We start from the raw sequence: 71876 nt of genomic DNA, 5'->3' as shown, positions 1-71876 counted from the left end.
AGATTTAAAAATATGACAAATCTATTATTTTTTTATCACTAACATACATCTGTTTAAACAACTATATATTTTTATCACCCATTTGTGACGCTGATTGATATGATTGATTGATTCATTTTCTGTCTTCCGAGGTTTCATTTGCAATTCAATGCTGTTTACACGGGCGGATATTTTTAGAGCCTCTACGATTTATTTCCGCCGTCATGAGCTGTAGTGGGCAGCATAGAATAGCTAAAGCTGTCAGAGTACATCTGTGTTTTGGTGACTGAACTCTTATGTCCAATAATACAAAAAAAAAAAAAACAGTGTTCCTTTGAATTGTTTGAACTTCCTATTAATTATGCAGGAAACAGCAAGAATGCAATTAATGTACTTCAGCAAAGCGAGTCATGGTGGTTGTCACTTTTCTATCCCGGCGATGCTGCATTATTGCCTCTCTGCAAAAGCATAAATATTAATGAACGCTTTCAAACAGTATTTGATTTGCAATTACCCAAATAAAGCAGCAAAATTGCCATTAGCTGGAAGATTTCTCTGAAGCCCAATTTCATTCCTTTTTCTCTGCAAAATATAATAGCACACGGTGAACTATGACAATACAACAGCAGTATGGTGTCCCTTGGTTATTTTCACAGCTCCAAGGTCAAAGATGTGTCATCAAGAAAAATTGACATTTGCTGCATTTGTTGCACACTTGAGAGGTGGTGAACTAAAGCATGGCCACTAAAAATAATTAGAAGTGTCCTTTAGAAAGCTTTTTGCAAGAGCTTTTCGATGCAAAACCTTTAGGGAAATCTGTGTTTTTAAGAGATTAAACTGCAACATCACTTTTAAATGGCATTTTTTTTCCTTTGGCTCAGAAATGCTCTGATGAAATTCTGAAAATCAGCTCATACGCTGTCAGATAATGAAATCTGACAGTTTGGCGAGGAGGCGTACAGTAATAACTGGTTTCAGGTGTAATTACACAGAGCAGGTCAAAGCGCTCACTCCTTCAGCCCACCTCATCGGTAATGAAGAAAAAGGAAAAAGTATTTAACTTCCTCCTTGTGACTCGCTGGCGGACAGATGGAGGGGTACGGGGTGCACAGCAGGTGGGATGGCAGTGGGTTCACAGCGTATACCCCACCCGACGAGGAGCAGGGTACTCCATGCCCGTGCACTCTGATGCTCTCCACGCAGCTTCCTCAAGGCTTTTACATGACAGGAATATAAATGAGAAGAGCGACGCCAGCAAAACAAACAGCGGTGACTGCGGCGGTGCTTTTCTGACCAAAACAGTCAAGAAATCATGACCTCTGGTCAAACATCATTTGTGCGCCCAATTCTTGTATAGACACATTCAACAGCATGTAAGAATAGAGAGAAACAGCAAACGGCATCTGTGTTTAAATGTCAAAACTATATTTGGCTAATCAATATGACAAGAGAGATGATTTGCTGTATGGCGAGCGAGCAGAGGGGAGCAAAGGCGAGGTGGGGGTGGGGGTTTAGCTGGCAGACAAAGGAAGCTATGAGGAGATGCGGGGACGGAGCTCCAGCGTTTACCAAAACAGGAGGCCATGAAAGGGGTGGGGACAGTCAGCCCGCTGTGTGATGGAGAGTCGACGAGATGCATGCACGCCACAAACCAGCTCTATCATGTAAAAATAACAAGACCCCCCACCCCCCACTCATGCATCACTCCTATTACCCTCCTTTGTTTTGTTTTTGTTTTTTTTGAAAGCTGCAACTTTATTTCCTGTCTGCTTAATCTTTTTTGGAAATTAAAGTCGCACAAATGAGAAGCCATTAAACAAAAACGGCCCCCTGCTCCTCCTTTCCATTTAAATCACATGAAAATTGTAGCAGGAAGATAACTCCCCAGAGTCAAATAGGTTAGATATCAAGAGAAATCTACGACATAAACACCATCTATAGCCCAGTGGCCACAGTTTTAGGTCGTTAACATTTCATCACCAACCACACTCGCCTTAATTAGCCTTTTCTAATCCCTAAAATGTCAACTGTTTTTATGAACATATAAAGGAAGGAAAAGAAAGAAAAATCACAGCAAAGCTTCCACTCATTCCAATTAATTTCTGCCAAACAAACAGAAATAAAGCAAGTCACAGATTGATCCTAAAAGCTATTTTGTAACAGGGAGCTTTTGTGGTGTGTTGCCTGGTGACGCCTGCGTCCGGTGGGGGAGGGGCCAGGTCCACTAGCCGGGCTTGTCATTCATCCAAATGATGAAAAGCTTCCTGAACCTAAGCTAATGAGGAGGTGAACGTAGAAAGAAGAGGGAGACGCGCAAAGAGCGAAACCAACAACTCCACAGATATCATTTGAGGAGAGAAGTGTTTGCAACGCCGACCGGCGATTTAAAAGGACAGCGGGGAGTCCGTCCCACAGCTGTCCCCACGCGAGCTCGCAACAAAAGCTCGTCAAGCAAAGGAAAAGTGCAATTTATGGTGGGGTGTTGGTGTAAAGAGAGGGATACGGGCTTTATCTAATCGAAAGGCGGTCGCAAAACACATGGGATCACAGTGGAACATGTCACAGCAACAGAGGAAGACTTTAAAAGAGATCACCAACACTAACAAACATTAGGAACACAAGAAAACCACCAACAAACATTCTAAAAAGAGATTTACTTCTTCATTTTACCCAAAATATGAATGTGAAAGACAAGATGGGATTTAAAAAAAAAAAAGTGTAAAATACAATATGCAGAATTCATATGTAGAAAGCATTTTAAGGTGTATTCAGACTGGAAATGTCTTTTGGTACAGACTAAGTCTGCTTTATTTGGTCTGGATCGACTCCTCAATCTTGTGTTTGGTCTGTATTATTCAGCTGGTCATTTCTGTAATTCCTGTACACAAAACCACATGACTAAGCATGTCTTCAATCATTGGCCAGGCAGGACAAAGCAACAAGAGAAATGATAATTGAAGTCCTAAGCTTTGTGATCCTTGTCAGGGTAGTTCAACAATTCCAACTTTAACATTTCGTTAATTCATTTTGATTGTCTTTATCAAGGTCAGGTTCAACACTTAACCGCTTCTTTGGTACGGTGGAGTTACAGTACGCTGAAAGACAGGATGTAACAGCTAAGAAAGTACAACACTGAGTGTTTATGACAGAGATTGTTGGAAAAACAGTGTAAAAATCAATGCCACGTTAAAAGTTGTTTTTATGAGCCTGCAATCATCTCACCACATTTCAATGAGTTGCTGTGTCTCATTGTTGCTTTACATTTGTCCACACCTCATAACTTGCTTCATTCCTACTCTGCTTACATCCTGTAATACCCGGCTACGGTGGCTGTTTTGGTCCAGTTGTTCCACTGTTGTTCGAGCTTGGAGCTTATTGAAACTGAGAAAACTCAGAGCTAACCAGAAATCTGCCCGATAAGAAATGGACCGAGATCATCTCGTATGATAGGTCTGAGAACGGTTTCTGGCCCTGGACCAGGGTCCACTTAGGTGTATTTTAGATTATCGAGGGAAACTAACTGGTACACACACCCTCAAAAAACCTAATAAGAAATAATTGATGCTTCTAGATCAATCTGGGGGATTCATAAAGTTAAAGCAAGAATATAACGCAGGCAAATGTAAACATGAGGTTAAACTGCTGGGTCTGCATTGACATTTGCGTAGGAAGAGTAAAAAGAAAGTCATTGTGATTAGTAGTCCTTGGGCAGTTTTTTTAAACATATTTTTGTGGCATCGGGGGCATTTTAAGTACAAATACAAACAAACAAAAAGACAAGTTTTGCATCTATCATTGCAAAAAATGTATTTAGTTTGAAAGGAAGTTAACACAAACTGTAAAAAGTTCAAGTCAGCCATAGAAGCCAGCGTTCTAAAGTGAGAATGTGAGTTACAATGGTCCTCTAGAGATTGCAATCGGTGCAAATTGAAGGAAAAGCTGTAAATGCAGAGTAAAAAGGACAAAATATTATCACGGTTCACCACAGGTTGAAGTACAGTTGGTTTTTATTTACCAGCTTTTCGCTTGATTTGCACTGAATGAATAAATGTTTCAATGACATAGAGAGGACCAACTCTTTATGCTTCAACACAGAGCTGAAATGTTCAACGACAGACTGAATTCACAGAAAATCACATACAAAGATTAAACTATGAAGCACAATTTGACATTAAATGGTGTGTCCTTGGAGAATGTGTTATTATTTTGAGCACAGAAGATAATTTTACAAGCAAAACCCTGAGTTTCAGCTACTGGCAGAGTCCATTCATCTGATCTTCTAAGCCCTTTTGAGAAAATATGTACATTTCTATACTTTTTCAAACAATAAATTCAACACCTTCCGGTAATTCTGTTGTTAAAACACTTCACTTTGTGCACTAATAGCAATTCAAAGTTTATGCAGAGGTGGGATTCTAAGGAATAAAATATTATCACAGTTATTTCTATGGAATTCAATGAGGTGGTTATTGAAAACTCCTCGTTCTAACACTTTATACGCAAAACAATGTCAAACTAATTCTGTGAAATTAGCAACTAGGGGCACCACACTGCTGACTTTTCACTGATGCAGAAGTGAAAAAAGGAGTGCTACAATGGAAGATTTAAACTAACCTTTGAAAAGAAAAACTCTTCAGGGAGGCCTTGAAAGGTTGCGTGTGCTTGACAGGGCCAGCCACTGAGCTGAGTGACTTTTCCCTGCGGTCAGTCAGACATCCATGCTAACCTCCATACCCCACTGAGTGGAAAAGTTGTATTGGCCACAACAGCACAGCAGTGTCCTGTCTACTCATAGCCCTGGAATCAAAAGACTTCTGTGAGTCTTTGTCCATCTCCATCTTGCAGAATATAGTCTTAACTCAGCACAGTGTGGAACTGTACATTATTACTGAGGCCGCTGAGGGAGAGCACTTCCCTGATGCCTTTGATTTCAAGCAAGATGAGAAATGCAGTGACACAAAGGCCAAGTGAGGAGGATGAAGTGTCAGATTGTCGTAGTATGATGTGATAGAAATCCACTATAGACGAGCCATGGCAACAATGCAGGGATCTTGATGAACTAGAAAGTCCTCTAATAAACCTTATGGGAGTCAAGCAGCAGAAATGCATCTTAAAGCTTCTAGCAGAGAGCGGGTTGCTAAGTTCCTCCCATTTTTTTTCCCACTCTACAAAGCAGCTGGGATGCTCTCAGCATGACTGCTTGTTAATGCTGCATTCAAAGGCTTGGATTGTGGTTATCAATGGGGATGTCCAACAAAAAGTTCATTAAAAAAATGACACTGAAAAATGCATGTTACTACAGAGCCATGTGACAGACTTAGCATGTTTACATATGCAAAAGCAGGTGAAAAGCAGTCATTTAAAGTCCTACTCTAAAAATCTTTTGATATTTCTCAAAAGTGTTCCCAGAAGTCTTTTGATTTGGGCGATTGTAGCCCCCCCCCCAAAAAAAACTGTCATTTTCTCTGACATGTTTCCTGCAGTTCGTTTGAGTTGTGGAACTGTTGGCGAAGAGTAAGTCCGCCCCCATTTCCCATCAATCATCTGTTTATTCGCTCTCCTGTTAGCTTAAAGCACCCCACAACCCCAAGCTAACATTAATAGCGCAAAAAAGTGGTTAGCAATATTGGAGTTATCCAGCTGTACAGTTGTGGGCCAGATGTCAGCTCAGACGAGGAAGACAAAGACGTTCATGGATCCATTTGTCTGCAAGTGGATGCATTAGTGGTGCAATCAGGGAGCCGATTATAAGTTATATGTCACACTAACAAGCTTTTTCCAATAGTTTTGCTTTTGTGTGTGTGTGTGTGCCCTCCTGATTTATTACAATACTCAGAAATGCAATTTTAAGCTTAATTTTCTTTCTATATGTCCTCTATCATGAGTAAAACGCAACAAGAACATGCTAAAAATATCATTTTCAATGGAGTTGGTCTTTAAGGTGACGCTTGACTATTTTCTTATGAGATTGTCATGCTTAAATAAATGTATGTTGGGAGTAAAAATAATAAGATTTAAAAAATGGATTGAAAGAGCTTAGTATGTTTCTGCCTAGGTTGTTCAGCTGCAGAAAGAACTCATCTGAACTTTGGCTTCAAAAAAAGATTTCAATTCACTTGTAATATTGTTTTGATGCTAAAAAACTCGTTAGCTGACTTTAAAGTATCTGGTAAATCAAAGAAAACAAATGCAACCACAGTGCATTATGGGTATGTGGAAAAATAATTGTCCAAAGTACAAATATTTTTGGCACACATGACAAAAATATTGTAAAATGTCTATTCAATAAACATGCTAATGAATTAAGAGTGCATATATAGACAAGTCTTTGTTTTTCTTTGTGCTTTTCATTTCCTCTTAGTCTGTCTTTCCCTTGGCTCCAAAGAACCTTCTGTTGTAACATTTCAGGAGGTTGGTTCTGCTCTGCGTGAAAGCAAACCAAACAGAGGTGAGAATGCATTACCTGCCTATTTAAACTGAGTCACATCACTGAGTGTGAAAGCACCCTCTGTTTGTGTCATAATTACACAACCAGGCCAAGACAGACCGCTCTGTTGGAATCCTTACACCGTAATGTTGGAACATCAAGAACTCTAAAAGAACATCAGCTTTTCTGGGAAACTCATTTAAATCTGATCCAAACCAGTTATTTTGTCTTTTTTTTTTTTTAAAGCTGGTTGAACAGACAAATGAAGGAAACTGGAGACAAAAGAATAATTCTAAAATCAGAGAAATCAACATCTCCTGTTTTTTAAATCATACATTTAATTTAAAAAAAACAATAATTTTAGGAAAGTATTCTGCTTAAATATTTATAACAAAAATTGAGCTGACAACAATTAATTCAGTAATGTAACAACTAAGCAGTAAGCCTTGATTCCAGGATGATCCCTTTTCTAAAGTTTAACAAAATTAAGTGAAAAACGACAAAGCTGGATATTTGCGAAAGTGTTTCAGTTCCAAAGTCGGCATAAGATACAGATGATGTGGTCACATGACCTTATCCTTTCTGCTTAAACCTGCTCTTTTAGCTGTGGGTTGTCATTGTCTTGGCCAGACACTCCAAAAGACTTCCAGAAGACAAACAAATGAACCAGACGTTTGGTACACGGCCATAAGGTACACCTGTCAATCACACCCAAGAGGAGCGGGCGCAAAACTGCTCCTATAGAAACTGATGAGTCACATGACCACACGTTTCATCCATCTGTGTTTACAGTCAGTGCTCACAGTTGCTCTTATGTTGCTTTTTTTCTTTCCAGTCAAGTATTTGATCGTGTCCTTGCAGAGCAAAAAATATATTTTCATTTTAGCTGTCATTATTTAATTATTATAAGCCTTTTTTTTTTAATGAACTTTTAATTAATAAATGCTTTCTGACTCAGAAAAAGACAAAAAACAAGTTGAATGACTTACTGGCTGCTTGAATTCGAGCCTTCCGGCTCACCACCCGCCCAAAAGAATTCTGGGCCATGCACTCGTAGTCGCCCTCATCGGTGGAGCCATCAGACTTGGTCTTCTGGAAGTGGGCAATCAGGAGCGAGCCGTTGATGAAGGTGGTGTGATGCTGATCCTGAGGTATGAGCAGGCCGTTGTGCCTCCATTGCGTGGTGATGGGTGGGATTCCATCCACCTGGCAGTGGAGCATGAGAGGCTGCTGCTGCACAGCGATGACGTCACTGGGCTCCAACGTGAAGGACAGCTCCGCTTCGCACACCACACCTGAGGGAGACACACTCGGTCAGCATATTCTCCAAAATAAGAGTCTTTAGCTTGAAATAAATGTAGTCCTAGGGTCTCCCTACACGAGTGGGTCTTTGTAGAATGAATATGTTTTTTTTTTTTTTTTTTTCTGCAAGATCTGATCATGTGTGAGTAAAATTTCCCAAACTCATGCAGGAGCCAAATCTAATTATAGGAAATCCACCCCGCAATCTAGTGTAGGATAACTTAAAAGTAGAGGTTTTCTTTGTTCTTGATTGTTTTTTTGCTCATGAAATATTTATCTGTACCATTAACTGCACAACACAAAAGTAACTACCTCTGCATCAACTCCTTCTCTCATTTATTTTCAGCCCCTTGTAGCCTATCCAAGGTCACTCTAACCTGCAGCTTTAGCAGGAGATGATCATTTTCATATAATTCACTGCAACAAGAAAGAAGAAAGCTGTTTACGTGCTGATAGCTTCTCACTGGGGCCTGCACCTCATAAATAAATCGCCTTGACTGAGCTACCTTCAGGCTACCATCACCAGGGAATTAATGGTCTTTATACCAGGTGCATTTAGAGCAAGTGTTCCATTGTGCTGTGACATATGTTTGGACTGTTAACCGATGGCTACAACTCTGACATTATGAACACAATTTTCTTCATTTTTTTTTTTTTCGCCATTCTTTGGGAGAAAATGTTCTTGCTCAAAACTCCCAGAGGGACAGATTTGTTTGTGCTGGTGCTTCCAGAACACACAGATGTGGCAAGACTTTTCTAGTAGTTGTTGTTTCTGATGGTGAACAGGGCAGAGATGGGGACTCGGGCTTGAGACTTGGACTTGTGTTTCACTTAAATGTTGCATGATCACTGCACAGGGGTGGAGCTGTACAGGTGTTGCGAGTTTTTGGGTTGTCCGGGTCCATAGAGGGTCATGGAGAGGAGTATCTTAAAACTCAAGCCACCATCTTACAGGACGTCATAAAAATGGAACGGACAATTGTTGTGCCTGTGATAATATTATTTTGTCTAAGTTACACACAATAATGATAGACGTGGAATGCTGTTTACAGTGTCCTCATGCTACATTTGAATTGTTAGTAGGGTGCGAGAACTGACTCCTGACCCCCCACAAATGCTGCACCTATAGGATGTCCACACAATCTAAGGTCTGACGCAATTTTGTGCATAACTTTGTGTACTTGCAATTGTGTATTCACATGTACAAAATTAAAAAAAATACAGCTTACAAACTATAACAGCTTGAAACTATACTCACAAATCTTTAAAAAGTACGCACACATAATCTGTTACGCACACACAAAACTGCATTTACACACAAATCTGATGGGACATTCGCTTCACGTCTCCAAGATTCATGTGTAAGTGATGCGTTTAAATGCTGCTAGAATGCTGGGTCATCAGAGTTTTCTTATCAGTCGTTTTGATGAATATCTAGTGAAAACTTGATGCATGAACATGTTCTCTATACGGGTTTTCGGAACCATCTACCACCTTGATATTTCATGTGAGCCACCATCCCAACAAGTTGTGACTAAAGCTTTAAGATTTGACTTAAAACTTGATGACTTTGTGAACAAAGCTCATTTTCTTATTCTTAGTGTTCCAGCAAATCTCTGTCAGATTTAAAAAAACAAAAGACATAAAAGATCTCTTTTAAAAAAAACGATGGCATTGAGAACACAGAACAACCTCCTGCTTGTTTTTGTTGACTTGAGAGTTGATTTGAATTTGTCACCAGACTTGGATTTTGACTTGAACTTAACTCTGAAGACCTCACACTTGACTTGGACTTGGAAAAGGGGATTTGTGGGCATCTACGGAAGAGGGTGGGGAGGTGGACACTAAATAGAGGATGCAAAGGTCTTGATCTGACTTAGTTTTATGAACGAGAAGCTGAGTGAACAGTCTCATGTTTCAGCTGCTGATAATAAGCACTACCAGCCTCTGCCCCGGGCCCTGGAATCTGGTGGGATGGGCCGGAGGAGGGTAACAGAAAAGGGGGGGGCAAAGAACAAGGGTCAACGCAGAGAACCTCCAGCTTCATCCCTCAAATTCCAGAGAAAAATTAGTTACAGGAGCAACCAAGGTTTGTAGCTGGCACCCTTTTCCACATATGGTGAACGATGCAAGAGAACTCATCCTCTGATTTCCCATATGTGTGCCCGTCTCCCTCTTTTTCCCCCTCAGTGGGCATTTAAGTGAAATGGCCATGAGGCCAAAGAGGCATCGGCGCTGCCACTTGTGAAAAACAAGGGGGAGGCGTTGGGGAAATATTTAACCCTTAGCTGGCAGATGGTGAACCCTCAGGCCGAGCTGCTACTCTGCAAAACGACGCTGGGCACGGAGCGCCAGCTCCTCTGATCCAGCAAAGGTCACGTTTGCAGTCCAGCAGCAGGTGGGAGACAAGTTTCTACACTTGTGGATCAGTTTTATCCAATCTCTCCAGGAGAATTTCATACCCAAATGCTCACAGAAAGAAATACATATTTCAAAAAATGAAACACTTCCTTGAAACAAGATTGAAAGATTGTCACTTTTGAAGATAATAAATGACATTGTTAGGTGGTTAATTTGCCAGAATGTCTTTTATTATGAAGGGATTAAACCATTTCAGCTGCTTTGAGCTGAAGTAATTAGACATTTTTTTCATTAGTGAGACTCTTTGAGATTGTTGAGCTTTAGTTTTTCCGGTGAATAAAGAATGCTGCCTTCTGACAAACACAAAAAGTGACTCCGGGCGGGTAGAAGGTCACAAACAATGCCATGAGAAATGTCAGAGAAAATAATTCTGAGCACAACACTTCATTATGAGGCAGATCCAATACGATGAGGGAGATACGAAGACAATAAAAAGGTTAGAGTCATCTGTCAAAGCTGAGTATTTTTCAGCACCGAAACAGGATTTGTAGTGCAGGAAACAGCAGGATTTCAGTCCCATCCAAAACGCCCCGATGTTCTCACCAGAATATGGGATTACACCGGGGACAGGAGTCAGCGAGGTGTGGCTCACGCTGATTTCTACTCATTTTGACAGATAAGTGAGGTAAGCTGGCACAGGGGGCAAAAACAAACAGAGGATAATAAAGCAGCCACTCGGAGGCACATGTGTTCAGCAGGCGGGAGCAGCACTGACAGAGTTCAAGCAGCTCCGCAGGCTTCTTCCAGGCTGCAGAGTGAAGATACAACGGGTTACTGACACCACATCATATCGCGTCATGACCCTGTAATAACACCGCTAGGAAATGACTTACACGGAGCGAACAAAATGCTCGTTTTAACCCATTTAAGACCACTAATACTCAAATTTTCCTTCATGTCCATTTATAAGAATCGGATATTGTTTAGAAATATACTCCTGCTGAGAGCACACACAAGCTACATTGAATTATAGAGGTATAGTTTAAGGAAAAATATGGATTTTAGTCTATGATTTCATCTATTGTGCTTACTCACTATAGCTCCCTATAAAAGCAAAAGCAATCATTCCATACCTCCTGGATAGAAGATACTTTCTGACAAAAAATGATTGCAATCATAAATAATTATTAACACAATACACTACTTGAATTTTAATCCATCTTTCAATAATAGAAATCTTCACTTTGAAGGAGTTATTTGACTCACTTTTTGGGCTAAAAAAGCTGAATCGATCAAATTTCCTCTAATAATTTGTTATTTAAAGACTCACTTACTTGACCGACTTACTTAACCCTTTAAGCTCCAGTATTTAAGTTGATTTACTATAACTTTTCAAATGTTAGCGCCATCAATGTCATTCCAGTAGATTCTGAAGGAGAAAAGCGGCGGGAAAAGTTGAAGATTTTGTGTTTAAGCATCGACTGCAACACCTTAGGTGTTAAAGGGTTAAATACATCCAATTTTTTATGGTTAATTGTCGAATTTAAGCATCTTGTGGCTTATTTAAAACGTAGGCTTTGAGTAGGATTCATAACTAGTGTGTTGTTGTAAAGAAGAAGATGTGATTGGACTCTTTCAGGTCATCTTAAGTTTAATATCAGAAAATGGGGTTCATACTTTCTATGAAAATCATGTTTTTGGTGTTTTTAAAATGTTCTTCCAGCAATTTTCCTCATAATAGAGGATTTAAATGAAGAAAACTAAGTAAACGTTGCATTTCTGAGTATTTTTTTTATTTAAATTGTTGTGAATCAGCAGTTGGAAAAATCTTTTAAAGATGTGACGTATAAGTTACTATGGCGAGTCACAAGCTCCCTGATCCACATCCACTTGTAGATCTGCATGTACGCCTTTGTTTTTGTCATCCGAGTTGGCATCTGGCTCTAAACTGTAAAGCTGGATAGTTCCAATATTGCTCATCCTTTTTGATAGACCGCTCATGTTAGATTGGAGTTGTGAGAGGTCGTAAGCTATAGCAGGGGAGAATGTAAACAGATGAATAATGGGAAATGAGGGCGGACTTACTACTCACAAACAACTCAAAGGTGAATTTCTAATGAACTCCTGCCGCTCTGCAGGAGCTATGTCTAAGAAAATGACACAGTTTCTCAAATTTTCCCTAAAATAACAATTATAAAAAGGATCAAAAAGAGATGAGAGTGGGACTTTAAAGATTATTAATCAAATCTTAATTGATGTTCTGCTCATGTGTTGGTTGTGACAGTAGAAGTTCCGAAACATTAAGAAAAACATCATAAATATGGAGCACGAGGATTCTGAGGAGAACACTAGTTGAGTTGGAGTGAAAGTAGGGCAGCTGTTGCGCTGCTTTCTTCCCGCTGCCATTTAAGCAGAGCAGACTTTTAACACACAGGATGTGTTGGTGTTACAGTGATGATCCTTATTGCAGCTTTGCATTGATTGTAAAGGAGTTTGCAGACAGTTTAATAAGGATGGAGTTGTGCGGCTTTGACCTCTGACTTTCTGCAGCGTGATCAGACAGGTGGATGAGTCAATTCAAAGACACTGTTAAACTGAAATGTCTCCACATGAATTCCACTGTGTGTTTTCCTGCAGTTTTAATTAAAGCCTTTTTGTTTGTTCCAAGCAGATGTGATGCAGATATTCATTCTTTCACTCCTATCAACACGGCTTAAAAAGACATAAAAGTGCTTTTATCTGAACCTAATCTGCTCCCTGAGGAAGACGAGCACTTAAAAAGCCTTCATTTCTCCAGTGCGATGGGTTGATTGGAAGTGCATCCATCACACAGCTGAGTGTGTGTTTGTGACGGTTTTGTTCCCAGTCCTCTGAGCGTGCGTGTTATGAACCATGAGCCTTTATATGATTCCAGCGGGGCCTTTGTGGGTCCCTGTGTGGTGCGCTTTGCAAATACTCAATGCTCTCTCCAGCCTTTGAATCGAGGGGCCCCCACATAGAGAGGGAAAGTGACTGTCATAGGGAACAAAGGGATGCAGAGGAAAATTTGAAAAGGAGGAGAGAGACAGCCTTGACATTTAATCTGTACAAATATTCTCCCCAGCAGGCAATAACCACAGTCTTTTAATCTATTCTCAGAGCAATAACCACGTCATTTCAGCCAGCCACAGGGTGGTGCGTTCTAATGACTGACCAGTCAATAAATCCATCTACTTTGGAAGTCCTCTGATATAAAATTAAACTCTACTTAGGAGAGGGAATTTTAAGTTTCACTGTTTTTTTCTTGCACATTCTATGAGATGCACTCCTAACATCCCATCTAAACAAATGTGCAAACTAAGTACTGACTCAGCTGCATGTGGAGCTATTCCTTAACCTGATTTAGGCTCCAAACATCAAAACAAACACAAACAGAGACTTCTGATTTGAGGTTTTGTTGTTCCTTGGGTGCATTTGCTTCATTTCTTTGCACACGTGTGACATTAGTGTGCAGAGAGCACCAAATCCCGCATGCAAAGCGCCATCCGTGCGTCCACACACTGGCATTTTGCAGCCGGAGGAGAGCGGCCAAGTTCACGGCGCGCTGCCATCCTCGCGCATGCAGCACGCGGGGCTGACAGGCGGCCGATCCCCGCAACGACGGAGGCACTTACCGATGAAAGCGTTCAGGAGAACTCCCAGAAAGCACGGAACATGGCGCAGCCGCCGCCGTGTGGGTGCCATTTAAACCCCCTCCCCTTCCAAAAAATAAAGACTCCAGCACAGAACAACGTGGTGGGAGACAAACGGCGGATCTTTCAAAAATAATGCACTGAGCAGAAGAACAAAAAAATGGAATATCCAGCTTCAGCTACGACATGTTCCGACATCCAGAGCTACAAACTAGTGATTCGAAGGAGATCTCGCCATTTTTGTGTATCCATCTATGAGGAGTCTGTCAGCATCCCAGCCTCTCTATCCTCCTCACACACACTGCTGTAGGCTATCCTAAAGACTGCCTCTGTGGAGGTTCAGTGTTCTCTGCCTCTTTCTCTACACACACATGCGCACACCGCCTCTCACGCGCGCGCGCGCACACTGGATCTCCTTTTGGAACAAAAGAGTCGACTCCTGACTGTTTTTGCTCTCTACGCCGGGATTAAAAACGTCTTCATATCTCGGTTTGAGTGAAACATTTAGCCCGTTGGAAGCAGCTGATATAATGATGCTCATCATACAAATTAAAATCAACCCTTTTCTATTTTTTTGTTCTAATATTTTAGGGTGACATCATTAATCACAGCTGGAAAGATGATTCTGACCCATCAATTGGAACATACCAATATTGCCCCCCACCCAGGAAAAAAAGAATGTGTTTGCTTCTTTCCCCCCAAAAAAACAATAAATAGGCTACTATTACATAAACAAATAAAATTGCTCAACAAACTTTTATAAACATCATCCTTCGAACATTTGACCCCAATGTCATCCTAGAAAAAAGTGTATCTAAAATAAATAAAATGAAATAAAGGAAAAGAAACGGAACATTTGCGCTATGGTTCTGAGTCTTATTTAAAGCTGATGGTTCAGCACATGTGAACCTGAGATGATAAATCAAGCAGAACCGCTGCCACTTCGCTGCAACAAAGAGGGCTGCGTTTGGGGGAGCTCTGGCTCCCTCTAGTGGACTAATTATGTATATTGTAGCATGTGCATTCTGTTTCTGTTTGTAAATCTGGGTTTTCTACTGTTTACTTGCTGTTTTTGCTTAGTTCATCTGTGTTTTAGGACTAGAGGATTTTTTTACATTTGTTTGTTTAAATTGTTTATTGTATTGTTTGTGAATAGGTTTAGTTCTTTTTCCACCATGTGACCCAAATGTGACTAACGTGACATATGTGTGCATGCATCACTGCAAAAAAGTCTATTTATGATTATGAGTAATTACACTGTCAAGAAGATGGCATCATCTTTTACCATCTTCGTTATTTTTTTTATTTTTATTTTTTTTAATTAATGAATTACTTGATATCTGAAATGGATTTGATATCTGTGTTTATATAAACCAGCCCCTTCTCATTTTTAAGCAGCAGTGCTGACCACTACACCAATGTGCAGCTAAAAATCAGCAATTTCTAAATCATGGTACAGTAAGTTACATTTAATTGAGCTTTTTCTTTTTTTGTTTTTTTATTCTTAATAACAGGGGTGTCAAACTCAATCTCACAAGGGGCCAAACTCCAAAACACACCTTAGGTCGTAGACCGAACAGGATAAACATCTATTGAACCCTCTAAAACAACATTTTTAAAACTTTTAAATATTCACTTTTTAAAATAAATATGAACAAAATATATAGCATTGCATGCAGTAATGCTAGAGTGAATGCTGTAAGCTGAATTTGGCTGCTGAAGATGTTAGTTCTGATAGCTGAAGATTCTGAAATTGATAGCTAAAAACACTGAAGCTGATAGCCAGCTAGAATATTGGCTAAATGCCAAAATTAGCCTAAAAACTGAAATAAAATAAAATAAAAAAAAAACTTAGTCAAAACTGCTAGCATGTAGCTGAAATATTGGCTAATCTCCAAAAAAGCCTAAAAATGAAAATTACAAAATAGTCCAAAAAGCTTTTAAAAAATATATCTTTTTAACGTTACTAAATAATAAAAAAGGCAGGAACATTATTCCAGAATAAATCAACTTAAACTTTAAATAACTTTCAATATTGTACTTTATTATGATGTTATGAAAACTTTATAACACTCATAGGGTTTTTTCTGCCATAAGACACTTTGAATTGTTTTAAATAAGATTTTTTTTCTGAGATGACTGTGATTTATTTTCTTTTTTATCACAGCAATGTTTTTAATAACATTTTAACACCAATTTCCTCCCAATTAAAGTATTAAAGTTAATTTTTTAATGTACTGGGAGCCTGCAAAATTAGCTGTCAAACCACATAAAAAGTAATTAAATGAAGCTCCGCCTTGACTTTAAAACATAGCTGCTTACACAATGATAATTAGTTTTACTAGTAACGCCTTAGGGTGGCTATATCAATTTCAAAAGCTATTTTTTAGCATAATGACTACTTCTGCTGTAGTCTTTTATCAATAATTAAGAGGGGTTTTTGTTTAACGTATTTCCCTGAAATTAGACAGTTTTATATTATATTTCGAGTTTTTACCAAAATTGAAAGTTTAATTTAATTCTTTTTCCACTAAGGGCCATCATTAAAGGATTAAACATGCTTTTTGCAGAAGTCCTTTCTGTCCCGGTTTATTATTGAGGGAGTTTGGGATTTGTGTCTTCCATTAAGTCATAAAAGGAGCTACTGTATCATCTGAAAACACCAGCTGTGATTAAGATGATGCACCACTTATGGGCATCGATGGTATTTGTTTTATCTGCTGAGTGGTGGCTTTTAAAACAGAGAGAGCCACACATCCCATTAACCTGTGCCATCGTGGTATAATTTGGATCTTGTGGTTTATGAGCTGTTATTGGCATTCCCAGAGCTATCCTGCAGAAGATTATGCTCATGTGCGTTAAAATAGGACAGGGTTTGGGTGCAGGAATTTATTTGTAAATGAAACAATGGAGCACACGAACAAAGTAAACAGTGAAATCTGTAGCATATTTATTTATTTTTTTCTTATGTTCTGAGAAAGAATCAGATTATGTAAACTCTAGTGATTATAATAAAGGAAAAAGTTGCTATTTACTTTATTTTGTGGTGTATAATAGATGGCATCAATAAATACATGTATATTTACTACTTAATCTACATATTTGCTAATTTATTCACTAAATATTTCTCAAATTTCAATCCCTTTTTTTAATGTTAACAAAGCAGACTTTAACTTTCGATTTTATACACTTATTATGCCTTTTTATTGATTTTAAACTATTTGAATTAGGGGACACCTCTGCAAACATTATCTGAGTGGAAGACTTTTTTTGCTCCTCAAATGATACTAAAACATGCTGGTGCTTTTTATTTTATTTTATCATTCCAAAAGTTAGCTACATCTTATATGAACGTGAAATTAAGCAAGTTTTTTCATGAGGAGATACATGACTGTACTTAAAAAAGTTAAAACACAAAAATGGGAAGTCAACTTAAATAGTTGAGAATACCAACCGTTTTTCATTTTTGTTGTTTAAATGCTTAAATATTAAAAATAATAAAGAATTTTCAACAAGACGTGAATATTTAATTTATTACTGACACAAAAAATGTTAGAAATAAGCTAATTCAATAGCCAAATTGAATTATTTCAATCAAGTCTGGGCTAAATATAAAGCGGGTTAATACTAGGGGTGTAGGGAAAAATCGATCTGATATCATGAAAAATCAATCTGATATCATGATATTTCATCTGACGATACTTGTATCGATTTGAAATCCTGACAAGACAATATTTAATTCATTATTTCTGAGCGTCCTTTAGCATCTTACTTTTGTTTTCAACCTAAAGCCCAAACTGGTGGTTGGCAGTATTACAAACGGAGTCTCTTTGAGCATCTCAAAACTGCAAGATCTCATGAGAACCAGCTTGTGTTAAAAGTTCAGTCATTAATAAAAAATAATTTAACCATTTTATGACATTGAAAGTTGTATTAATATTCAGGCAGAGCTTTTTTTAAATTATACTCTAAAAAACTGTTCTGGTACAGTCTTGGGATATATGGTGATATGTATCGTATTGTGAGATACGAAACGTATTGTATCACCAGGCTCTTGCCAATGAGACTCCTGTTTTAATATGAAACACATAGGACATAGAAGATGTCCGTTTTCATTTGTTTAACTATTATTCTGTACAGGGAAATAAAAAATAAACAGATGAAGAAGTGATAACACTAAGTGCCCCGTATGGCTAAGCTATTACCTGTTTATTACCTCCATACCTTTGTCTTATACCCTGATTTGAGTGATGGAGAGATCAAACTGTCTTTCTCCTCAGCGTGATGCTGAAGAGGAAAAGACAGCCAGACAATGGAGGGTCTACTTCATTTGATCTATGATGCATGATCTAAGCTTTTTACGAATGAAAACCGACCATTTTAAACGAGAGCAATAGAACACTAACCTCTGAATCACTAAACTAACGTCTGTTTTTGCTACATATGTTTTTGTTGTCAGGGTGGTTTGGGGAAAACCAGTAGTCATGTTTTGTGTCCAACTGGTTCTAGATCAGAGTTTAGGAGCTGAAGCGTCCATTGTCCAGATTGCTCTGAAATTCTGCTTTTGTTTAGGTCTGCATGGAATGCAATGCAAATATTTAAACCAGACTGGATAGTTTACATGTTGTTTTAAAGGTTTATGTCTACATGGAGAGGCTTTGGGTGCATCATTTTTATGACTAACAATTAGTCCAGAGTGCACCCCAACTATAAAACTGGATGAAAACTACAGTAAATTCCAACCTCCATGACTTAAATAAAATAAATGATGCAGACCTATGGGGTCTGCAACCTTTAACACTTAAAGAACAATTTCTTACCGATCAAAACGCAGCAAGAGCTGCAAAGTCCTACCTTATCATTTAAAAAAAAATAAAATGTTTAAATATGTTTTGAGACCAAAACATATTTAAGTCATTCGTTAAATATTAAGTCATTCGTTTGTAAAATGTGACTTTTAAAACTTTGCCTCTAGCAGTAACTGGATGCTGTTTTGTAGCAGAAGATGAGAATGTGTGTTTTGTTTTTTCTAATATTTAGCTACTCTGACAGTAAATTAAGCATTTTGCCATAATTTTGTTCAGTTATTTGACATTAAAAAGCTCTTGGTTACACAAATTAAAAAAACATAATTATCAAAATAAACTCACCGAAACTACAACAAAGTATAATTTACTTCCAGATCTTTTTTGCTCTTCTTTTTACAAATACATACATATATTTTGGTTGATAGACTGAAACATACCAAAGCAATCTTATGTTGTTTCTCATTACATAATGAAGCCACAGTCTCTCACCTACAGTTGTAGCTTAATGTGGAAGATGAATGGTATCCTATGCTGAGGGTGTGGGATCAAATACCAGGCTTGGCAACATTGTTTTCATTTTCCTTTTTTTTTTTGGTGACTTGTAGCAACAGAAAATGTTTTGATTGCAGTAAGTGATTCTTTTTTCTTTTTTATATTGACTCTTTCATATAACAGAACCTTCAGACCCTTCCTGTCATTAATGCCACATCTGATGTCTGATGATGTGAACACAGTCATTTACAGTAATGTACATGTGCAATGACTCACCTAGAGTTACAGTTCTAAATAGGCAGGAATTGGACACATATTCATAAATGATATAGCTTTTGTGAAACCCCAACAGCGCAGCTGTTACACCTCTGAGAATCCTGGCTGTGACACCCCCACCCCCCACACATTCATGTGTTGTTTCATATTAAAAGTTGAATAATAAATAATTGCTTTTTGGTTTTATTATTTATTTTATACTTTTTGCCTGTGAGGAAAATCAAATATTTAACATATTTTACACTTATAAAAACATGTTTTCACATTAGTTTTTCATTTTGTGAAAAAGTTTATATACTTATTAATAAGTTAAAAAAACAACAACATCAAAATGACCTAAAGAGCCTAAAGATCCAGATTCAAGGAAGAGCCCTGTGTGAGGAGCTGCAGCCCTCCAAAGTCTCAAAAGAACCAAGACAGGAGAAGATTCCCTATTTAGTGGTTTCATTTTTGGGATGTTTTAGATTTATTTTATATGTAAAGATTACAGATAGAGATTTTTGAAATGTGGTTGTGCACTGTAAAAAAAACAATTTGGATTTTTTGGGATGAAAAAGGATTTTAGGTTGTTAAAATTTGAAAATATCAGTTTTATTCATTAGGTGCAATAATTTAAGTCAGTACGACAAACCAAGGTAGGTATGTGCTTCAACATTATTTTATGAGTTTTCAGAACTCATGTCTTGAAGTTGGTGTTCACCACAACTTGCCAAAGTTCTACTAACTGTCATGCTTTTGTTGTGAAATGCGGGAACTCCAACTTTTGGAGTTGATCTTGGAGTAGTCTCAGTATCTGTTAGTACTGGTTGGAGCAGCCTGCCCAGGTAAGTGTTCCCTCATATTTATTTTGGTTCAAATAATTTTGGAAATCAATTGTTAGTGTGTTCTGCTATATTAAGCTAACAACATTAAAACTTTATCATGTGTTTTTTGCTTCAGAAGGTTGAAAAATGTCAGTAGTTCTCCCTAACTACTTAATGTCTTAACTATAGCTTTAATCACATATGTGACTGAGTGATATTTATTTTTTTCATGTAAACAAGCTAATTATTGAGAGAGTAACTGCTAATTTGATGGCTAAGATCACTGCTTAGATGAGTCAACCAGATGGCTCAGTAGGCAGGGTGAAGGATTGGCACTCGGGAAACCTGAGGTCAAATCCAGGATGTGCAAACTATTTAATATATTGTGAGTCAGAATGAAAACTTTTAAGTTCGCTTAACTTTTATGTGAGTTAGAAAAACTGAAAATCGAAAGTAAGAAAAACTTAAAAGCATAACGGAAAATGCTGAGTTTAAGTGCTCAACTTGAAATTCTCCTGAAGTTTGTTGCCTTACAATTTTGAGTTTGCCCAACTTTTCTTTTTTTACAGTGTGTGTGGCTCTCTGGAAAAAAACAAGTGTTATGTTTAGGGACACCCTGTGATTGTTACACTTTTTCTGTTAGCAAATTACCCTGGTCCCCCATCAGAAAAGACACAATCCCTACTGTGAAGCATGGGGGTGGTAGCACCATGCTATGGGGGTGGTTTTCTGCAAATGGTACAGGACGACTGCACTGTAATAAGGAGATGATGACTAACGCTATGTTTTGTGAGATTTTGGGAAAAAACCTAAACAACTAATTCCCTCAGTTTGGTGCATTGAAGATTGGTCATGGCTGGATCTTCCAACATGACAATGACCCAAAGCACACAGCCAGGAGAACCAAGGAGTGAAGAACCATATCAGGGTTCTGGAGTGGCCTAGTCTCCAGATCTCAGCGACAACTCCAAAACCTGACTGATCTAGAGAAGATCTTAGTAGAGGAGTGAGCCAAAATCCATCCTGCAATGTATTCAAGCCTGGTGAAAAACTACAGAAAAGGTTTGACCTTGGTAATTGTACTGTACCAAATATTAACAGTGATTTTCTCAGGTGTTCAAATGCTTATTTGCAGCAGTAGTATAGAAATACAGTATTTAAAAAAATCCTCCAATGTCACTTATTATTGGTATATTTACAAGAATAAACCCCAAAAGTAGAAAATAGCGTTTTCATATAAAGGATGTAACCGTTTCCTTGTATATATAAGTGGATGATTGGATGGTGAGAAATGGGTAAAGTTTTATAAATGACCACTAGATGGCGACATTACATTGGCTATAAAATCCTGAGCGCTCCTCTGATCTCATCAGCGGAAATGTGCTTAAATGTAACACTTGAACGTGACAACTAGAGGCTCTGTTTACACGTGAAGCATCCTGACTCTACTACTCGACCAAACACGTTTGGACACTGTGGTCATCATTTTGGCCGACAAAAAAGAAAAAAAAAAAAAAAAACGCGTGGCTCCTCCCCTTTACGTCTACTCGGGGCTGAAGCAGCAGGAGCAGCAGCAGCAGCAGCGGGCTACAGTTTCACTTACAATTTAGTTTGAATACAAACATGACATAGTCCACCCCCCTGACCTGGTACCGAACTGCTCCGGCCGACCCACCCCCGCATGGTCCGCCTTGTCTTCGGCACCACCGGGGCCAGCGGCTTCCTCTGAGCCTCTCTGCGGGAAAGGTGAAGCTGCCGTCGGCGCACCGTTAGCCGCGATGAGACGGATAACGGGGAAAGCCAAGGAGGAAACTTTGATCGAGCTGCAGAGCGCCGCAGACTCCCACATTACAGGTGATCTCACACTCGGACCGCCTCGTGGAGTGGACGGGCTTTGTGCGCTGTCAGTCCGGTCTCGTGGGTTCAGTCGGGGGTTTTCTGGCGCTGCTGCCCGACAGGAGCCACGTTTCTTCTGGAGCCGGTAATCCCAAATGATCCGGGCTAATGATCAAAACAAGCAGTCAGATCACACGAAAAGCGCAGGGAAGTCATTCATAATGTGTGATATAGAGGGGCTATAGCAAATGAATGACTCCTGAAAAGCAGAGACACATTCATTCTATTTATTTTAGATCTTTTAGTTCAGTCCATCAAATGTCACCAGAATGGTTTTGGTCCAGTTTTCAATCATTTTCTCCTTTACACATTATATAATCAACATGCCTGATGGGATTGAGATGCCAATTCATTTAGAGAGTTCATCCAGAACACACCACAGTTTGATTATATCAGCAGCTTTATTCTATATTTTTCTTTTGCTAAGATATACATTATCTTAATTTCATTATAATAGGTAATCTATAATGGCACCAGTGCTATAATTTTGAAGATAATTTGAAGGAATACACCAAAAGAGTAGACCAGACAATGAAACCTTAGAACACAAAGTAAACTGTGCATATAAGGTATAATTACTGCATGAGTGTGTATTAAGTGATTTAACCACTTTTTGTCAGATCACAAGGAGACCTCACTTCAGAAGAAACAAAACATTTTAATAGATCAGGAAGGCAATTTTTTTATACTTGGTGTTGATAGTTTTTCTAACCTATAAATGTGTTATTTTTGCTTTTTATTTTTAATGTATGGTATTTTTTCAGTTCATTAATTGAAAACAAATAGAAATATCTTTGCAGGAGCCAAAATGTACACTGAAGAAAAAACCCATTTTGGTCACCATTTCATTCATGCAGGTCACTACAGTGTACAGGATACTTTGATAATAAATATATGATAAATACTATAAGATACTAAGCAAAGAGAAGATGCTCAGCTCAGAAATAACAGATGGGAAGCTATAGATCCTATGATAATTGATGTTGAGTTCAGTGACTGTTATGTTTGTTACAATATTCTAAATTAAGAGACATGAATTAAACCATTTCTAAGTCAAGCTATAGAGATGAAGGAATCACTATTACAACATATTTAAAACTATTTACAGTTACAAATGACCATATTTACATTGATGTTTGGAGAACAGATAAACATATCCGTATAGAATTTCAATATATAATTTTTTTTAAAAGAAAAAAACCTTCAAAACTTTATTTTATATCTAAAGATGAATAAAAGCACTTAATAAAAAATCTTAACTGATTTGATCATAATTCATCCATTTGAGTGTTTTATTCCTTATTGAAGTAATGAAAAATATGTTTTTGCTTTCTTAAAGACCTACTCCAATAAAAATTGTGTTTTTATGAAGATGTTCTTGCAGGATTTTTTTTAACGATGGAGGATATATATAAAGAAAATGAAGCTTAAAATTGAATTTCTGAGTATTTCTTTATTTCAGTGGTAATGGATCAGGAGCAGACAAAAATCCACAGTTTATTAATACTCTAGTCGTGTCAAAGAAACAAAAATAGGTGGGCCAAAGCCTCCTTGCTCCACTCCAGTTCTGATACATCCTGCAGACTACTAGATCTACATATGTCATCATATTTCTTATCTGAACCGGCGTCTGGCTCAGATCTATACAGCTGGATAACTCTGCATAACTGTTGTAATGTTAATGTTAGGCTGGGGTTTTGAGTGGCTGGAAGCTAGTGGGAGAGAGTGTAAACAAAGGCATGATGGGAAATCAGCTGGGGCTTAGCTTCATTGCAAAAGTCCCGCCCCCAACTCAGAGACAAATTTCTAATGAATCCCTGCAACTATGAACAACTGGTTGGTTTCGATCAATTTTTTGGGATAAAAACAGCATAATTATACTGTATAAAAAAACATAAGAATTATTTTACAATATTTTAAAATATGACTGGAGTGGGTCTTTAAACTTAAGCATTATTAGGTATGCCATGTGTCTGGTGTTTTTTTTTTTCTTTACTCTAATGTAAATAATAAAAGGGCACCACCAATATGCTGGGTTATATTAGCTTGTGTATTATAAGTAAATGTAATAATAACATTAGGGGTGACAGATTACTTCAGTATTTTTAACTTAAGTCAATGTTATTTTTTTCAGTGTAGTTTCTTAGCGAATGTCCTTGTTTAGTTTGTGGTTTTGCTTGTTTCACCTTTTTAATTGGTAATTAGCAACACCTGGGTGAAAGGTTTTATAGACGTCCATTCACCTGCGCTCAACTGTTGAGGAGGAAAGGAGAGCTATGGCTGTCTATGTTTGTTTACCACTATTTTTCACTTTTTTGAAATCATTTTGACACCACTGTTTTCTTTGCTGTCACAATGTCTGCCTTTTGTTAATCAGGTTTATTAAATCATACCAAATAAAAATTATTTTTTACCATTGTTTTTGTAAAAAAAGAAATAAACATGACAAAAATTGAATTAACGACACAATTACACCAAACAAATGCAGAGGGGCTCAGTTGACTGTTGCGTTTAAAACCCGGGTTTGCCTCCTAGGTAGCGCGATGACCTTAATGCAGCGTGAATCCTTAGGAAAGATCTTGCCCACTTCTGCCACACTACGTAGCCACAAGGGGACCTACAGTAAGTCTGGGTCTTCCTGTGCTGGTCCCCAGCCTGGATAAAATACACAGCATCCGACGTAAAACTCCCTGCCAAACCATATGTGTGAATCAGTGAAAACTTGTAGCACAAAAAGTGAACAACTACAACAATTACACCATAGAAATGTGTCATACACAAAACTGAACCCATTTTTTTTTGCTATTTCAAGTCATATCGTCATGGCAATATTGATCATCAATATTACACGTTTTCCTCATATCATGTTGCTCTAATCGACATGTTTTCTTTCAGACATAAGGTGTAGAGTTAAGAAACATTAGTATTTAAATTTATTTTTAATACTTAGGTCTTTCACTGAATCATCACTGATAGAATAAAACTTAAAATTCCCCTTAAAGAATTCCCAGCATGCACTGTGACAATGCATGCTTTCATATCTTGGTCCTAGCATTCGTCCATATATTTTTATGGTTATTTCGTGGTAATTATTTCATTGCAATCAGAGACTTTTATCACTCTGTGTTGGGTGAGTCATGAGGTCTTCATAGAAGCTTTTTGTTCAGGCTCTTATCAGGACAGCCCTTCAGGAGCCCACTAGGTGAAGACAAAAAGGAAGCAGGGGGAAATCCTGTCCTCACCTTTTGTGTGTGGGATGAACTAGCTTGTTCCCAGCTGCCCAAACACAGTTTTATAGACAGCTTTGATTGGCCTACTGCCTGTAGATGAACAGTAGATGAAGCTGAACGCCATGCTCTGAACGCTCGATTGCACCTCGTGTTTGGTGTGATCCTTCTCGAGGCCTCAGTCAGTGCCCCCCCCCTTAAGTGCTTCAGATTTATATCCTCCGATGGTGATCTCGATCTGATCTGTGTAGCCTAGCAGATGAAGTCATCCTTTCGCCAGAGGTGAAGCAAAAGAGTTGCTATGGAAACAGGCTTTGTAATTCTATTACCCCATTTGGTGGAGTGATGGAGGAAAAGCAACTTAGACTCAAGCAACTACAGTGGTGCAAATAAACCATCATGACTTGGAAAGAACATATTCTGACTCATGTTTTCATGAAGATGGATTTCCTGGGCTAAAGTGAGCTGTGCGCTGCCTGATATCTCTCCTCTGAGCTGACCTGTTTGCTTTGCCTGCCATAGAACATGAAGAAAAACAAACAGCCTCACAGGCCACTGAATGATGTTTTATTTAGCTCAGCCTGCAGGGGCTAATAGTTTTGCTTGACCATATTTTTATGCAAAGAAAATAGAGACACAAGGAGAAGAAGTCACATAATTTAGTATTTTTGTATATAATTTTGTAATTAAATAGACACACTTTCATAAAGATTGTTTTCTTTACAGTCATCCGTAACATGTCTTCTATCCAGGAAATGTCATCATCTCTTGTTTGGTATCTCTGTACCCTCCAGGTTTCCCGGATTTGCTGCAGAGGTCATATTCGATTTCCTGATCATGAGAGGAAATTGTGTTTCCCAGTGATAGTACAGGCTGGATATTTTTTTCTGCAACTTTCAATGTGTTTTCTCCCCTCAACAGTTTTGATCTATACACTTTTCTTCCACTGCAAATAATTGTATTTATGACATTTAATAGTTTTCGTGATTTAGTTTCTGAGAAATCACTTTGCAAATTTGTATTTTAGTGCACGTTTCTGCAAACAGGTTAAACTGACATGACAGGAAATGAGGGGTGTATGAAAGAGATAAGACTGAGCGCGCTCCGTTCAAGCTCAGGATGTTGTGGCTTTCTGTTACATGGTACACAAGATGCTAGCTGGGCTGACAGGAATTAAAAGTTGCCATAATATTACAATTCAAAACTCATTTCTTGACCTCTATTTTTTACATGTGAGGTCCCAAACTTCCAGTTAATTAAAAAAAAAAGTCATTTTTGACAGTACATTGATGCTTATCATCACTAATATTTCAAAATTCCAACTCTACGTTTCCATTCATTTCAGTCTGAGGAATCTCCTGTTTCTGGCCCATATGGCATTAATCAAATTCCTGGTTGGAGGGAAGTTGTATTTCAAGCTTTGACATGTTATCGCTCCCCTAGAGAGGGTTACATAATCTGATGTTTCATGTGGAGGTTCAAGGCCACACACCTCTTTGAGTTGAGAACAGCCACAAAAATAGACGAGCTACTGTTAAGCTGCTGACAGCCACAGATCTTTCCTGAGTCACAGAAAAAAAAATTACTGGATACTTTTTTTAGCTTGACTCTAGAGCTTTTCTAAAATAAATCAATCAGAAAACCCCTTTTATTCTCTATTTTTATTCTTTTAATGAATCAAAGCTTCAGTCTGCAAGTGCAACACTGGGTCACCTTTAATAAAAAATGAATACTACAAGTTAATATCAACATATAATATTTTCAACAGAATAATTTGTATTTGTTTGTTCTTCAAAGATGGTCCGGCTGTGTTGACTGCTTTCAGGATAAACCGGCACTCAGGTACGGGCAGAGCTCGGCGTTCACGCCACACCTGTCTGTCCGTCCTCTCGCCGTGTTGTTCTCGCCATCAACTGTGTTTAGTGCACGCTTTACTATGCCGTTTGTTTCCTTATCAGAGCCAAACACGCATCTGTGTGTCTGCTCCATATCAGCTCGCAGGTCTCCTCTCGCCTGTTTGGCTCCTGGCAGTGAAGTGTGTTGTAATTTGGGAGGCCTCCACTCTGTGGTGATGCATGTGCTCTTGTGCTACAGAGATGGAGGCGTTTGCTTGCCCAAAAGCACAACCAAAAAATAAAAAGAGGATATATATTTATAAAGATAATGTTGAATTTAGCTGTTTAGAGTGGCGCCCCGCTCCATGACTGTTGACTTTATGAATTGAGTGTATGTGTGTGAGTGAGTTCCCCTCCATATACATCTATTTTTACTCTGCATATAATAAATGTAGACAAAGACTGCCAGTGTTCAGCAGCCTCCTGGCTAGTTTGCATTAAAAACACTCCCTGTTTTAAGAAGCAGCTTTGTGGCAGATCCCCCCTTTATTGTCCATCAATCTGGCTTCTGCAGAATATCTTACAAAAACCCTCCAAATAACCAAAATATGAAATCTCAATAGGAAAAATAAACTGCATCCACTGTTGCCCGATATAAAAACGCCATGTTTAAAATTAAAAAACACATCAGATTTGATGGACTCCTCCACAACACTCTATGACTTTTAGTTGTTCAGCTAAATGAAACTACATCTGCTTTAGTACATGTAGTGTTTGTACTTCCAACCTACACATTGACAGCCTACATGTGATTCAGCCTTGTTGCCATGCAACAACACATCAACTTTATGCCAGTATTTGTGTCACGCTGAAACAGACGGTAAACTCAATATCAGCTCTGTTTACATGTAAACCGTTGTGAGCAGAGAGCACGTTCTGGACAGAGTCATTTTCTGAAGGGCTTTCTACATGTGTTGCAGCAACAGAAATAATGCTTCTGAGGATATTCACTGTGAGTGGTCATTTTATTTCATCATGTCGTTTTTGTGAAAAAGTGTTCAGTTTTTTTGGGGAGAAAAAAAAACAAGAGCATGTGCCGATGTTATATTGACTTTAGAAAGCTCTGCGGTCTTAAAATCATACAGTATTACTGCAAGTACATTCTTTGAATATTTGCTTCAGGAAATTTGTTTTCTTGATGTAAAAGTTTAATGGCTGAGCTTGTAAATATTTTATGGAAGCAACCTGAGAAACACCTGAACTCTAAAGATGGAGGTGTGAGGCTGCACACTGGCAGTTTCCTCCTAAAACATACCAGATTTTAGGAAAGGTTTGCAGACGTCCTTTTTTTTGTATTTGCAATGATAATTGTTGATGTCCTCAATGACTGAAAAACCTTTGCTTGAGTATTTTTTTTTAAATCATGGATCAAATGTCATCATAGATACACTTCAATTGTGAGACAGAATGTAAAAAAAGAATCTGGGAAATCACAGTATGATTTTCAAATAATTCATTTGTTATAATAGTCCAAAAAATAAGTATTTTAGCATACAAAAAAGGAAGAATTCTGTCCTTCACAAATCTGTTACATCTTAAAACCTTCTTTATCCTCCACTTGTTACTTGAATTAATATCTGTATAAAAGATATACAGACTGTAACCTCTCCAGCAGCAAGACCAAAGAGCTGTCGAAGGACACCAGGGACAAGATTATTCACCTGAACAAGACGGGACAAAGCTGCTGTCCTGTAAACATGGACAACATAAGTGATCTGTATTAAGGAAAGGATAAATGGGGCCATGAATCGTGAAAAAAAGAGAATGAAATGTAGCTGGATCTCTTATCATAACATTGATCCCAAACACATTACAGGCAGCAAAGGATTTTAAAGGTTCTGGCGTGATCAAGCTAGTCTCTGGACCTGAACCTCATAGAAAATCTGTGGAGGAAGTTGTTAAGTTCGTGTTGCCCAGCAACAGCCCTAAAAACATTACAGCTCTTGGGAAGATTTGCATAAAAGAATGGACCAAAATAGCAGCTACAGTGCAAACCTATTGAAGACCAACAGGAAGCGTTTGGCCTCTCTCATTGACAACCACGGTTACATTCCAAAGTATTAAAGTCAACTTTTGTAAATGACCAAATCACTACTTTCTGTTCTATTACACAAAAAGATTCTCATAAAATCCAACAATGTTCTAGATTTTTATTTTTTTATCTTCTGCCTCTAAAAGTTAAAAGTTTACGTATAAGTTGAAGTGGGACAACTTTCAGAATCTGGGACTGCCAAATACTGCTCGACTGTACCTGCTGAGCTTTAGCTGCAAACTACATTTTATGCAATGGTGCCAATGGTTCCCACAGATTTTCCTTCACAGTCTTGTTATTCTCTGAGTTTTTTTCCTTTGGAAACGCAAGCTATCAAGTTGAAGTCTATTAGGCTGTGGCGTGAATCTGTTAGGAAACAATACATTTGTTCACAAAAATGTTCCCAGGGTGCAAGATCAGCAGCAGCCTCAGAGAATTTATCCATGATTATGATTTGTTGAAAGCTCAAAATGTTGACTTCCTTCACAGATCTCATTAATAATTCAGAATAAAAGGTTCTGATATTTGGCTAATGTGTTTCCAAGTGGAAGTCAAGCAGGAGAAACACAAACATTTCTAAGATCTTTAAGATCTTCAAGCAGAAAATAGTTATAAATATCATCAGAGGGAATGTAAGATGGATTACATTAACCTTATTACTGATAGCACAATGCTTTATGTTTTGTAACCTATCATTTATTGTTTACATCATCTACAAATTTATTTTAAGAATCAGAGTTATTTATAACCAACAAAATTCCATTGAAAAAATTAGCTAATTCATAACAGAAAATAGGCTGAGCCACAAGTTCCGAGGACACCAACAGTCGTGCTTTTGAGGTAGATTTCTAATAAACTGCTGCCACTCTGCAGAAACTATGGCCTAGAAAACAGCACAGATTTACTGCATATCTTATATAATACTGTATGTATAAGTTACGCTTTTTCATAGCTTAGCCAGTGGTGCGACTTATACTCAGGAGAGACTTATTTGTGATTTTTTATTTTAGAAGAAAAGTAGGCTCATACATTAGTTATTTTCTTTTTTGGAGAAAATGTTCTAACATTGATTTAAATTTGAAGGATCCTTTCTTCCTTTGTTAAGAACTTCTTTACGGCCCTTGATGGGTTTTGTAATCTTTTTCAAAAAAGCCTTTCAGGGGTAAACTCTCAGCTTTGGCTACTTGATATTCCATGTCTGTGTAACCCATTAGTTTCTCAAGAAGAAAAGCTATTCAGCGGCTTTTCCGGCCATTTTCTAAACCTGGAGGAGGGTAAAACACACATAGCTGGTCTTTTACTTTTGTTTGCTTAAGCCACAGTCTGTGCTAAGTTGGAAAATGACCAAAGCACTGAGACATTTGACTACTCGCCTGTCGTTCTTCCCTCAAAACTCCAGGAAACAATCGCAGTGTGATTTCATCCCGGGGATTGCTGTTAGCTTAAGTGAAATTACACATTTACATTCTTCTGGAGGCCCACAATCAGCACTGGCTCCTTCTCATTGGCTCTGGCTTCTGCCTCAGTCATTTCTAATGTTTGCCTGCATGGTTTGGCTGAAGCAATGTGAGGCTGTAGACCTCTTTGTTCAGTCAGGAGGGAGGTTGGAGGTCTGCTGATGCAACTAGGCTCCACCTCCTTTTCCAATGTCTTCATGCCGCCTCCCCCAATGGAAGAGCGGTGAGGAGAGCGCTGCAACATGAGCATGCTCACTGTGCCAAATCCTGCCATCCAGAAGTAGGGAGACTGAACTGGAATGCTGCGGGCTGGCGCATGAGTGAGCGCTCACCGCAGCCTTTGTGTAACTCACCCCTCACAGCTCAGGACTACTCAGCATCGTAGGAAGAGTCTCTTTGTGGTGATGCTGCCAGATGACCGACATTTTTCATCAACCCTGTTAGACTGAGGCTTTCTGAGAGGGCTACATGATAAACAGTTATTGGCTAGCTCATTATTCTTAAAGGGATAGATTGGTTTGAAAAAACGCCAACATATTAGCCTCAGTTGTAATGAAATTTCTGTCAGTAAAGCCCACAGTGCATTTTAGTTTATGCAAGTAACTCATTTTAAGGACCCATTTTTCTAGCTGGAGAATATTCTGTGCACCTAATACAGAGCAGGAGAATGTCCGCAGGAAACAAACACACAAAAAACATGTTTTTTATGCTGTAAATGAGCAGCCAAATGGTTATATGGCCCGTCAGTGTCTGTGATCTGAAGGTAGGTCAGGCTAAGTTTGGTGTGCACCAGTGTTTCTGTTTAGGCTCTGCTTCCTTTGGGCAGGTTTGAATGCTCATTTCGACTCTAGCAAGGAATCCTAATGTGATTCACAACCATGGAAATCCAGACTCTTGGACATTAGTGTAGAAATGAACCTTAAAATTAGGCAGAAAACAGCCCAATAGGTGAAATGCTAGAAATCCAAATCTCATGAAGATTGAAATATATAATAGCATAACTGCATGTATGCATGTAGTTGGGTCGGTTTTGTTTCTGTCTTTATTCTTTATTTTATACCTACAAACCATTCACAGTATATAAAAGCTGGAATAACTTAGTCCTCACCTAACATCTTCCAAACAGGAAGTACCTGCTGGCTCCAAAATCCCATTGACTTCAACTGAAAATTAAACAGCCATTACTCAGTTTTTTAATTTGTCAGAATGACCATTCTTGCTCTACTACCTGTTTTTTATATTTCATTATATTTTTCTTTTTTGGAAGTTATTTAACTGATAAACTGACCAATCAGATGCCTCGATTGAAATATGTGGTGCCAGCTGACCCCACCTCAAACATTTGAAACATTCGATTAACAGATTCTCCCGAGTCCGCCTTAAGTGGTCGAGGTGTGGCCTTCCAACAAGCTCACTCCTGATTGGTGAGAGTGTTTTCCATAGAAATAATTATTCTTACTCACTCAGACCAATCACTAGTATTGATCCTCTGGCTCCAACATGGCAACATCCGTGTTGCAAAAAAAATGGTGAGTGAATTTACGTAATTTTGTTGGAGACAGAAGTAAAATTAAAGTTTGGTCAGTTCATGGTCATAAACATCAATCTTAATCATGCTTAAGAACATAACAGTGAGTACTATATTTAAGGCTGATGTCTGTTTAAGCCGTACGTGAATAAAGAAACAGCTCAACTGTATATTGGAATGGATTTTTCTCAATCAATGCATAGGAAAACAAGTGTTTATTCTCAAACTAAAGAAAGTCAAGTGCAGATGAGAGATTCTTGGAAAAATAATTATTCAAAATATTGCTTTAAAATAAACAAATAACCCAGTGATGAGCAAACTAAATGTCTAATCTGATCCAGTATTAATTTGCTGTTTCATGTCTTTAACTTTGCAGATGACAGCAGTGGAAATGGAGTGGGCGTATTATCCGAGCGGGCTCAGCTGCCCGGACACACTGAAGTAAGTTGTCTGTGGACTTTTCTGAAAAATGAGAGAGTAACCAGCAGCTGAACATTTTAATCCAGACTTTTGTGGTGTATCTTAACAGGAAAAAGCAGGATTTCAGAAAAAAAAGTGCCCCACAGTGTGATTCTCATGTGATGCACATTTTTTTTAAATTCACAGATAATGTAATGTAATGTCTGTTCTACATTGATGTGCTACATTTCAGTTCCTCTCAGCTTTAGCTGTGCCTGTCATCTTATGTTTTGGTTATTTTTTCTTCCTTTTTCATCACCACAAACCCTCTGTTATTGTCCTTGATCCCGTCTGACTGAGCCTCTTATGACTCGCCGCTCTGATTGCTGAGTCACAAGACTTGTGGCTCGTCTTCTGCGCTCTTCCCACAGCCCCGAACAGGAGACAGAAACAAGCTGCTGCTGCTCAGACAAGAAACTGTTCTCGTCTCCCTGTGATGCTTCAGAAATCAATAACACTGATCGAGTTATCTTCTGACTCGGAGGGTTCTGTTTGGTTTCAGTGGAAGCTTTTACTTTTCTCTCAGTGTGGTTACAGTGAGTAACACTTAAAAGTCTTTACACCCCGCCCCATCATGGGTCTGTCAGTGTTGGACTGGTGTGTTGGTGTCAGCCGGGCTCTAAAACAGTAACAGATAAACAGGCAGGGTGGAGTTTAGCAGAAATGAAGCATTCTCCAACAACACCTTCAGCTTACGTCAACAAAAATGATCTTTTGATAAAAATAAATAAGAAAAAAACACAGTTAAACATGCTGATAGATGAAGGGAAAAACTCAAAAGGGACAACATAAAATGTGTAAAGTTTTGAGAAAAAAAATAAAAGAAAAGAATATTTTATCATGTGATTACCTGTAAATTAATCCACTTTGATACTAAGTTTATAAGATCAAATTAAGCTATTAGATACTACACTTGTTTACCATTAGTTATTTAATGGAACTGAGACATTATCTTCATAAAATCAGCCTTATTTGAATGAGATGTTAAACAAATATTAAAGAATAGACCTTTTCTGTTGCAGGAGACACTCAGTATGAAAAACTGTAGTTAAATAAATAGCAGCATATAAACAGAGATTATAGAATAGGGGATAGAGAGAAATTGTTTGCCATCTTAGATTAAATTGAGGTCATATTATTTTGCAATACAGTAAGTATTTTGTTGTTTGGATTTCTCATCCTTCTTCAATTTGTTTTCTCTGTAACGATAAATTTCAGCAATGCAGGAATTAAGACTTCACTTAAAGGGAACCAGAGTTCATTCCCCCGGTAATTCGGAACAAATCTTCAGTCTGAATACACCCCAGCAGACCCTGGTCCGGGACCAGGAACCGCTCTCTGACCTTCTGAGGTGGTTCGTTTCCAGTTGGACTGAGCTTCGGTTCACTCTGAGTTTCCTCATTCTGAACAGGCTCCGCCCTCGGACAGAACAACTAGACCAAAACGACCACCATAGCCGGGCATTATGGGATGTAAACAGAATAGGAAGGAAGCTGCAGACAAACGTGGAGCAACGATGAGACACAGCAGCTCATTAAAATGTGGTTGTAGGAATTCAAAATTGATCAACAAAATAAAGTTTGAATAAGTGAACTATGCTGACAATGATAGTTAAACGTAGGACTTCCATTATTCTTTCTTTCATCCCGACCAAATTAAATGGACTCTGTCCGAACCAACAGACTTTTCCAGTCTGAATATACCCTAAATTATCCTGACTGCTGGGAATTTTCTGCAGTGAGATAAACTTATTTTCAATGTTTTTTGTTTTGTCACACAGTGTCAGTTTTGTTCTGTCTCTATGTGTTTTTCTGAGCTTGAATATCTCAAATGTAATTTTTGCTCATTCAGACAGATAAGCTGCGGCCCAACAGAGACACGGTGTTCTTCAGGGACGGAGTTCGCAGGATCGATTTTGTATTGTCCTACGTGGATGATAAAGACGAGAAGAAACAGGTGAGTCCATCAGAAAAGTGTTACTGATTTCTTTCTATTTTTACTGTTCCTCCTTAAATCCAAAAGGTGTGAAGCAGATGACAGTGAAGCAGTTCACACCCAGAACAGGGCTACATGAAACTGGAAAGAGGAAGCACATTTCAACATATATCTTGGGAAGAATCCCTGAAACAAATGCACAAAGCAGCTGAGTTAGTAAAAAATTACTTTCTTTTCATCTGCATAATGACATTGCAATAATGTAAACTCCTCGTGCTGACATAAATGAGAAGTGGGTAAGAAATCATGTGAGAATGGATCATTTCTGGAAGACTGAAAGGAGAAGGAAGTGTACTGCAGCTGCTCTGGTGTTCACTCTTTTGTGGAGTCTTTATTAAATATTCATATGATAATGTAATCTTTTCCTAAAGCTCTGGTTTCTCAGCAGGTTTATTTTGAAACTGTTGCATTCTCTAATGTTGTTGTTTATTCTGAGGGGATCATTTAAAGTGAATTTACTGACATACACTGAAATGGAATTTCAGTGCTATACTGCTTTGTTTCAACAGACAAATGTGTTTGTAAGATCCAGAGACTGGATGTCCTTCAGAAACTGTTCACATCCGTTTTGTGCTCACAGCTCATCTTTGTCGCCCCCTTGTGGCAGAAAAGGAGTTTGCACTAAAAAGTTTTGATTTCATTTGAAAATCAATTTCACGTTTCTGTTATTAACAGTATTTATCATAAAATATCACTATTATAAAATTAAATTACTATACCATTGGAATTATAGATTATTATTTGTCACACAAGTACGAGTTTGGAGCTGACTCTGACTCATAACCTTTTACCTACACTAGTGTTGCAGCCATTAAAAGAAAAATAGTTTCTCTGTTTATGCTCTGTCTGGATTAGTCATGCTGTTTTCACACTGCACTTATTTCACCTCTGTGAGAGAATTCCCTGGATAAAACACAGATATGTTTAAAGTGAAAGGTTCTTCTGGTTATTACACATTATTGGACAAACGGGAGGAAATCCTGAGGGGAGGTCAGAACAATAGGAGCGTCAAAGATAAAAAGGTTTCCACCAATTCAACACTTTAAATAAATCAAACCCTTGTTTATGAAAAGGTTTTTGTGACAGCTTCCCTTCAGCCAAAAAGCATTATAGAAAATGTCTGGTTTCTAATTTAAATTTAAATGACTTTTATTTTTGTTTTCAGTATTTTGTTAAAGTTTTAACATTTCCTGCATTACAAATAACATACAAACTAGTTCTCTGGGTTAATATAACCACGTTTAATTTGAATATTTTGTGACTCTGGGTTAAAGGTCGATTATGCTTTCTTAAAAAAATACCCAGAATGCACTGACAAAGTAGCCCTTTTTTATCTCAAAAACCTTATCTCACTGTTTTTGAGACTTGGAGAGTTTCCAAGTTGGAGAAACACTCAGCATGAACTGTAGAGCAGGAGGTTCAGTCTGCTTCACGTGTGGTAAAAACAAAAATCCAAACTGTGTCTGTGTGGTTTGTTGTCTTACTCCACAGGAGAGGCGAAGGGCGTTTGAGGCCAACCTTGAGAAAACCGGGCTCCAGTTGGAGACAGAAGACAAATCAGTAAGAAGTTCAGTCATGGATCGACTGCACCATCTAGTGGACAGTCTGCAACATTAAAAGTGAAAAGTCTAAAGAGACTTCGCTTTAAGTTTTTGTTTATTCATTTTGTCTCCATCAGGGCTCCAAAGACCAAAAGACATATTTCTTGAAGATCCACGCTCCGTGGGAGGTTCTGGCCACTTATGCGGACGTGTTGAAGATAAAAGTTCCCTTCAGGGAGAGTGACATCCCTCACGGTCAGGATGTTCCTCTGGAGTGGCTCTCGCGTCCTTTCCGCCTGCCCGACGACATCATGCACCCACAGTTGGACTATTTCACATACCCCTTTGACAAGAACAAGACCGACTTCTTTCTTATCGCAGACAAAGACACGTTCTTCCCACCGTCCACCAGAAACAGAATTGTAAGTATCCATCAAGCAGTGCAGAGGCTCAAAAGACATTTCTAAAAACACTTCCCGCTTCCTTTTCTGGCTTTGAGGTCTTCTACATTCTGGCTCGTTGTCCGTATTACACTGAGGGTCGGAAGGACCGGGAGAAGACAGGAATCAAGCGGTTACTAAGCAACGGGACTTTCAACGCGGCCTTCCCGCTTCACGATGTGAGATATGTCTACAGCAACCTTAGAGACACGATTCTTATGTGTTTTCGGTTAAGTCAAATGTGTAGCTAACGTTTCTTTTGTTGATACTGCCACACACGTTACACAACCTCACAACCTGGTTTGAGACATCTGATGGAGATCCATAAGAAAACTTAGACTAATGAAGTCTCTGCCTCTGCTTTCGCTTGCAGTGTCGATACTGGAAGAAGGCGAGGAACGACGACGGCGAGAGCGAGCGCTACAACCTGTACAAGCACTGGGCCCGGTTCCTCTGCTTTTACAAGGAGCAGCCTCTCAACCTCATTCGGTGAGTCTGAACGCTCGCCGTGTCATTGTTCTCAAACCGTTGAGAATTCAGAATCCTTCCTAGTTCTGTTCTTTCGTCCTCGTTGTAGGAAGTACTACGGGGAAAAGATCGGGATCTACTTTGCCTGGCTGGGATTCTACACAGAGATGCTGTTCTTTGCAGCCGTCATGGGCCTTATATGCTTCACCTATGGAGTACTCAGCTATGATGATAACATATCAAGGTTGGTGTTCTCAACGCTTAAAAAGAACTGTAAGAAACTATAAGTAACCCTCAGGAACCATCCTCAGGCGTCCCGCTGTGCAGCTGTGAGATATAAACTCTGTCTATATAAACTTAAACTTATCTGAATATTTTATGATTGACATTTTATTAAATTCAAAGAGTATGTGGCATTTATTTGTAGTTTTTGGACAAAAATGATCTTTTATTTGAATAAATAAGGTGGAAGATGAACGTCGATCTGACGGCTGAAACGCAGAGCAGATGACCAGATGTTAGAAATCCAACAACAAGGAAACAAATCGTTGTTTTATTTTAGGATGGGGTCTGACAGGATTTCTTCTAGAATAACAAGCACCGGCGTTCTCTAAAAATTGCGGAAACTCCACAGTTTACCGCAAAAGTCCTGCCCGACAACCGCTTCAGAGTAGGCACGCCCCCACGTGTGAGCTAATTCCAGCTGAGCAGAACGTCTGAAATCCGGCTGGAGCAAAATTCTCCAAAAAAAACTCCTTTTTTAAATGATTTTTCAAAAAAATAGTAAGAAAAAAAATTAGGAAAAAAACTGCAAAATAAAAACAGAATTCCAGGAAAAATGTCAAATGGAAAGCAGTGCTGGTAGGAGAAAATTTCTTATTTTGGGGCATCTCTGGAAGCTGAAGCCACACTGACAGACTGAAGTACAGCCACTATATAACACCTTAATCATGGATGTGATGTGATGTTCCTCTATCAACAGAAACCTGGATTTCACCTGGATTTTTTTTTTGTATTTAATAGTACTTACTGAGTTTTTGGCCCTAGGTTCCAAAGGGTTATCAGATTTTGTAATGTTACCTTAACTATCAACTATTGAGCCTTTTACTCTTAGCAGTGTCTGATGGTTCCTCCTCCACGAGCAGTTTTTTCCTTCAAAGAAGACTACCCCCTCATTGTGTTCTGTACCATAGCATCAATGCTGAATAAAAATCAATTCCAAATATTGTAGATACTCAGAGGAAAAAATCATTTCTCTTTATAGCAAAGAAATCTGCGATGCAGAGATCGGCGGCAGCATCGTCATGTGTCCTCTCTGTGATAAGAAGTGTCCTTTCTGGAAGCTCAACTCCACCTGCCTCTCTTCCTGGGTAAGATCATTTATTTAAAGACAAAAGGAAAATTTTGTTGCCTATAAAAAGAGAAAATCAAGTTTCAAAAGTGTTAATAAAAAAAATAAATAAACCTCTTGCTTTGGCCCTCTTTCTGGCAGCAATCCCATCTGTTTGATAATGAAGGAACGGTGTTCTTTGCCATATTTATGGGGATTTGGGGTAAGTCTTACTCTGCTTATGCCTAACAGTAAATGGAGACAGTTTTCAAAGCCAAAGAAAGTCCTTCTGTATCAGAACAAAACCAGATAGACGTTTGTAAATGATGTTGTGCATCTGTGAAACTCTGACAGTGACTCTGTTCCTGGAGTTCTGGAAGCGGCGCCAGGCTCGGCTGGAGTACCAGTGGGACCTGGTGGACTTCGAGGAGGAGCAGCAGCAGCTCCAAATCCGCCCCGAGTTTGAGATCAAATGCACCAAAAGGAGAATCAACAAGATCACGCAGGTGCCTCCGAACATCCTGCTGATTAAATTCCTTGTGATTCCCGCATCCTCACACAGAAACGTTGCATTTATCTTTCAGGAAAGTGAGCCGTATCTTCCCTTCAGGAGCAAATGTGCTCGCTTCTCGCTGTCTGCAGCCACGGTTCTCCTCTGGGTAAATGACAAACGTCTCTGCGGCGTTCCTGTCTGCCTCGTCGTGCACTTAAACGTCCCGTTTCTGCTCCCCTCCAGATCTCTCTCATCGTGGCCTGCATCATTGGGGTGATCGCCTACAGGCTGGCTGTGTACGCCGCCTTTGCGAGCATCATCAAAGACCCCTTGAGGAAGATCCAGCTGGTGGGCAGGTTCATCACTCCTCAGCTGGCGACGTCCGTCACCGCTTCCTGCATCAACTTTGTCATCATCATGATCCTGAACTTCTTTTACGAGAAGGTGGCCGTGTGGATCACTGACATGGGTGAGAGGATTTCATCTGAAAATCTCCTCGTCGTGTTTTCTCTCTCTGGTGTCGAATCCTAACTCAACGCTTTCCGATCCCACAGAAATCCCCAAAACTCACCTGGAGTATGAGAACAAGCTGACTATGAAGATGTTTCTGTTCCAGTTTGTCAACTACTACTCCTCCTGCTTCTATGTTGCCTTCTTCAAAGGCAAGTTTGTGGGTTATCCTGGTGCATACTCCTACATGTTAGGCAACCTGACCAAGCTGAGGAACGAGGAGGTGAGGTTTGCTTCTTCACACACTCTGATGAAAATTGTGTTTTTAGCAGGCTCTTTTGGCATTTTTCTGAGGACATTAAGAAAATTAAGCTCACAATTACATTTCTGAGTATTTTTTTTTTTTATTTAAATTGTTGAAAATCAGATGTAGACAAATAAATCTATTTGAAAAACCTTTTATTTATAGAAAATATGCTGGGTGCTCCATGCTCTGCTCCAGTCTGATGCTTGAAGTGGGGCTTTAAAACCTTCTGCAGGAATCAAATACTTTGCCTAAAAGTCAAACTCTCTCCATCCCAGTGTGACCCCGGAGGCTGTCTGATAGAGCTGACCACTCAGCTGGTGATCGTCATGGCGGGGAAACAGTTGTGGGGAAACATTCAGGAGGCTCTGCTGCCGTGAGTTCCATCCAAAAAGCTTTTTCTTCCAGATGAATTTGCAAAACATATAAAGGATTAGTGAAGATGGCTAGGAAAGGTAAATAGGTAAATAATGGTTTTGTGGCTACACTTTTCCAGCTCGCAGTATTTGTTTTCATCCCTCTACTTACACTAAACCATAGCGAACACATTATAGGATACAAATGAGTTTACTCCAACACTTACAGAGACAGGTTGGCAGATTTAACCCTATAAATTGTTATTGGTTTGACCTCAATGCAGCATATTTTGATTAAAAAAAGACATTCTCTAATGCTTTACTTTATGAACTGCACTTATTTCATTCTGATTTTAAGTAATGTTTCTTTATTTTGCATAAAATAAATTAAAAGGCAACTTTTTTCCTAGCATAAATTGACTTATTTGTATGTAAATTCTGAATACTTTTTACTTGAATCAAATCAGACAAATGTGCCTAAAGAAAAAAAAATGGCTTATTTATTTACTTATTTCAAGCTAACGTTTTGTTTTTTTGGCAAATTAGTTAAGCTTTTAGCGAATATTTCGTCTTTAGGATGCAGAATCAACTAATAAATTACCTGTTAATGTCTATGTCTAAGATATGATAGACATATTGCTCTTCTTTATAATCAGAGGATTTCAGTTTCTATGAATCATGGCATCTTCCTGGATATACACATTCCTAAAAGCCATAAATGATGGACGTCATGTGAGATTTCAAAAAATCTTGTCATTTGAATACTTGAGAGTTTCCGTATAAAATCAAACTTCAACATGAAGAATATTTTTGGCCAATATTGGAACTTGTATCTTAGATTAATGTCTCTGTTAATGATATCAGCAAATCTAAAAGTAACTTCAGTTTCTAGAAACATTCTTGGGTGTGTTTAAGGATGCAGAAATAACTGTGAAATACAGCATGTAATAATTAGTGCAGTAACTCGTGAATCTGCTTGTATTTTCAGATAAAGTAAAAACAGTTGTTTCTGTGTGCTATTTGTTCTTTCCGTCAGATTGATGCGGAACTGGTGGAGCAGCAGGAAAGGACGCCACAACCCTGAGAACCATTACAGCCGCTGGGAGCAGGACTATGTTCTGCAGAACTTCAGCCAGCTGGGCCTGTTCTACGAGTACCTGGAGATGGGTGAGACATGTTTCAGCTCGGTGGGCTTTGGAGTCTTCATAACTGATGAGTCCAAAAGCTCCAGCTTGCAAATCGATGGTAAAGCGCCTTTCTTTCTCCCTGTCTGTCTGTATGCTCAGTGATCCAGTTTGGCTTCATCACTCTGTTTGTGGCCTCCTTCCCGTTGGCTCCTCTCCTGGCTCTGTTCAACAACATCCTTGAAATCAGGGTGGATGCGTGGAAGTTCACCACGCAGTTCAGGCGACCGGTGGCCTCCAAGGCCAGAAATATCGGTGCCTGGCAGGAGATCCTCAACGCCGTGGCCATTTTGTCTGTCGTCACCAACGTGAGTTTGTCCTTTATCCCAAGTAAAATATGTATACATTTATAAAGATAAATATTTGGTTAGATATCTCATATTTGTTGTGGTTTCAGGCTTTTATCATGGCCTTCACCTCAGACATGATCCCCCGCATGGTGTACCTCTACGTCCTCAGCAAAGACTTCAGCATGAGGGGCTACGTCAACAGCAGCCTATCAGTATACAACATTTCACAGATTCATCCTCAAAATATGCCAGAAGAGGGCTGGTATGGTAACTCCACCACCACCTGCAGGTATGGAAGATGAAGAGGTCTCTGTGCGTTTACCTCCAACTTGTTCCCTTTAAACACCCACTGCAGTGAAAATGTTGTTTAATCTTGTTCGCATTTTTCTCATGATGGGGGAGGATATTTATAGAAAATTAATCTTAAAATTACATCTCTGAGTGTTCAATTGTTCAAATTGTTGCTAATCAGTAAGTGGAGAAAGTCTGTAGATGTGAAGTACAAGTTACTACAACAAGCAAAAAGCTTCCTGCTCTGCTCTATTCTGATGCATCCAGTTGGATAATCATAATTAAAAGGCTATTGGGAATGATTTTACAATCAATTGTAAAGATGATCAGAGTGGGACTTAAATGCTCCTGTCCCTGTGTTAACAACAAAAACAGCAGAAGAAAACACAAAAGTTGTTTTTTTAGTCTCTTTTGTATTTTTTAGTGAATCTACGCTCCTCAAACACCTTAATTCCATCTCATTTACCACCACCCCCTCCTTTTTTTCCCTTAAACCCCGACGACAACCCAGGATCGACAAGTGCCTGTGTGTGGTGAGTTCACTGAGCTCTGGACATTAGAGAACCCAAACAGCCTCTCGGCCAAACTCAGTCCGCTACAATACTTTTTTATTTTTCTTCAGTCCACAGCAAAACAAAGCAGTTTTTTTAGAGAAAATGTCAAACAGTTAAATCAATAAATAATAAATGGATCAGTTCTTCTGGTGTTCAACAGGCAGAGACGCAGGCTGGTTGGGTCCGCTAAGGTTCGGAGCTCAGTGAACGCACCACACACAGACACTTGTTGACCCTGGGTTCAATTCAACCGGTCGTCAGGGGTTTAAGGGAAATAAAGGGAGGGACTGGTGGTAAATGAGATGGAATTAAGACACTTGTGGAGCGTAGATCCACCAATAAATAAAAAATAGACTAAAAAGCGACTTTTGTGGAGTGTTTTCTTCTGCTGTTTTCGTTGTTAACCACAAAATAAAGAGAATTTAAACAAGTAAAGTTTCTGTGTCTCATCTCAGTGAGGGACACTACAGTATATTCTTCATTAACTTATCACAAGAAAACCAAATGTATTTTCTAGTTATAACAAGAAAACTATAAAAAAAGACGTAGGGCCGTTTCTGTAAAATTCCAAACATTTTTCAGCTTCTGTAGAATTTAGTGATGACTTAGCATCAGTTTGATCATTTTCTGGCTCACAAAATGTTCTTCAGTCTGTGTTGAGTTTATGATTTAATCACAGTTTTTGCAGCAACTTTCTCTTTTCTACATTCTTTAGGCTTTATTACTCCGTGCTTCTAAATGAGTTTAATTTCAGAGAAAGTAACAGTTTGATGCCATGTTTGTACAGATATAGAGACTACCGTAACCCTCCTGGCCACCAGAGGGAGTACGATCACAACATGCAGTTCTGGCACATCCTGGCAGCCAAAATGGCCTTCATCATTATCATGGAAGTAAGCTTTCTCCTCACTTCCTCCTCGACGTTGCGTTCAGAGTGAATGTAACCTCATCATGTGTTGTTCCTCCTGTGATGCAGCATGTGGTCTTCGTGGTGAAGTTCTTCGTGGCGTGGATGATCCCAGACGTCCCCTCGGACGTGAAGGCGCGGATTAAACGGGAGCGCTACCTGATCCAGGAGTACCTGCACAACTACGAGGTGGAGAGAGTCAAACTGCAGCTGAGCGCCAGCTTCATGACAGAGCCGTGTTCCGAGATAACCTTAACGCCCGACAAGCACGAGATGCTGTCCGAGTGCCTGCAGCCGGTTATCTGACCAACCAGACAAAGAGGAGACGAGTCTGGGAGTCTTCCTGCAAGGGCTTGAACCTCTGATCTAAAAGCGCTAATTTCTGTGTCCCAACACTTGCCAAAATATGCATCAGAAAAAAATGTAGCACTAACTTTTTTATTATTATTATTCCGCTGTGATTTCTGAACCCTAAAAGAGGAGCCAAGCAGTGGGAATGACGCCTCCTACTCTCATCAAACTGACTTTAGTCGCTGTAAGTGTGTTCTGTTGAGGGAAGCAGTTTTAAAAAGCAAACACCGACTTCACAGAAGTCAGAATCTTATCTCTCTAGTGATTTACTAACATCCTGCATGAACAATCACCACCAATCAAGTCCAAATGTCTGCATATCTGCACCAAACTGATCTGGTTTCGTTTTACAACTACAGTGGATAGATGTGGGCTGATGTCTTTGTGTGCACTTTATCTGCCATATTTTGGTTCTTTCATATTTAGATGAAGAAGTGTGAGCTTTAGTGTAAACAGACAGGAGTACTTTCTTTACTTTGCTGAAACGCATGTAACAAGCTGCAAGTCACTGTAAAGCTGTAGTTTCAGATTCAGATATCTTCGCCTTATTCATAGCTGATTATTCAGGTGTGCTCAGCCAATCAGAACACACCTGAGCCAGGTATGTCAAAAACAAACAGTCCTCACCTCTGATTTATAAATATCAAGTTGCTGTAAATATCGATAATTATGTATTTAAAGATGTTAGTGTAATTATTCATTTATTGACTTGCTTCTGCTTTGCAGCTTCCATGATTTTCAAACATATTTGATACAATTTTCATCTCAATATAATTTTTTGTATTTGAAGTCTCCATTTTTTTAAGCTAAGTATCACCAGTCAGAGCTGAAATAACTTAACAGTTCCTTTAATTTCTTTTAAAAAAGTGTTTATTTCAAACTTTTGTTGAGGAACGGGACCACAACAGTACAATTTATATGTCTTTACAGTTCATGGATTATTCCTAAAAATGAATTATCTTCCAGGAGTTATTCACTAATCTGTAATTTACTGTGTAAATTACAGAGTTTTCTACACCTCAGCAGGATTTCTATTGACAGTCAAAATGGAAATCTGACTCCAATCTCAGGATAAATCATCGTCTTCATTAAATATCTGCAGTTTGAATGTCTCCCCACTAAATGCATGACGATCTCTCCAACAAACCATCGCCTTAAATATTAACGTTTACTTGTTTTTATATGTTTTTCTAAAGATCAATGTACAATCTGGAAGCATTTGTTTTTATTGTATGTTGCAGCTTTGTCATTTGTAATGTCTTAAGAGTTGTTTAAGCATGTCTGTGTACATAATGTGATGCTTCCTGACTGAAAGAGAAGATATTTAAAGATGGTTATTCAAATAAAATCAGGAGAAAAAGACTCTTCCATGTGTGTTTATTAGTGAAGTTTTATGATATACATACATGCAGCATCGTGGAAGTCATGCTGTTTGTCCACTATTTAAATTGTTAAGTGTTTTAGCTTGAAATAATTAATAATACACTTCTTACAAAGATATATTTACGTATGAGTAGTTTGTCAAATGATGAGAGAGGACAAATAATAATCCATTATTATTATTATTATTTACCTTCATTTAACCAGGATAATTTTTTTTGCAAGGGAGTTCTGGCCAAGAGGCAGCCACAGTTGGTTAAACATACATCAAACCATTAAGATGATAAAGCATTTAAAACACTGGTATATCTAAACAATACGTAAAATCCTAAAATACATTGAATCATAAAAATGTGATTTAATAAAATAATAAAACTGTGATTAAGAGAAACAATTGCAGTATTTTGTGGACTTGTGTTGTTCTTTCATCTTAGCCTTGAAGACCTTTAATGATGGCAGTTCAATCAGTCTCCAACCTTTTTGTAAAATATTCCAATCCATGAAGCTGCATTAACAAAAGTTTTCTTCCCAAACTGTGCGGGCAAATGGGACAGACGACCATAATGACACTGGAGGACTCAGGTAAGTTTTATTTAAAAAGAAAATATATCTACAGCATTTATCTTTAGTAATTTATAAATTAAAGTTCAATTGATGAAAAAAAACTATTAATGTTTTCATTTATGTGACTATAAGAATAATAATGAAACCAACATGAAACACAATTTTTTGTCACTTTTTGTCAATCTCAGTTTATTTTTATTTTAACATTTGTGTTAGAATAAATATGTGCATTTTATTATGTTATTGTGATGCTAAAATAGCTTATATGTTATTAAGGTTCTTTAACAATAACTGACACTTTCCTTTATAAATGCAGTGGTAGGAACCACCATCACACAACTATCAAGGATATAAATATTGACAAAAAATATTGCTTCTTCAGTCTAAAACTCAAAATAAGATAAATGACAAAAGAGCTGAAAAAAAGAAACTGAAAACTAAAGGTTTTTACAGAATTGATTGGAGTTTGGATTTCAGCCGCCAGATGGCGCACGACACCCACGAATGAGGAGGAAAGCTTCCCAAGAACAGAATCCTTTTTTCTTTAATTCTTATTTATTTATTTATTTTACACAAATTTATGTCCACAGCTTATGATATTATTATTATTATTATTATTATTATTAATGTGGTTAACACAATTTTTATGCATGTTTTTGCAGTAAAATTGCTTTTTTGCTGTTTTTTTTTTTTTTGCTTCTTCATAGTCATTATTTTCGAGGAAGACATCTTTAATAAAGGGGAAGAAAAGAGCTGATGTGCTTAAATTATTGATGGATTCCAGTGTTGCTGGAAGGAGTAGGAAAGGAAGTGGGTGGGAGAGTGTAGGGGGGATCCACTTATTTGGTTTCCATAGCACCGCCCTCCAGAGAGCTACAGCTTTCTTCCTTCAGCCCCTGATTGATTCATTTTTTTAATGCACATATACATATTTTTTATTTTTATTATTATTAATTCAAGGGGATATTCAAGCCGAAATGTGTTTTACTGAAAGCGGCTGTCGAATGATCTGACGTTGATTTGTCTGCAAGCTATGATGTTCTTGTCATCAGCTACATTTACAGATGTGTCAAACGCATCTTTTTTGAGTGTGATCTCGCGCGCTCGCGCCTGAACGGGGTCCTGGGTGCGCTCAGCAGCTGGACAGATGTTGGTCGCGGCGCTGCTGTCGCTGACCTCGGTGCTGAACGACGTCAGATGAACCTGCGCCCACCACAGGAGACACGAGACAGCCTCACTCCCACTTTGATTTATTCCAGCTACTTCAAACAGAAACCTTTGCATCCAAATCTGTGACTTCATTTTGTTTTATTTTTTTATTATTCTCCTGTACTGGTTCTGAGGCTCCCTTTGTGTTTTTGTTTCCAGCTCTGACAGACGCTCGCCGTTTCCGTCGTCATGGCACTTGGCGCGGTTACTTTACGCAAGGCGGGAGATGAGCTGGATGAAGGCGCGCACCTCGTTTGATTCACCTTTCCTTGTAAAAAGGCGTTTGTGCTTTTTTTTTTTTTTTAATTCTGCGGTGAGAATCCTCTTCCTGCTGCTGGATCCTCGCCGGGATCCACTGGGTTTCTAACTTGGTCTGTTGGTTTGGTACAGTCGCTGCAGTCGGCCATCCTGCCCTGTAACATGACGCTGAGGCAGTAAAACATATAAATCTAGTATTTAGAGAAAACAGGCCAAAACACAGAAACTGGATATGGAATCCATGAAGACGAAAGCCACGGCGGGGGTCAAGGAATTCGCGGGGAAGACCCTGAGTCATATGTACAGGTGAGGTACAGCATGTGTCAATATCTATCTCTGAATGATTTCTTCTTCATTGATTTATTTGTGGGTTTTTATGCAGCAATAGAAGCACACGTTGTTCTGCAGGCCGCCTAAACATGTGTTTATAAAAGAAAAAAACCCAACATGGGTTTGTAGTCACGCCTCTGACTAAGGACAAAATTATGCAATCAGGGGTGCGTGCGTGCGTGTGTGCGCGTGAGCAGCGTTTGCAGGGGTTTTGCATGCCGCCAGAGCCCGCGGTGCACGGGCCTGAACACGAATCTTATTGGCAGGCAGGTTACACAGGACGCGCGGGTCACGCACGCACGGATTTTTGGGGGGGAATTCATTCACACTTTCTGACGGTTTTGATGTTAGGACGCACGTGGCCTGGTGCGCCACGACCGACCTTCACGCCGTCTGGCACGTCAGGCTCAAAGCCCGTTGATTCGTCTCAACTGTGGCCTTGAATTGAGTTTTACCCTCTTGCATTTGATTATACAATAAGACTTTATTTTTTTAATACATATTATTTTTACGCACATGGATTGATCCAATATTGTGTTTGTCTAATGTGTGTATTTCTGCAGAAAATCGAGATGTGTTGATTTCTATGATTTCAAATAAATGTTTATATTTCCTTTTATTCCGGTTTTTTATTTATTTTCCTTTATTTCGTTAATTAGCCGAAAATGTTGCCATTTTTGTAAAGTTTTGCAATAAAAAATGCTTTTTTTCAGTCTAATTGGCCATTTTAGTTTAAATCGGATAACATAAACAAATAAACCTCTCCTATTAAAATGAAGGTGATATTTTGGGGCATTGGGGTTAAGGAGTGGGTTGAGGAAAGCCCGCAGACGGATGTCTGCAGGCTGCAACTCTGTGTCCCTGAATGCTAATGAGAGGGAAAGTGAGCGCGCTGCTGCAATGCGGTACAGTCGGGGACATGTTGGTCTGTTCTGAGCTCTTCAGGCTCAATTTTGATACGACATTTTTATTTTCCACGCCAACTTTTAATTGTCAAAACCGATTTTTTGAATTTCACATCAATCAAAAAACGATGTGAATGTTTTTTTCTCCTTTTGGGGTCTCTTTTTCACCTAAAATATAATTTCTAATGTTGATCCACATGATAAAAATAATAGGTCTTAATTCACAATTTGTCTTTGTGATGGTTAAGCATTGGAACGTTTTCATGGATGCGTAGCAGATATGGGCCCCCAGAGAACCTCACATATGAATGCACACTGGAAAAAACAAAAACAATTCGATGAACACTCGAGTCGTCTTCGCTGGAGTCAGTGTTTGAAGGAGACTCGACCCCCCGTCTTTTGGCTGTTGCAGGGTGGTAGAAAGAAGGCAGAAAACCGGGGAGGTGATCGAGCTGACGGAGGATGGGCGGCCTCGGGAGGCCGCGGAGAAGAAGCCCCCGCTGTGCGACTGCAGGTGCTTCGGTCTGCCCCGCCGCTACATCATCGCCATCATGAGCGGCTTGGGCTTCTGCATCTCCTTCGGCATCCGATGTAACCTGGGCGTGGCCATAGTGGGCATGGTCAACAACAGCACCATCCACCAGAATGGCAAGATCATCATCAAAGAGGTGTGGCAACGGCTGGCGCGCGCTTTTACGCACGGATAAATCAACATCCTCACACATGCCCCATCATTTAGAAAACGATTTAGGAAAATCTGATCTTTTTAAAATCATGTTGGAAACATTTGAAATCCATCTGCAATATTTAATTGGCCTATTTCACTGTTTTTGTGAATTATTTTGTTTTTTTTAGGAAACTTTGACATTATTTTGTCACCAAATGAAACATTTGTTTCTTTTAAAGCAGATCGTTTAACGTTTCAATAAAACATTGATTCGATTATAAATATTTTTATTTCAAATGCTTATTTATTTATCCATTTAAGCTTATTTTTCTGTTACATCAAAGAAAATGGAAAATTACGCATTTGTTGTTGACAGACAGTCCCTAAACGCAACAGACTAAACAGTGTTCTTCTGTTTTACCACAACATCCAATTAGAAAATCAAATACAATAATTTCTTTCCATTTATTTCACCATGTATAGGCCTGCTAATTTAAATTGTGATGTTTAAATAACCATTTTATCACAAGGAACCGTTTTGAGTCAAATATGAACCCTGCACAAAATGATCTTTTATTAGCTTGTTTTTATTTTATTTCTATTAATAATGTATTTTTTGCGCAATTTAAGAAAGCCAAGTTCAACTGGGATCCAGAGACGGTAGGACTGATCCACGGCTCGTTCTTCTGGGGCTACATCGTTACACAAATCCCCGGAGGATACATCTCCTCGAGACTTGCAGCAAACAGGTGAGCAGGAGCATTTTTGTTTTTGCTCAGGAAGGAGCATGGCTGCTGTTGTTATTGTCAACAGCTGACTTAATCCCCAATTCTCTATTTATTACAACAATAAGTAATAAATAAATGCTGGAGAAGCAGAGGTAAAAACACTAGAACCGTGATCAGTGGAGCTGCAGACGGGAGTTTCTCTCTGCGCTGCTGGAGAGGAGGGCAGATCTGGCAGACAGGCCCTCCGCTCTCGGCGCAGGGCTTTCTGCCACCTGTTAATGAGCTCCCTGGGGGCAAGTCGGGTCTAATCTGCCCCCTCTCTGGGGGCATGGATACCAGACGAGATCTGGCCGCCAAAGGCTTTCATCCTCATCAGCACCGCCTGTGCGTCACTCCATTGCGCCACGGGCTGCGGATCAGAGCTTATATGACAATGCAATTTTTCAGAAGCTGAATGGAAACATTTCAACTATTGACCCAGTTCTTTATGACAAACGAAAAACAACGAGATATACTTGTTTTAACGCTGACAATTCGTAAATAGAATTTAAAATTGAGTAGAGGAAATTAGGCCAGATTCTGATTTCAAAACAAAAATAAAAAGAGAACGGCTTTATTATTTGTATTTTTTCCTGCAGACCTGCATATGAAGGTGGTGGGAGGACGTGGCAGACATGACTCCGTAGTTTTGGCCTACATTGATTATCTTTTGGCTCCATCTATAAACAAAAACAGAGCCTCCAAATTTAGACGCAAACCTCATAAATACCGGTTCATTTTTTATATCCTAAATCGTGAATCAATGTTTCTCAGTCGTCTGTGCAGAATATTAAAAAAGATAATTATTATTCTACCACACTGTAACATGTAATTTCTTCTTTGACAAAAGACAAATAAAAAAATAAAAAAAAAATAAATGTGGAAAAATAATAATAAATCACTAATGTGGGAGGTGTTGCTAAGCGACACACATGGATGTGACTGCATGTGGGGCGTTGCTGCTTAAATATTTATTTGTGACGACAAAGAGCGCGTGCGCTGAAAAGGGCCAATCACTTTCGAGGACGCAAGGAGCGTGTCTGAAAGCGCTCCGATGGGGCTTTGTATGGGATATATTTAAAAACGAGGTCAAAATAAAGATAATTTAGCACTCCCTTTTAAGAGTATTGCTTTAAAAAAGAAACTGCCTCTCTCCAGGTCACGGATCTAATATTTATTCACTTTTCAATCTTCCTGAAATGACATTTTCCTCCCATTTCCAGGGTATTTGGGGCAGCTATCGTCCTGACCTCCACTCTCAACATGTTCATTCCTTCAGCTGCCAGAGTCCACTATGGGTGTGTCATTTTTGTGAGGATCTTGCAGGGATTGGTTGAGGTAAAATCACTATTGCAGCCCTATATGTTTTAAATCCTCATTTTGTTTCAAAGCACCACTGTTGAATCGATGCAAAAATCTCCTCGCCACAACCAACAAAAACAAAGAAAAAAAGCGCCACAAAAGCAACAGAAAGCAAACAACTGTATCCATGCATTAGATATTCAGCCAGATGAAATGTGAGAGGGGCTTTATTGATCCGCTCCACCACGGTTTGTTTTTGTGGGGCAGTCCGGCTCATTCTGCTTTGCTGTCACACTGTGTACGCTGAATGGAAAACAGCAGAGGGATTGTGTACCTCTGAATGGAAAAAGAAGGAAAAAAACAGGCTGATATAATGCACGCTGATCCTGTGAGTCACAGCCAAGCAGCAGCCAGGAATAAAGCTGCTGTGCATCAAAGATCACTGTTCTGTATGTGCTGGAAAATCAAAGATCGTTCAAACAAACAAGGCGAGAGAATTTGTGTCCTAACGCTGGAATCCTCTCATGATCCAATCCAGACTATTTTCTACATCTATCAAAGAGAAAATATGCAAATGCTATTCAACATTGACACTCAAATGAGAGCCTGATGAACATTTAACACTCACAAACCTTTTTTTCCAGCTCATCAACCACTCAGTTTGTTCGTGTAATTAAAGGGGTGAGCGTGCTAATATGTTTGCTTATCCTTCAGCCTCATTCATAACCCGGTCGTCTAGATTGATACAATGTAGTCTTAAAATGAATCTAGAATAAGAATGAGGAGAAAATAATATCTGCAGTCAGTATTGGAGTATCTGTGTCACACGAAGATATGTGAGGTGAACTCCTCTGTGGTTTGTTTCAGGGGGTGACCTACCCAGCCTGTCATGGGATATGGAGTAAGTGGGCTCCACCATTAGAGAGGAGTCGTCTGGCCACAATCTCCTTCTGTGGTAAATTTGACATGTTTTTATAGATACCTGTTATCTAATAGAAATGCCCTGCATGTTGACGCCCTCCGTTTGCTGCCTTTCAGGCTCCTATGCTGGTGCTGTGATTGCCATGCCTCTGGCTGGGATCCTGGTTCAGTACTCAGGATGGTCCTCCGTGTTCTACGTCTACGGTGAGACTAAATGATGGGGATCTGCTCGCGATGAGAGCCTGTGCACAGTAAAACAGGAAGTTCTAAGCTGTATTGTGAGCAAACCTTGAGAGTGTGACTGCTAAAGTACAGTGAAAGTCAAATGGATTTATCCAGGCAGACTGCATTGATTTCTTTCCCCTGTTGCTTTGGTGTCAATAAATAAGCCTCCATCTTTTCCTCTAGGCTGGATAAAGTTGGCTTTTCTGTCTGGGTTTTGAGCTTTCAGGTTTTTGGTGACGAATTCTCAACTAAACACCGTTATTTTGTCTGTAACGTGTAGGATGTGTCGGCATTTTCTGGTACATGTTTTGGATTTTGGTGTCCTACGAGAGCCCCGCTGATCACCCCACCATCACCGATGAGGAGCGCTGCTACATTGAAGAGAGTATTGGGGAGAGTGCCAAGCTCATGGGTCCTTCAGAGGTGAGGGAATGGTTATAGAATTCAAAGAACAAGAGGATTCTAATTTTTGTTTTGACAGCACAACAAGCACAGCAACATCATTGATGTGTAGTATGTGAATATCTCTGAGAATCCCTTCATTGTGTTTCAGAAATTCAAAACCCCATGGAAAAAGTTCTTCACCTCAATGCCTGTCTATGCAATCATCGTGGCAAACTTCTGCCGGAGTTGGACCTTCTACCTGCTGCTGATCAGCCAACCTGCATACTTTGAGGAGGTGTTTGGCTTTGAGATAAGTAAGGTGAGCTGAAGTACAGAGAAGGTTACAACTGACAAACAGACCAAAGTTTGTCAATTGATGTGTATGGTGCTGACCTTATTACTTTAGACATCTTTTTTATTTATTTAGTTTTTTTTTTTTTTGTTTAATTCTGACATCATGACAGAAATTGAAACTCAAACTTTATTTAAGCTCAAAATAAAACTACAAAGGAAAAATCTCCTCATGTAAGAAAAGAAATACAGTCCCATTTGCAAGCAGAGACTCTACAGATTACAAAAGGAAATGTCTGTTAGCTGTAAATCAAAAACTCTTTTTGTTGTCTGCTAAATCTATCATTTACAGATTATTTGTTTACCAAAATGAGGCCTCCACTCATGAATTTAAAACAATAATAGATAATGTTGCAGTTCTTCAAGCAACCACAAGGAGCTGGTTTCAAAAGGCCGGATTTACTAATGACTTCCATGTAAAAAAAAAAAAAATCCGTAATTACACCAAAATCAACATATCCAGGTTTCAAGTTTTAGATTAAAAACCTGAGGGTGTTCCTCTGGAGGTGATGATTCAATGAAAACAAAACTGCTCATGAAAGGACAAACGCATTTGATCCCTGAAAAGTTTGTTGGCTAGCAATTGGCTAACATTTAACTCAATCAAACAGTTAATAGATAGTTTTGTCTGGATGAGGATGAGGGGTACCCAAACTTTTTCGGTCAAAGGGCCAAAATCTGAATGGGTTTCTGGTCCGCCGGACAAGTACAATATTTTTTTGCATGTCATGAAATAAAATGAGAAATGAAAGAATATAGTTTATTTATTTTAATTCTGTATTCATTAAGGTAACACACATTAGTAAAAAATATTTTGTATTTCTAATACAAAAAAAAACCTAGGGCTGACTTACTTGTGGGTTGTCTCACCCATCGCCACAGGAAAAGAAAGTGCTAACAACGCCACCTGGAGGCCGAAAGTATATTACAGCCGTAGAGATTTGGATCACCATAGAGAATCAATGGGAAACGGGTCAGGGATTTTAACTAAACACTCTGCAGCCTCTGTAGCCATGACTTGGCGGGCCAAAAGATAACCTTTGGGGGGCCACATTTGGTCCACTGACCCAACTGTTGGGCCGGGCTTTTTAACAAACCTTTGTTGTGCTTAAGGAAGCACTGGGTTGATAGCAAAGCATCTTTTTTACTTAAAAAGACAGTTAAGTGGTGTTTGTAAAACAAACAAAAAAAAGGTTTAGTAATTCACAGATTTAATTCTGGAGAGCTAAACCAAAGCATACATGCTTTAAAACTTTCTTTCATTCTCTATAATACTAGAAAGAATCGCAATGAAAGAAAAGCAACAAACTCTGAAATCATTGGGTACATATAGGAAACATATTTATCTGTTTCTCCACTTGGATATGTTACCATATATAAACACATGTAATACATAAGCATAATGAATTTATTTATTACACCATACAGTCACGTTAAGGATCACAATTCTGGAGTTGTCATTCAAAGAAAAAGCTACTTTTTTAATGTTATAAAGTATCAAGAATGAGATTCTTCTACTTCTGACAAGCAAATTCACTTAATATTTAGTGAAAACTATCGAATATATTTTCTCAAACATACATATATATTTTTTTGGTATCGTCCTAAAAAAAGTAAATGTTTTAGTTTTTTATTGACTGTGTGGTTCCAGGTTGGTATACTGTCTGCCCTTCCTCATCTGGTGATGACTATCATCGTGCCCATTGGTGGTCAGCTGGCCGACCACCTGCGCAGCAAGAACATCCTGACAACCACCACTGTAAGGAAAATCATGAACTGTGGAGGTGAGCTCAGATGTCCACAGCTCCCCCCGTATCAGATTGGTGTTGCTGTCCTTTTTTTGTTGTTGTTTTTCCCTTTTGCTTCATCCTTGGCCTCCAGATTTCCTCTCAGAGACGATGTTTGTTTCTGTAAAGATCGATCAGATCAATTTTCCAGTTCACAACTGGACTGTAGCTGTGCATCGATTTTGTTTGCACCACTTGTGTAATTGCGAGCTGAGAATTGCATCCTGCTTAATTCAATTGGCACCACATTGACCGACAGCCTGTAGGGGGTTTTCTGTGTGCATGTGACCTGCTGTCTGTGTTTGCTAGGATTTGGCATGGAGGCCACTCTGCTGCTGGTGGTGGGATATTCCCACAGTAAAGGGGTGGCCATCTCCTTCCTCGTGCTGGCGGTGGGTTTCAGTGGATTTGCTATATCAGGTTGGTATCAAGCTCTCTGTAATTATAGTCTAAGGTTTTGTGGTTGAAACTGAAAACATTTGGTCTAGTTTTTGTGTGTTTTGTGCTGTATTTATGTCAATGAGGGGCACTTATAGTCTCTTTTAGTCACATAACACCTCACAAGTTTTGCCTTCTGCGGATATCCTTTAAACATTTGACTGCAGACAGCGATTTCCTTTCCTCTTTCACTCCTACAACCAATTCCACGTTTATTCTAAGTCATACAGGATGCAGAGTTCTTCGACTGGGTGCAAAACCTGTTTTCTTCCTGTTGTCCAGCTCTCTCCTGGAGTGTTTAATAATTCAGTGCAAACCGTCTCAGGGGAGACACCGGGCAGGCTATGTGCAGCAGCACACAGGAACACTTACTCATGCAGCCACTCCATGTGGGGGAGGAGAGGCTCATGCCTGTTTTTTGCAACAAAATGGTCACTGCTTGAGCTGCTTTTATTTTCACCTCTATGCTGATCTTTTATTTGACACATGGGGTTGGACTGTCTCTCTTAAGGTAACAAATCAAGCTGGACAATCTGGAGATAATTCTCCAAAAGTGTTTGATTGTGTGTCACATGCTCTGCACCAGGTTTTAACGTCAACCACCTGGACATAGCTCCTCGCTACGCCAGTATCCTGATGGGCATCTCCAACGGTGTTGGGACTCTGTCTGGAATGGTGTGTCCACTGATTGTTGGTGCAATGACAAAAAACAAGGTAATAATTTAAGTCAGGACCACTTATCTGGTTATGTGTGTAATATTTGTAAATTCATGCAGCAGATGATGTATGCAAGAATAACATTTAACCCCTTGGTGCCTGACCATTTTGGCTCTAAAATTACCTAAATGCAGCAACTACTCAAAGCAAAAACATACATAAGTTTTTTTTGTTGTTGTTTATATATATATATATGTATATATATATATATATATATAGTATAACTGGAAAGAAGTTCAATTCAATTCAATTCAATTCAATTTTATTTATATAGCCCAATATCACAAATTCAATTTGCCTCATTGGGCTTCATGCCTGTAGTTTTTACAGATGCACAGATGGAGTCATAAAATATGCACAATAGGTAAAAACTAAACAGACTATAAAGAACGGTCATCCCTGTCCTTAGACCCTCCCTCGCGGTAAGGAAAAACTCCTAAAAAAACCTGAGTCAGGAAAAAAAGAAGAAACCTTAGGGATTCCCACATGAGGGAGAGATCCCATCCCAGGACGGACAGGCGATACCAGAACGGTTAAAGAAAAGTTAGCTGCTAAAACTGCATATATGAGTAGAGTTCATTCATATAGAGCTGAGGGACGAGTGATGATTAAGTCCATAGTCCAGATGAAGCAGAACTGCAGTCCACGACCAGGAGCAGGAGGACAGACGACCCACCAGGAATCACTCCCACTCAGAGATGCAGGATGGTGTCGGGGCTTCATCCAGATGGGCGGGGCTTCGTCAGGATCACCAGCAAGTCTCCCGGAAACTGCAATCTCTCCCGGTCTCCCACAGGGGAGTCGGAGAGAAGGAAAAACATGTGAATTATACTGCACCACCAACAAAGGCATACAATTAGAAGTAAATAAAAAAGTAGAGGAGAGGAGAAGTAGATGGAAAAGAGGACAGAGCCCCAGTGCACCATACTTTCCCCAGCTTCTAACTTCTAGCAGCCTTCTATGTTATTATGTAGAGAATATACATATTTCATAATTTATATTGCAAGCATATATTGGAGAAGTATGTGATTATAATAATTATTTCCCCAAACTTCAGAACAGTATGGGAGCATTATGTTAATTATTCTATGATTACTGGCTAGTCTGGCAGAACGCCTGTCCAAATAGGAATGTTTTAAGGCTAGTTTTGAAGGTAGAAACTGTACCTGCCTCTCTGACATGAGCTGGGAGCTTATTCCATAGAACAGGAGCTTGATAGCTGAAGGTTCTACCTCCAACTGTACTTTTAGAAATTCTAGGAACTACAAGCAGTCCTGCATTCTGTGAGCGAAGTGTTCTGATTGGCTGGTAAGGAACTATGAGATCTCTAATATAGGATGGGGCCACACCATTCAGAGCCTTATATGTTAACAGGAGGATTTTGAACTTTACTCTAAATTCAACTGGTAGCCAGTGGAGAGAAGCTAACACAGGAGTGATGTGTTCTCTTCTGCTAGTTCCTGCTAACAATCTTGCTGCTGCATTCTGGACAAGCTGAAAACTTTTTAAAGAACTTTTAGGGCATGCTATCAGTAAAGAGTTACAGTAATCCAGTCTAGACGTAACAAATGCATGGATGAGTTTTTCAGCATCACTTTTAGATAACATATTTCTGATCCTAGCTATATTACGTAGATGAAAAAATGCAGTTTTACAAGCTTGAGATAAAGTTCAGGCATTCAGGGGTTAATACACGGTGACATATTTCCTCCTAAACTCCAGCAGACTCAAAATAATTTCATAACAATGCCAGTGTATTTTATACAGTGCATCAGATCAACATGGAAAAGGTTGTGACAAAATAGTAAACCATGTTGGATTAAATAAAAAAAAAAAAAAATCAAACTGTGAATTGTGAAAAAGTAAACAAGGAATTTTTTTTCAAGTTTCATGTATGTCTGTACAGATAAAATAGAATAAAACAGAATGGAACAGAATAGAATTGAATTGAATATATTTATTTCTATAGCACTTTTCCAATAAAGAATTACAAAGTGCCCAAATGCTTTACAAAAGAAACACAAAATCAAATCAAAAACGCAATGGTAATAAAGCACAATATTCATATATATATATATATATATATATATATATATATATATATACAACACAGTAAAGTGTTGTAAAATGAGGACTTAAATCAACTAAAAGCTCTTCTAAATTAAAAGATCTTGACCTAGGATTTAAATCTACTTTAGATTCAATCTTTCCTTAAATAAAAATCTCTAAGAGTAAAAACACTTAAAACCATTTTTTTTGGTGTTTCCAACATGTTCATGTGACGTTTTTCTCATGATTGAGGAAACATTTAAAGAAATGCAGCTTTTCAAGCTGAGTATGTTTATATAAATTGTTGTGATTTAGGAGCAGATGAAAAAATTCAATTTTAAAAAGAGCGTAAAAAATCTGCTAAGTGGGCCACTAGCTCCCTGCTCTGCTCCACTTTGATGAACCCACTTGTAGACAAATAGATCCATGAACGTCTTTGTTTTCCTCATCCAAGCTGGCATCTGGATCAAAACTGTATGACTGGATAGCTCCAATATTACTTGCCATTTTAATCTCATAGCTAATGTTAAGGTTGAGGGGGGGTGAGGGGCTGTAAGCTAGCAGGAGAGAACGTAAACAGCTCAGTTATGTGTGATGGGGGCCGGGGTTTCTCCACTCTAACAGTCCCGCCCACGACTCAGAGTTGAATTTTTAATGAATCCTGCCGCTTTATAGAAGCTATGTCCTAGAAAACGGTAAAGGTTTTCGAATTTTGCCTAAAAACAACAGATTAATAATTAAAAAAACACTGGGAACGCTTTGAAACTAGATCAAAAGATGTGGGTTTTTCAAAGAGAAACCTTCAGTTTCTAAAGCATCTGTTGCTTCTGTTTCGCCAAAAAATTGTATGTGACGTGTGCTGTGTTTTTCAGACTCGAGAAGAATGGCAGTACGTTTTCCTGATAGCTTCACTGGTACATTATGGGGGCGTGGTCTTCTACGGCCTCTTTGCGTCTGGAGAGAAACAGCCTTGGGCCGACCCAGAACTGACCAGCGAGGAGAAGTGCGGCTTCATCGATGAAGACGAGCTGGCCGAGGAGACTGGAGACATCACTCAGAGTTACGGTGCTTTCGGAGGCCCCGCTAAAACGTACGGTGCGACCACGCAGGTGAACGGCGGCTGGGCCACAGGTTGGGAGAAGACGGAGGAGTACGTCCAGGAGGAGGCGCAGGGCGGGGGTTATGGATACAGGCAGGATGAGGGATACTCTTAGAGCCAGCACACCGGGATGGCCAACCACACTCATTCGCCTGAACATGCATCAGATTTATTCAGAATTATAAGAAAAAAAGAACCAAAAAATAGCCAGAGTCCATTGTCATGTTTGCACAAATTCTAAAAATAAAAATATATAAATAAAACTCAATGTAAGAATAATGAAAAAATATATATAAAAAAAGATTTATGATATTTGATCAATAGAGATGTAGCACATATCAAATTGGCCGTCTGTATATGTACTATTATGCATATTTAAGATAGATATATTTATTTTGAGTGCAATTGTGATTAAATGTAAACATTTTCATCACGTGTTGAGGCTTCCCAGCCTCACTGAAGCCTTTAGGGTTTCAACCAAACGACATGAGAGCTGTCACATGAACGGCAGTAAGACAACCATTTCAGTGTACAAATATGTCACTGCACAGCACAGTAACTAGACACTAAGTTAAGATAGACCGTACTGTATATCTCCTGATGCACTCACACTAGTGTCTTTTCAATGCACAACTTTGTAGTTTTTGTTTTCCGATCACTGGCTTCTGTGTGTGAGTTTGTGTGTGTATGTGTGTGTGTAGAGTCCTGTTTGTGAGTCCTGCTGGGACCTTAACTTGTGGCACAATGACTTGTAATGTGGTTACACATGCATACATTTTTTTTATTTGAACAATATGTTTATAGAGAAATTGTGCTCACTTCTAAATTTGTATTTTTTTTCTTTTTTTGTCTCATCGAAGCCATTCCACTGATTGTATTGCACATTGTTGTCGGACCACTTAAACTTTTACATTTTATGTCAAACTAAATATAGATATAGACAGAAGTGATCATATATAAAACTTTAAACATTATAACACCACGCAAATAGTGGTGATTGATGACCTTGAAGGGTCTATATCATGCTATACTTAAGTCTTTCAGAGTAAATTATATCCATAGATTTGATCATATATTACCTTTGTCACACTAAAGAATAAAATTATGATATATGAGTTATTTTTGTGGGCTCTTTTCATACCCATAAGATGCCTCAATTGATGAGGCTCCACCTTTCGTTTTTTGAGGGTGCTGCCCATTTCATGACGTCATCATAGAGCCGGCCTCAGTAGCGTTTTTGCATTTTGCCCATGAAAACAAACATCTGAACTTTTTGCTCAGAAAGTGGGTATGTGTTAGCCTGGAGGCGGTACTGGCAGACGCTTCCTGGAAGGGGCTGTTCCTCTCTTTCATACATGAACAAGGGAAGACCAACTCGTTTTTGGAGATCAGGAGAGGCTGGTGCTTCTCAGAGATGCCTGAATGAATCAAAATACTGCTTTGGGGTTGTTTTTCATGAGGAATAAACACTATAAAGCACTCAAAAATAGTTTATTTTGCATGATATAGGCCCTTAAAAAAGGGAAATCCAAATCAGTGTTAGTGTCTTTATAGCTTAGAGCCAAAAGTCAAATTATTCTATTTTAAAGAGACAGATGAAGATGATTTATGGTAGTGTAACACATATGCACCATGGGATGAGTGCAAATTTAAATGCATATTGGCAAAACCCCTGAAATCAAACCATAACTTTAAAGTTTTTCTTTGATTTGTAATTTTCCAGCTTTAATTGACTTTTAGTTCATATAGTGTGGTATATGTGTGATTAAGAACACATAAAATAGGTTTTGTTTTGTCTTTTATCAAGTATTTCATGATGACCAGGCAGTTTGAATGAAAACAAAATCACTGGTTGTTCTAAAATGTCTGTTAGTTTCTTTTCAGTCTGATCTTTGTTCCTGTTTCTCTTTAGATGTGCACAAAAACACCTATTTTTTGAGTCATTATAGAAGTTGTAAACATTCCTAATCAAGTATTTGATACTTGTTTACATTTAGATGCAGTTTACATAAAGTTAACCTAAAGAAGAAGATGCTTTGTTGCAGCTAAAGCCATGATTTAGTTTAGGTGAAGTTTGCATTTGTAGAAGTGATGCTTTTTGGGCTTTGCCGATGTAGACCTTAAGGAAAATATAACGTTATATGAATCATAAATTTCGCTTTCCAAGTAGAATCGAGAGATGGAAATTCTCCTAACAGGAGGAACAATCAACCTGAAAAACCCTCCATGCTTTCATTCGCAAAGCAGATCTGAAGAGGGAAAGATTTGATTCATTTTGTCATGAAACTGTAGTGAGTCCATGCATCACCTCACCTTCTAAATGTGTCTGGTTGTGTATTTATGCATGGAACAAAGTGAGGTTTGTGTTTTGTATTTTTTTATTCCCATTTTTATTTGTTGTTTTCAATGTTTCTCCTTTTTTTTCTTTTCAGAAACTGTTACTTATGCTTAAATTTCTTTGCACAATAACCAAAGGTGAGAAGCGGATTTGGGTTTTTAGCTGGAAATCCAATATTTAAAAAATGTACAAACCATCAGCATTGAGGTCCACACTAGAGAAGCCTGCAGCGGGCAGTCGGCACCAAACATGACTCAGTGTACAAAGCAATAAATCCATAGTAACAGTTCTGGTCAAGTGTCATGAACCGTCGTTGGGTTTTTCTTTCAGCATTTGTTTAGAAGTCGTGTTTTTGTGTAAACAAAATGTAGAAAAGAAATACTTGTAAAGAAAATAGGAACATAAATGTATGAAAATATAGTAACTTGAGTCCAACACAAATGTCCCAGACGCCACATGTCGGGGAGTTTGTGGTCGGGCTGCTCACCAGATGAGAATGATACGAAGAGCCCCACCAGAGAGGCGGGCGCTCTTCTTTTTTTTAAGTTTTTGCTTTGGTGTGGTCCACACTAACTGTACGCTATCGACCCTCCTATATCTGTCACTCTCTTTCCCTCCTCATTTAGCTGAATTTGTGTCTTTGGTTCAGTGGCAGGACCCCCATCGCTCTTCCTGTACCTGCTTCCCCCTGTACAGCCCCGCCCCAAACACCTCTCTCACTGTCACAAAAATATTCATTGACATTATGGATGAAACCTTAACAAAGCGATTCAGAATAACTGAAAAATGTGCAATTTGAAATAGTGAGAAGTTTCCTGTTTTTGTGCCTCTGAAGTTGCAGTGTGATTCTATGGCTTCTGTTGCTGTGTAAAGTGAGAGGTTTGTTGATGTCAAAATGAAATACTCTATATCCTTTTTGATATAAAAAACCTAAACAAGTTTGTGTTTGTTCTGTGTTCTTTTTTAATTGGAGAAGCAAAATGAGTTTTAACCCTTAGATTCATGACCTCCCAAAACAAGTTTATTATATTTCTAACAATGCATGAATACATCAAAAATGACGTCCTGAAACTGCTGGTATCGCATGAATTAAATATTTAATGACAGTCAATAAGAATCAAAACCTCCCAGGCCCAATCCTTGATATTCCAAAGCAAACGCTTGAGGTCATTTTTGACCCCACTAATGGAAAAGTGGGGCAATGATGCAAAAGCTGCAATTTCCCTAAATATATACATGCTTTCTTAAAAAAAATGCAATGGCTGCATGTAACATATGACATAAAGCTGAAATTTAAAAAAAATAATCTTTTTATTTTCTAATATTAAAAAAAACCAAAACAAACAAAAACCTATTGGGTCGCTTTTGACCCCACTTATGCATCCAAGGAGTGGAATGCAAACAAAAACTAACCCCACACATTTTTACTCTGCAATCATTTAAATGTTTTTATCTTCTAAGCTTGTTTGCAAATTGGAAAACAAAAGTCACAGATATTTGAGTTTTTGGTGGTGGAAAAGATGTTCCCTAAATCCCAATTTTGTGGAATCTGTGCATCCTGTTGCCAGCTTAATATTCAATAAATTGGTTTATTGTTAACAACATCATCAAAAGGCCTCTACTGTAAAACCACATGAGGAAATTGCACAAATATATTTCACAGATTCAAAAAAAAAAAAAATAGACTTTAGAGATGCAGCAAACAAGACATTTGAACGTTTTTTCTTTTAAGCCAGAAATTCAAAAACTGCCTAAAACTTTCTGCAGAAACAACAACGATAAAAGCAAAATAAGGAATATCAACTCTTTGTTTGATTCCTGTAGAAATCTCAGGAAAATGAACCTGAGCAGCTCACCCAAGGCCACAGGAAGTGCAAAACTAATGGCTGCCCTCCTCCTTCCACGGCTGAAATCAATAGGGTAAGTCCCCGGAGTTTGGCTGGACCTATTGACTGATCTAACCTCTTAATGGAGATGAGAAGGAGGAGGAGCACTTATTGAGCTATTTGGAGGTGTAATTTCGATTTTAGAGCCAGGTCCCATCAGAAATCTTCAGTAAGAGAGATGGTCCGAAGACAAAACAGTGGAATAAATCAATGCTGTTTCAAAGTACAGAAGTACAAAGTACAGTAAATATGTGTTTTTATTCAAGGGATCTACTTTAAAATTCAGAAATTATTATTTTTTATTAAAAAAAGTAAAAAGATTTACATACCTAATTGTTTGATCAACATTCTGTGTTTTAATGAGAGCAAGTGAAGTTCTTCATATTTTTTATTAATACTGAAAAATTGGGAAAATACTGTTTTTAACCCCATGACAAGTACATTTATTTATTTACAGCTGCGAAAAAAAAATGTTGCTCTCCAGGAGATGCTAAATTAAGTTAAGTTTGGAGCAGAAGTGGTTCGATGCATCGTTGCATAAATAGGTATCAATGGGTTTATAAATATTGGCTTAACCCAAAAAACATGAAGGTGAATCTGCATTGTGAGCCTTTTTATTTGAAGTTTAGGTCTTGAGTCACATGTCGTTCTAGTTCTAGCAAGAAGGGCTAAAAAAAACCCCAAAAAACTAAAGAGACATTTTAAATGAATTCCGCTTTAAATGTGTGGTAAGTAACTCAGCTACTTTACAGTCAAAAGCCACTTTTTTGAATTAGGAGCAGATGAAAAAAATCAGTTTGAAAAAGCTTGTAGCTATGACACAGCTGCAATAGTCGGCATTCTAATGCATCCGTTTAGATCTATGTACGTCTTTATTTTCCTTGTCTAAACTGGAATCTGGCTCAAAATTGTAACTCCTGATATTGCTTATTGTTTTTGTTCCACTGGTATTGTTAGATTGGGGGTGTGAAGGACAAAGGGATCATGGGAAGTCAGGGAAGGCTTACTTTGTGCCGACAGTCTTACTCAAACTAAGATGTGAATTTCTAAGTAACTAACTGCAGAAACTTTGTCCTAGAAAATGATACAAGTTTTATTTTTATTTTGGCTAAAAACAGAATCATAATAATAATTAAATAACCACTGGGAATGATTTTACAATATATCAACAGATGATTGAAGTGGAACTTTAAAATTCCGACCGCATCGTGTTTCTAACAACGCTGACGTCAAACAACTCTGCAGGAGCTCTGAAAGACCCAAGGTGACTCAGAGACTAACTGATGCAAAAGGTCTCCATCAGGTGATACCAAAATCACGCCTCGTCTTCCCATCTGTGATCACGCATGTGGGCGTGCGTTTTTATTGTGACCCTTTTCCCGGCTCAGCTCACTGCTTTCGTTAATTTGACAAGCTCAATAAATGCGTCATCGGTCCATCCCGAATGGTGTTTTCCTAGAACCAACCAGCCAGAACCGCCAGCCTGTCCCAGTACAAGCAAGGGAAGTGACCCGTGACGGTTCATGACCATGAATCGACACATGAGAGAAGAGAAAAGAAAAGCTGCCTACCTCCCATACAGAAGAAAAATAACAGATTATAGAATGCTTGAGTTGTTTTAGGGATAACAATAATAAATTGAGCTTTTATTTACATTTCACGTGAGTGCAGCATGTGGGCGTGTGTCTGTGGATCCATATGTTTGGCATCCTAAATGACTGTTTAGATGTGGGTGGGTGCAGGTGCTGCCACAGCCTCAAGCAAGGGAGGGAGGAGGAGTGGAAGTTGATGCCAAAATCACTCTGTAATGACTTTTGGGGAGGACGGGGGGGGCAGTGCTCAGGTCGGGCTTGGACCCCTGGGATTCTGTCTCTCATAAATAAGCTTCTCATTTGCACAAACGCCTCCCACTCAACCACTCAGAGCAGGTCATCGACTGACGAGGAAGGATTTCCTTAGGATTTATAATCCCAAAGCATTGAGTCTCTTAACTTATAACTTCAGTAAATAGCTCAACATTTGCAGCAAAAACTTTAGTGATTGGAAAAAAAGGTTGATCCAGCTTTTACTGATCTCTGCAGGCACAAACTCTCACATGTGAGCTGTCCGTGGTGCTTAATGTCCACGGATCTCTACAGGGTGTGTCCACTGAAATGCATAGAATTTAGAGTGGAAACAATGATTAATTTATCATCTGGTCAGATCTGTTGTGCAAGTCACTTTCACATAAATTTGAACCTTTCTTTGCTACAAGGCTGGCTCAGTGCCGACTGGTCTACAAGCGTGACAGCTGCACCATCCTCCCGCACGAGTCGGCCAGCAGGACGGGTTCCATATGCAGCTGATAGATGCCCCATCGACAAAATCCTCCACACCTCCTGCAGCTCCTCCTTCCATCCTCGTGCGCCTCCCGGTCAGGAAGTGCGTCATCAGTTCGTCAGAGGGGTGCCTCTGGGGCGAGGCACTCTGATATCAGGAGAGCAGAAATTCGACTTCATTGCAAAGATCAAACCTGAAGATACACTTGAAGCACAGCAGCACATTTTTATTTATTTGCCCACAGCTGAGCAATGCAGCATGCAGAGGAAAATAGCATGAGTTATTGGAACTTTCTGTCTAAAAAGAACTTATATTATTGAATTGAAAATGTTGTAAAGTATGTGCAATTATTTGCAAAATCATGCATGCATTATTGAAATCAGACGACAATAATGAGCATTTTTGCATCATATCTCTCCAAGAGTAAAAAAACTAAAGAAACACATATTTAAAAAAATAAATCCAATCAATGCAACTAAGACTGCACACACTTGTGTGCCGACAGGCTTTCATTCAAACCTGCCTCTCGATGCCCTGTCACCAGATGGGAGCTAATAGTGAATATGAGTGTGCACGGTAAGGAGAGGAGGGGGGTGTTATTTTTTCCAAACCCAAGGCCTCCTTTTGTCCTTCTTGTCTGTCACCCATGGCTTCACGGCGGGGTGAAAAAACACTCCAAATCTCATTAAAAAAGTGGGATGCCGGGGAGGGGAGGACCTTCATGTCTGATGCATCAGAAATTCTACAGTAAATGCATTATGGCAAATACAAAAAAAAGATATAAATAAATATATATATCTCCCCCTTCAGAAACTCTAATGCCACACACACACAGGTTTTCTTTGATGCTTTATTGATCTGATTTCATGCTGTCGCCACTTCATGTCCACCTGATTTCATTAGCTGCAGAGATGTGACACATCTGATAGAGTGGTCTCAAAGAGGAGGGATAATACAAGAAAGACACGATCTCCTCCTGCTCCTCTTTTGTTGTGCATCCAGACAGTGGTTCCTGCCTGTAAGAGCTGACCGAAACCATCCTGGAAAATTGGTACACGCCTCCTGTCTAGCTAAACAGGAGTTAAACCATTTGCAGTAATGCTGGTATGAATCGCTCCACAGCAAGCGCCCCTTTTGTGCACACTGCAATTTACCAATTAGAGTCCGAAACCGCTATGAAATTGCAGGCAATTACTCCTCATCTATTGGGACAGGCGTTTGTTTGACTCCTAACTTCCGGAAGCCATTTTTAATGACAATCTAACAGCACTCAACCGTAATGATCTAATGGTTTGTGTCGAGCGTCGTTGCAGTGAAAAAAAAAAAAAAATGTTGCATGGCGCCTTTAAGAGCTGAGCCTGTGAGAGCAGACACCTTGGGACGAGTGTGTGGGTGAGAAAGGGGCAGACAACACACATATGGGAAAAACTCACAAAGGATGTTGCCTTTAGTAAATGTGGAAAATGTCATTTTTTTAGGATGTAAAAATAAAATACATCTTATTTTGGTGATGGGGTTTTAGTTGACCACATGCAAGCGATCCTGTAAATGTCAGGAAAGCAATCCGGGTTTTAGATGGACACAATATCATTTCTGAGACAAGGAGACGCCTCTGAGTTCAGCGAGCTAAGTGACGCTTGCAGCAGAGAGTCAGATGAAAAGAATAAGATAATGTCATGATCTTTCTTTCATCATGTCAGCTTCCTTTGTTATCTGCAGCCTCGCTCCCTCCTGCTCCTCCTCACTCTGTCACAGCTGCATGGTGACTCAGACTGCAGAGATGCTGGATCTGAATGGCACGCTGGATGAGTCACGCGCTGATCGGACATCTGAAAGTAAAAAGTAAAGAAAAAGCAATCTCACTCATACAGGTGCACCAAAAAGAAAAAAAAAACGCTTTCCACACAAGTGTGATCTATCCATTCATTCAGATCTGAAAGTGAGCCGTCCTGATCGACAGGCCGTATCAGCTGCTTGTTATCCGGCTGTCCTCTGCACCTCCACAATACGCAAACAAGCTTGTTTTAATGGTGTTTCCTTTACACAGCCCTGACCCCCGCTGCACAGGAAGTGTGTACAATCACTGTGAGGCTGTCAGTCCGCTGCCCCTCAGAGTGCCAAGGGTTCTGCTCAGCCGTCTGTCCAACTGTCAGTCTGCCTTTCTAACACTTGATGTTTAAGAATTCAAACCACGGATTTGCTTAAGTTTCTCACACTTACACACGTATGAGAAGTTTTTGGTTGAGTGGATTTAGGAAGTCCATCAGGATTCCCCTGTAAGCAAAGAAATACATTTTATTGTGTTGCTGGCCCTCAGTTTAAGAATTTGCTTCAAGAGTTTTTGCATTTTTGAAATATCCAAGTTCAAACAGAAAATAATTATTGATTAAAATGAATCTCAATTTGCTTCAATGTATGATGAAGCCACTTGGATGAGTGGTGGAGAAAAGCGGAATTTAAATCCAACTCATCTTTAAAACTTTGTCACTTGGATGAAAGAGAACCTTCATTAGCTATTTGCTCTAATAAATTTTAGGGATTTCTTTGTTTCTTTTCATGCTGTTCTTCTGTGGTACAGAATCAGCCAAAGGTTCTTGTAGGATAAAATATAACTGAAAGTAAAAATGTTCACAATCCAAATTCAGGGGGGATAACTGTTGTCTTAGTGCAAGAAAGCTCTGGTTTGAATCCCAGCCGGGACCTTTCCGTGTAGAGTTTGCATGTTCTCCATATGTGGGTCTTCTCAGAGCACTCCCCCCACAGTCCAAAAACATGGTTAATCGGTGACTCTAAATTCTCCCTATGTGGGAGTGTGATTGTGTGGTTTAAGGTGTACCCTGCATTTGCTCAACTGTAGCAGAGACGGGCTCCAGTGACCCCAAAATGGATAGTCCAACTTTTTAGTCCAAAGTTTGAGTTTAATTCTCCTCTGTATGCTGCATTTTCTCACTTATACCCAGTTTCTGTTTCACTGTTCTCCTTTTTAATCACTGCTAATGTAAACAATTAGCAAATGTAATAATTTCAATTTAAAAAATGGAAAATGAAATGCTTAGGCCTGCGATGGAAGTCTATATCTGCTAATGTTAGGTGTGAAAAGGTTGCACTGAAAAATTAAAGCAAATTTTCAACATTTTGGGAAAATATGTATAATCATAACAGAGTTTAGTAAAAGTTGTGATTTCATTTGAACTGTGTTGCTGTGAGTGGAACAGTTCAATTTATCTAGGGTTAGATCTGATCTCCTCTGAACTTCAGGACCGCTCATCACTGAGCAGCGACCACAGCACAGGAGTCATGATAACAAGAATTTAGTCTCATTAGATATAGTCTCATTTTCAAACGTATTAAGTAAATTAAAGATTTAGATATAAATGAAGTCTTTATTTTCTTTACTATCTATAAGGAATGGAATCAGCTCAGGGAAAGTGCATTAAAACGTGTATTTCATCAGCCAGCAGAGGGCAACTGAGGGAGTGTCTCCCACAGAAAGTTACTTTCTATGCAGGCTGAAAATCTAAATCTGTGGCATGACTTCTTAATACATCACTAAATCTTGTCTGCATTTTTTTCCAAAGCTAAATATTAGGACTGATGGGATTCATGCTTTTTTGAAAGTGTATGTAGCATTTATGAATCTTTTGCTTTTTTGGTTTTAAAGGAAGAAATTTGCAAAAAAAATCTGCAAAAACTTCGGGAAACTTTAGCATCCAGATTTAAGTTAGAATGACATATTATATATATATATATATATCAAAATATATAACTTTACAGTAGGATTGGGTTAAAACTACAGAAAAACTGTCATTAATTTAATTAAAAAATAATACAAAACCAAAAAGGATTCAATCTATTTGAGTAAGAGTCGACTTTGTTTTGGAAGGTTTATGAACAGCTTGCGTCAAACCAAAATGAACTCTTTGAACTTTCCCGATCGCCACACATTGTGTTGTCCTTCTGCTTGTGCAGCTACAACGTTGTGTATTGATCAGTGTGTGCGTGCATGTGATATTTCTTCTTGTCCTTGACTATTCATTTATTTCTCTTTTGTTCGTGGCTCTAATACTCATATTGGTTACCATGGAGATGAGGACACATGTGCAAAGAAAGGAATGGCGAAAAGGGAGAAACGCTCTTGGCAGGAGACGATCCACAAGGTTGAGGCTGAAGAGTGTCTTCTGGCTCCTCTCTTCTGTTTTCTTCATTCTGCTTTGACTCAATAAGTCCCACGCTGATACAGAAACAAAGGCTGACATTTACACACGAGCATCTGCGATTAACGAATTATTATAGGGTAAAATGAAACATTCAGAGAACATATTTTTCTTGAGATAAACATGATGAACCTGCCCATCAACTGGCTGAGACGTGTTGTGAGCTCTCCTGTGTTGACAGGGGTTAAAAGACTCGCCGGTGATAATACAGCCGTTTCAGGCACTCCATCACTTGATGATTACATTACACTGGTACTCCATTGCTTCCACTCGCTCCTGGTAATCTTGTTAAAATCCTGGTGATTGGAATCCCTGTGACAGAGACAAATGACATGGAGTCAGCTCCCTGTGGAGCTGAGCCCTCTCCTCGTCTAAATAAAGGTTTTGAAGTGCACTGAGCTTTTGTCGGGTAACCATGGAGCTCCGTGGGCATACAGGTACTTTAAAAGCATAGCAGGACCCTTCAAGGTCTGTCTGCTACCTGCAGCTTCAGGGAGGACCTGTACTGTGCTGATTTTTTTTAATTTTTTTTTTCTTCTTTTAATGTACATTTATTTAAAACTACCGTCTGTTAAAGAAAAAAAATGGCTCCTTATTTCTTTTTCAGTTTTGAGAGTTGAGATTAAGTCCCTCTACTGCCCTCTAGTGTTCATTTTTTGACATTCCATCAACACCATTTTCATTATGAAGCTTTGTTTAAAACAGATCTTTAACAAAAAGCACAAAAAAAAAACACACTCTCCTTGTGTTCTTCCAGCTGCAGGCTCAAAGGTAAGCAGAGTAATTTGAGGACCTCATTCAGACGCTCGCCGCTTTAATTAAAGAAAAGGTCTGCCCTGCAGCCACCGAGCGCCTGGGCTGCCAGCCTAAGCCGAGGTAACCGCCATCAATTTGTCATGAGCAGGACAGGCTGACATATTATTTATTAGTCGTTCGTAAGGACGTCTGGCTGCCACACACCCTCCGACAGGCTGTGACAGGGAGACGGGGTTTGAAATTTTGACAGAAAGCCTATTATAATGATGGAATTATGTTAATAACACCTCTGTAAATTCCTTTTAGATAGGAAAAGCCTGACTAAGTGGATATTTGATGACACGCAAAAATTCTTAAAATTCTTTTTAGCATTGTTTTTATGACTTATCAACTTTGCTTGTGCCCTCAAGGTAAAATCAGAATCCAAGTATGTTACAGTTAAATGCTACACTATTTTTGCTTTATTGTATTTAAAAAGTAAAAATCAAACATAGTTGCAGTGAAAATAGAACCGTAGTAAATTACACAGATTCTAGCATCAAAGACACTGATGGAACCCTTAAATTACACTGTTCCTACCCTGTGATTGTCTATGAAATATAAAGTCTTCGGCTTTAATGGCAACTTTTTGTTTGCTCTCTATAACAAGATCAGCATGTTTTCTTCCTCCAGGCCAATACGTGTTGAGGAATTGTGGGTAAACAGGATTTTTATACTCCAAGTTGATCAAAATCTCTTTAATTTGCATAAATTCAAGATTCACCCTTTAAAAAATGTCATTTTGAGAAAAAGAAATAAACGCCTGCTAACATTTCTTAGGTAAACTTGTGAAATAAAAGGTAGGACAAGTGAGTGAGGACACAACTTTTGAAGAAAATATCGAAAAATTATCTTTTTTTTAACAAAATAAAGCAATCCTGCATGTTTGCAGACCTAAAAGATTTTATTTAATATTTTTTAAAAACATCATTTTTAAAACCCTTTAAACTCCAGTGTTTATGTTCTTTGATTTAATGTAACTTTTTAAATGTTAACACGATCAACGTAATTCCAGCAGATTTTGAAATCTGCTGGAATTACGCTGATTATGCTAACGGTTGAGAAGTTACATATATATTAAAGATTTTGTGTTCAAGCGAGCGTCACCATTTAAAGGGTTAAAAAAGGCTGACTGAATTATCATTTAAGAATAGCGAGACAATATGAAGCTAATCCCCAAAAGCATTCACAGGTGTGTAATAAAACACACCAAAAATATTCAATCACTCACACACCTCATTCTACCTCCAATCAGATCTGCCTTAATCTGACAGAATGATAAAACACTTGTGTGCCTCTAATAAGTGTGTCCCATCTGATCGGCCCCGGGTCCTCTTGACCCAGGGGACCAATTTGAGTGGAACACAGCACATGGTACTCTGTTGAATTACACCCCCCCCAATC

The 71876-nt window shown here is 38.9% G+C and overlaps 3 protein-coding genes across 4 annotated transcripts in view; 2 read left to right on the top strand and 1 right to left on the bottom strand.

The window, feature by feature from the left end:
- The window catches only part of igdcc3 (immunoglobulin superfamily, DCC subclass, member 3), a 75629-nt gene extending 61371 nt beyond the window's left edge, over positions 1-14258 (bottom strand). Inside the window, exons 1-2 of the mRNA XM_024296377.2 lie at positions 13723-14258; positions 7396-7701 (exon numbers count right to left, since the gene is read on the bottom strand). Coding sequence (XP_024152145.1) covers positions 7396-7701; positions 13723-13792 — 376 coding nt within the window. The 5' untranslated portion in view covers positions 13793-14258. The remainder of the gene's footprint in view (positions 1-7395; positions 7702-13722) is intronic.
- Positions 14259-21292: 7034 nt separating this feature from the next.
- On the top strand, positions 21293-44929 carry ano5b (anoctamin 5b). Of its 2 annotated transcripts, XM_024296378.2 has the most exons (21): positions 21293-21973; positions 27040-27084; positions 32531-32595; positions 34465-34569; positions 36100-36168; positions 36287-36571; positions 36649-36768; positions 36963-37078; positions 37167-37301; positions 38322-38427; positions 38550-38610; positions 38742-38893; positions 38972-39046; positions 39124-39349; positions 39435-39613; positions 39913-40010; positions 41027-41157; positions 41277-41482; positions 41572-41753; positions 43097-43202; positions 43286-44929. In XM_024296378.2, exons 1-21 carry the CDS (start codon positions 21898-21900, stop codon positions 43520-43522), a joined length of 2775 nt encoding a protein of 924 aa, XP_024152146.1. In that variant the 5' UTR covers positions 21293-21897; the 3' UTR covers positions 43523-44929. The 2 variants fall into 2 exon arrangements, with proteins under 2 accessions (XP_024152146.1, XP_024152147.1); XM_024296379.2 differs by lacking the exon at positions 27040-27084 and having other exon boundaries at positions 21294-21973.
- A 1058-nt stretch (positions 44930-45987) lies between these two features.
- On the top strand, positions 45988-62199 carry slc17a6b (solute carrier family 17 member 6b). The gene is made up of 12 exons (XM_024296381.2): positions 45988-47284; positions 48626-48881; positions 49511-49629; positions 50871-50985; positions 51817-51904; positions 51988-52074; positions 52376-52518; positions 52649-52798; positions 54482-54614; positions 54927-55037; positions 55642-55769; positions 58694-62199. Exons 1-12 carry the CDS (start codon positions 47211-47213, stop codon positions 59033-59035), a joined length of 1746 nt encoding a protein of 581 aa, XP_024152149.1. The 5' UTR covers positions 45988-47210; the 3' UTR covers positions 59036-62199.
- The last annotated feature ends 9677 nt before the right edge of the window (positions 62200-71876 follow it).

The sequence above is a fragment of the Oryzias melastigma genome, linkage group LG3 (genome assembly GCF_002922805.2).
Source record: "Oryzias melastigma strain HK-1 linkage group LG3, ASM292280v2, whole genome shotgun sequence".
Lineage (NCBI taxonomy): Eukaryota > Metazoa > Chordata > Actinopteri > Beloniformes > Adrianichthyidae > Oryzias > Oryzias melastigma.
The sequence above is the reverse complement of the archived record's forward strand: the minus strand, read 5'-3'. Positions and strand labels throughout refer to the sequence as shown.

What these genes read in the sequence shown, in the direction of transcription:
- ano5b (XM_024296378.2), top strand. Translation starts at nt 21,898, where the DNA reads ATGAGACGGATAACGGGGAAAGCCAAGGAGGAAACTTTGATCGAGCTG. An exon ending in CAGCCTCTCAACCTCATTCG is followed by an intron (nt 37,079 to 37,166) that starts GTGAGTCTGAAC and finishes TCCTCGTTGTAG; the next exon opens with GAAGTACTACGGGGAAAAGA. An exon ending in CCAAGCTGAGGAACGAGGAG is followed by an intron (nt 39,614 to 39,912) that starts GTGAGGTTTGCT and finishes TCTCCATCCCAG; the next exon opens with TGTGACCCCGGAGGCTGTCT.
- slc17a6b (XM_024296381.2), top strand. Translation starts at nt 47,211, where the DNA reads ATGGAATCCATGAAGACGAAAGCCACGGCGGGGGTCAAGGAATTCGCG. An exon ending in GCAAGATCATCATCAAAGAG is followed by an intron (nt 48,882 to 49,510) that starts GTGTGGCAACGG and finishes GCGCAATTTAAG; the next exon opens with AAAGCCAAGTTCAACTGGGA. An exon ending in GTGCAATGACAAAAAACAAG is followed by an intron (nt 55,770 to 58,693) that starts GTAATAATTTAA and finishes TGTGTTTTTCAG; the next exon opens with ACTCGAGAAGAATGGCAGTA.